Consider the following 71,080-nt stretch of genomic DNA (forward strand, 5'->3'; position numbering starts at 1 on the left):
TTCTTTTTTTTTTTCAATTTCTTATTAAGGTATGATTGATATACACTCTTATGAAGGTTTCACATGAAAAAACAATGTGGTTACCATATTTACCCATATTATCAAGTCCCCACCCACACCCCAATGCCGTCACTGTCCATCAGATTTGCACTTGTTCTCTCTTCTGGTCTCTGCTCAGATGTCGCAGCTCAGCTAGGCCTCACTGACCCCTGACACTCCCTTCCACATCTAATTGGTCTCTGTAGCTCTGATCACTGCCTGGTACATCATGACTTTTGCTCATTTGTCTGCCTGCCCCTACAGGATGGCAGCTCCATTTTTTTTTTAGTTTTTATTTAATTATTTATCTTTTATTAAGGAAACATTGATATACACTCTTATGAAGGTTTCACAAGAAAACCCCCCCATACCCCATTGCAGTCACTGCCCATCAGTGTAGCAAGATGCCACAGAGTCCCTGTTTGTCTTCTCTGTGCTACACTGTCTTCCCTGTGACCCCACACACACCATGTGCACCAATCATGACACCCCACAATCCCCTTCTCCCTCCCTCCCACCCCACCCTTCCCCACCCCTCCCCTTTGGTAACCACTAGTCCCTTCTTGGAGTCTGTGAGTCAGCCATGGCAGCTCCATTTTTGTCTCTCATTACCATTATTCTGTTCCCAGACCCCAACATGGCACTGAGCACAAAAAGGTGCTCAGTAAAGACTTGTAGAATGGATGGATGAGTGAAAGAATGAAAGTGAGGTGCTTAGCAACGTGCCCTGCCCATGCATAGTAAACACTCAATACCTGAAATGTTGAATGGTATTATTTTTGACAGCTGTTTTTCAGCACCCCTTCACTCCTAGACCCCCAATCCCATCCTAACCTGCCTGGCACTCCTGCTTTCTATGCCCAGCTCCCACCGCCAGCTCACCCATCTCCCCCCCAACCCTGTTCTGTGCAGTTCCATCCCTCTGGGGAATTGCAGGCCCATCAGGCAGTCTCCCTCAGACTCTGCCTGGCTCCTCTTTCATCCCCAGGGGACAGAGGCTTCTGGGAAATGGGCAGTTCAAGCTTTGAAGTTCCCGTGGGTCAGACCCACCAAGCTCCTGGGTATTCCTTCAACATTGCCTGATGTGACCGTGTGACTGCACAGATGGGGACAACGAGACTAGAGAGGGGTAGCCATGTTAGGAGTCCAGCCTTCAGGGCCCCTGAAACATCAGGGAAGCTTCCAGAATGCTGGCTCCTTTGTCACTCCCAGAACAGGGCTGGCTCTCGGGTGCCTGCTTTTCAGATGGCAAGACTAGACCTTATACAGGCTTTGGGACCAGGTTTGAATCTCATTCTCCCACGTCCTGGACGTGTGACCTGAGGCTTGTCACCTAGTCCCTCTGAGAGAGACAGTGTCCTTGTCTGAACACTGGTATGCTAATGGTCCCCAGCTCACAGGGGTGTTTAGGACGAGACCAGCCATCCCACCAGCATCTAGGGTTGCTGACACTTCCCCTGGGCTCCAGGTCTGCCCACTTCCTGAGTCCCCAGGCCCTGATCACTCAGGGCTAGGCATTCATCTTATTGTTGGGGTAATTAACAGTCCCAGGAGTCCAAAAAAATAATAAGTTGCTGCTTTAATCTTCTCTTGCCTGTCTTCTCCCCTCTTCATCCTGGCCTCTTTTCTCCAGAACCAGCTTGTTTTTGTTTTCTGTTTTTACGGCTCCATAAATGAGTCATGGGCCTGATTTGATTTAATTTTGCTGTAATTGTTATCTTTTCAAGCTTGTTTTTTTCCACTCAGTTACTCACGAGACCACAAAACCTAAACAGGACAGGGCCTTCCCCGGCTCTCTGCCCGGTACGCACAGCCGGCCTCCCATCCTCTGGGGCTCAGGGCCAGGGTCAGCAACTCTTGAGGACTAAGGTGGAATCCATGGGGCTTCTGGGGGGAGGCATGCAGTGTCCTGAGTCCTGGGCCGTAGCCCAGTTCTGTGTGCTGTGTGACCCTGAGAGAGTTGTTTAAGTTCTCTGAGCCTGATCCCCAAGTGCCCTCCTTGGCAAACGTTAGAATAGAGAATCAAAAACTGACACCTCAGGGCCAGGAGGCGACATGAGTGAGGTGGGATGGGTGGTGACTGTGGTGATCTGGAAAGAACAGGCCTTTCTCAGGGGACAGCTGCCTCTCAGTCGGCACAAGGCCCAGATCTTTCAATTTATCAAGAGAAGCCAGCAAACCGAGGTCATATGTGAAAAGTCTTGATTTTTAAATGCTAACCAACGAATCAAATCAAAAACAACAAACAAAACACAACTCTGTGGACATGTCTGGTTTAGAAGGTTCTAGAATAGCTGGCCCTGCCTACACTCCAGCTGCGGCTGGAGTTTTCCCCTTCACACCTCGCCAGGGAAAGTTCCTCTGCCTGGAGCACTCTCCCCTCTTCCTCTTCTCATCGTTCTTGTCCGTGGTGCTTTGACTGTGCGTGTGTGCCAGCTCCCTGCAGTTTCCTGGGCCCCGGGTCACCTCAACGAAAGGGCTCTCCTTTCAGGAGCTTCTCCCAGTGGCAGTGATCTCAGGAGCAGGACACCCATCCTGTCCACGTCTGTGTCCCCAGTGTCTGGTGCCTAGTGGGTACCCAAACTACTTTGTTTTTATGTTATTTTCTCTGTGGAGTGTTATTCTTGTTTGAGACACCTTTGTAATGGGAAAATCAGCCCTTAATTGTTAAAAATCATAAAAAATATGTCTCCTGGTTTGTTTCTAAAATGGGGCACAATAATTCTTCAGTCATCAAAATTGGAGGTGCTGGGCTGGCCCATCCTGGGGTGTGGGATGGCCTGTAGGAGCCAGTGAGGGGCTGAGGGGTAGGGGCTAGGGGTGGCAGGACCCCAGCCAGGGGGAAGGAGGGGCTGAGGGCTGCTCCCAGGATGCTGTGTGGCCACGTGACCAGTGCTCACCAGCCAGGCATATCCGCGCCAGCTTTATGAATCAGAAGTTGGAAATGATGGGGCCAAGTGCTCAGGAGTCCATGCTGGGGCGGGCAGGGCCACAGCTTGGTCTGCTTTTCCCAAGGCTGCAGCGGGAGGGCAAGTTCTGGGGGCAGTAATCAGGACCTGCTGGTGGCCACCCCACAGACTAATTCTGCAGAAATGCCTCTCTCTGTGACTATGTCGGATTGGTCACATGCAACGGAAAGGACATCACACTGTGATGTCATGCATTTTTGTTTAAATATATTTAAATATATCAGCACCAACTTCACTTTGCTCATCCTCAGAGGTTGTGCAATTATATGATAACTGTGTTAGGTTGAAGAGAAAATCAATTTACTTTCACTTTTTTTTCCCCACTTTATAAGACAGGGTCCTGGTCAGATTTCACTACGGTCAATCTTTATTCTGAAGTTTTTGCTCTGGTCCTTGGTGAATTCACTTCATGTGTTTTTTTCCCAGGCCAAATTGTAAACTTTAATTTTCTAAGCAACTACATGAGCTCTCCAGAAGTTCCCCTCACCACACCTCCAGGGCACAGCTCTTGTGTGAGGCCCACCATGGTCTCCAGTGCTGGGCAGCCCAGGGACCCTCCCAGGCAGGTGGTGGCCCATCACCCATCACCACCACCTGTGGCCCAGCCCCTGCCTCCTCTTCTCTCTTGCCATCTGGTCTTTCTCTCTCCAGTCCAGGACCGGGGTGACCCTTTAGCAGTGCTCTTGCCTGGAATGGAAGCTCAGTGGATCCTGGAACTGTAGAGTTGTTCTCTCTGGAACAAAGGAATCACCAGCCATCAGCGATTAAGCCCCTGCAATTCTAAAATTCAAACACAGGGCAGGCCTGGTAGACCAAGTCACATGCTCACTCAGTAAATATTTATTGAGCATCTATTATGTGCCAAGCACTGGGAAGACAGCAGTGAATAAGATGGACAAACTAAATGGACAGATTCTCTCCTTTGTGGCACTTACGGGTTAGCAGGGGAGATAGTCAAGAAACAACTGAGGAGGAGATGGAGTATGTCAGTAAAGTAAGCAGAAAAGGGGGTGAAGAGTGTGGGGGTGCAGTGTAATATGGGCCATCACAGACCCTTTAGGGGGCCGAGAAAAATGAGGGTGCTGGCCCTATAGATGTCTGGGCTAGAGTTCCAGATGGTGGGAACAAACAGATGCAAATGCCCTGAGGTGGAAAGAATCTTGCATTGTTGGGGAAAGATAAGGAGAGTGATCTGGCTGAGGAGCAGGGGGAGGGTTGGGGAGACAAGATCCAAGAGACCAGCAGATCTCCCAGGGCTCTCTGGGCCACAGGAGGGGGAGGAGTTTGGATTTTATTGCAGGTGAGCTGGGAAGCCTGGAGGGCTCTGAGCACAGGAGGGACAGAGTCTGACTTAGGTTCAAGCACAGCGTTTCTCCTCGGAGCTCTGCTCATTTGGGCTGCTGATCCTCTGCTGGGGGGTGTCCTGTGCACTGCCAGAGGTGGAGCACCATGCCTGGCCTCTCCCTACTGGATGCCAGTAGCACAGCTCCCCCCAGCCCCCCCAAATTATGACAACTAAAAGTATCTCCAGACATTGCCAAATGTGCCTGGGGGCATAAAATCACCCCCAGTGGGAACTACTGGTCTAACAGGATCCCTCTGGCTGCATGTGGTGATCATAGACTGTAGGGATTCCAAGATGGGGGAGGGAGGAGGGGTGGAAAAGTGGTTGGATTCTGGATCCGCTCCAAAGGTGAGGCCAGCAGGATTTGTTGGATCGCCCCTGGAGAGAGGAAGACAGCCCCCCACACCATCCTACCCTCTCACCCCCTACCCCACAGAGTCTTTTACTGAGGAGGGAGCTGGTTTGGGGGACCACGTTAGGAGGTTTCCCCTTCTGGATGCCAGTTTCCTGGGGCTGGGGCTGGGCCTAGAGCCTGGCATGGTCACACCTAGCTCCAGGTAATGTTGAGTTTTTCAAACTGTGCTTCAAAGAATTTAAGTATCCAGAGGCTGTACCTTGATGGCGGGTGTGTGTGGGGGGAGGGTGTCTCTTCTAAGCATGAGGACAGGGACAGGTGGGCAGAGGTTCCTTCCCTTCAGCCAGGTCAGGGGATTCCACCCAGGATGTGTCAAAAATGTTTCTGAGATGGAAGGAAGCTTCAGGACCTCCTCTCCCATAGGAGGACAGCGAACTCAGGTGCCTCCAGAGCGGGCCAAACAGCACACCTGGTGAAGGGGCTGGTGAAAGGCCCGAAGGGGGGGCAGTTCTCCGTCTTAGCCTAGTGTCACCATGCAAGGAGGCCAGGACTTCCAGTCTTTCATGAGAAAGCTTTAAATCTGGATTGATTTTTAAATGTTGGGGCAAATCTACAAATATACAGGCCAGATTTGGCCTTCGGGCTGTGAGTTTGACCGCTCTGTTCCAGTCCAGGCCTCTCATTTTGCAGAAACGGGGGTCTGGAGTCAGGAGCAGGGCTGCTCCAGAGAGGGGTGGCCTCTCCTGGCTGGGGTGGGGCTGTGCACGGGAGGCAGGCGGAGCTTGGGTTCAGCTCCAAAGAAGGGTCAAATTCAGGAGGAAAAAGAGGAGAGGGCATTCCAGGAGGTGGGGGAGTGTGAGCAAGGGTGTGAAGGTTTGAATATGGAAGGCTGTTTTTTGAGGTGGAGGGGGATAAGAAGAGATGGAACCAGGAGAGGAGGAGGCATGGTAATGGGGAGTTGGGACGGGGTTCAGAGAATAAAGGAAGAGGCCAGACGGAAAGCAGGGCAGAACAAATCACAAAAGGACTTTAATAATAATAATAATTTCACTTCCAAAATTGTTTGGCAACAAGCAGCCCATTTATTTTGCCACTGACTTTGGGTTCTTGGCAATCCCCACGTACACCAGAGAGTGTTTGCCCAACAGGAACATTCTTGTTTGCAGATTGTTTTCAAATGACATTAAAATTTTCATAAATACTAAATTATGAATTTAATACTGATTTGTGAAGTTCGAGTGGATTAATGAAGGATTTATTAATTCTGATTTAGTATTTCTTTAAGTATTGTAGAGGCAACACAATATTTTCCCCAAATCTCCCTTGCAAATTTGCCACCTTTCAGCAGCCCAAATTTGAGGTGACATGTGCAAAAATAGCTGATGTGTAATGATAGAAAGGGGTAAGTGAGGTTTAGAGAGAGTCAGGGAGAGGCAGGCTCCCTGGAGGAGGTGGTTTTGAATCTGGGTAGCAAAGGATGGGTGAAATACAGGCCAGGCAGACGGGTTAGGTAAGTGCGAGCATTCCGGGTGGGGGACCTGCGTGTGCAAAAGTATGAAGGTGGCACTGATGAGGTCAGAGTTTGGACCAACAGAGCAGTGAGTAGAGTGTGGGCTTGGGGCTCAGGCAGGTCTGGGTTCCAGTCCCACTCTGTGACTCCCTGGCTGTGTGACCATAGGCATGTCACTTAACTTCTCTGGTCCTCCACATCCTCTGTAAAATGGACATCAGAATAACACCTCCCTCTTGCAACTGACAGGAGGAATGAATGAGCTAACACCCCATAAGACCCCATAAGGCCTGGGGCGAGTGACCATGGACAGCACTGCAAGAACCAAAGAGCAAAGGCAGGGCCTGTCAGGGGCACAGCCAGACCCAGGAGCAGGGAGTGTGAAGAAGAATGGAGAGCTGTCCCTCTCTGTTCAGAGTGCTTGTGGGCGAGAGGGCAGCAGAGAACATGGCTGCCTTGGCCTTCTGTCTGCTGCTAGGGCCCTTTCCTTGGCCCCAGTGGTCACCGTAGGTGAACTCTAAGAGCAGGTCACTGTGTTGTGTGCCTGTGGAATGCTCAGCCCTGCATTGAGGTCTTATGGGGTGTTAGCTCATTCATTCCTCCTGTCAGTTGCAAGAGGGAGGTGTTATTCTGATGTCCATTTTACAGAGGATGTGGAGGACCAGAGAGGTTAAGTGACATGCCTAAGTTCACACAGCCAGGGAGTCACAGAGTGGGATTGGAACCCAGACCTGCCTGAGCCCCAAGCCCATGCTCTAACCACTGCTCTGTTAAGACACTCATGAGCTCCAGCCAGATCTGGTTTCCTATGACCTCAGTACCATAATCATCCCCACTTATTAGAGCGGTAAACTGAGGCTCTGTGAGGTAGACTCACTTGTGTGAGATCATACGGCTGGAAGGGGCTAAGCCAAGGTTTGAATCCCCTGGTCCAGTTGACTCTGGAGCACATTCTTTGTCTGCCAAATGGCACAGCCGCTTGCCTTCCCAGGCCTCTGTTTCCTCCTCTGGCGGATGCAGGTGAGGTGAGGACAAAGTCCACCTGACGGGGTCCGTGAAATGATGAGACGTGGTGTGTATCAATCACCCAGCTTAGTGCCTTGCTCTTAGTAGGTGCTTTAAAAATGATACTGTGATTGTGTGAAGGTGACTGCATATTAAATGAGTGAATTAATGTGAGGCACTTGGAATACTGCCTAAGTAGCACTTATGAGACTAAACTCATGCAGTAGGTGCTCAAGAAATGTTAGGTGTTATCATTCTAGGACCTACCGCAGGGGACAGCCTGATATCCTGCTGAACCTGTTTCCTTCTCAAATTGCCTTCCACTTATTTCTCCTTTCATCCAACAAACTGGCCTGAGAGTCTAGGTGAGGATTTGAGGGTGAGGAAGATTCAGAGCCTCCTGCTCATCAGTCAAGAGAGATTCTGAAAACACTGGATGAGTCCAGAATTCTGGGCCCACTGTGTGACCTCTGGCAAGTGCCTTGTCCTCTCTGGGCCTCAGTTTCCCCTTTCATCTGCAGGACCTGAGTCTGGCTGCCCTGGGAGGTACAAAACCTGCACAGGGATGGGGTGGTTTCTGTACTCCCTTAGGCCACCAGTCCCCACCTCCTGCCTTCCAAGCTGCAGGCCCGCCCGGCTCAGCTGTGACGACCAACCAGCCAATCTGTTTACTGAACTGGCTGACCCCTTCCGGGAACTCGGCCCAAGCTTCCCAGAACTTGGGTATTAATGACCCGGAGCCACATGACAGAGCATGACACAGCACTTTTGGGCACAAGGCAGGGCCCAGAGGGGTGCGTGGGGGGCCGCAGCCCAGCCCCCCAGCCCAGCTGGCTGGTGAGTCACTCTGGTCTCCTGCAGCTTCCTAATTTTGGCCACTCTGCTGCCCGCCTCCACCCCCTGGACCTCCTCACCCTGTCGGGGCCACTCTAGGACCCCTGGACCTTTGCTCCAGTGACCTAGAAGAGGTCTTAGATGATCAGGGTTACAGATGGGAAAAGTGAGGCCCAGAGGACTGGAGTAAATAACAGTGTGCACTTATTAGGTGCTTACGGTGTGTGAGGTGCTGGGCAAATACTTCATCCTAGTCTCGCAACAACCCTATGAAGTAGTAAATGCCCTATGGGGAAATTGAGGTTCAGAGATGAGTGACAAGGGTACCCAAAAAGGGAGAGGCCATGTGGTCCAGTTCACAGCTGGAGAAACTGAAGCACAGAGAGCCTGAGTACCCTGCCTAAGGTCTTAGGACTGGTCTGTCTCTAGGACGTGTGTGCTAAGGCGGTGCCTGGTGCATAGCAAGTGCTTCCATAATCTCTGGGACTGATGAGCATGGGTGAGAGCATATGCAGGCTTTCGCATCAGGCAGAGCTGGGTTCAAATCCTGGGTGCCTTTCTCTAGCTGCTCAGCCTGGGGCACATGGCTGCACCCCATTGCACTCGGTTTCCTCACTGCTAAAGGGGAATTGTGGTGACCCTCGCCCTGCACAGCAGCTGTGTGTGTGGTGTTTAAACAGCATCTGGAGACACAGAAAGTGCTGCATGAGTGCTGACTTGATCATAGTCTGCATCTGCTCCTGGCCCAGGTCTCTGAAGCCATGCTGGGGTTAGCCTCTGGGCCCCATGCCTGCCTCCTGCACCCTTTGCTGCCCAAGGGCCAAGTGAGGGTGGCGGCTTTTAATGGGGCTGGGAACCAGACAGACTCTGGGGCTCAGAGGGGACCCCCTAGTTCTCAGCCCCGAACTTCAGGCTGGGAAGGGGACTGTAGGGATGGGGTAGCACTTTGATGATCTGCCTGCGTCCTGGTGGATGAGGCAGGAGGTCAGTGAGCAAGCACATGCATAGATAAGATAATTTCAGCCACAGAGAAGCACCATGACAGAAATAAACAGGGGTGTTTGGAAGCTGCATGGGTCAGAGAGGGCTTCTCTGAGGAGACAATGCGGAGAAACATCTGAAGAAGAAGAGGAACAGATCCCGGGGAAAGAGATCCAAGGGGAACAGCAAGAGCAAAGGACCTGGGGAGGGTTTGAGCTTGGAATGTTCCAGGAAATGCAAGGAGGTCAGGTGGCAGGAGGGGAGCAAGGGAGGAGAAAGTGACAGGAGATGACACTGAGAGGCCATCAGGGGTCAGATCATGTAGAGCTTTGTGGGCTGAGTGCCACTGGTAGGATGTGAGTAGGGAAGGGACAGATGTGACCCAATTTGATGGACAGCAAGCCTTCACTTACTATGACGTTCAGACCTTCTACCCATCTGGCAGATGAGTTAATATGTCCCGGCCACAGTCACCCAGGTCAGTGGCAGGGTGGGAATGAAACAAGGGGCTTTGATAGTGCATTCAGGACCTCTGCCCCCAAGAAGAGGGATGTCAGAACCAGGGCTGAGAAGGGGTTGGCAAATGGGTCAGCAGAGCGGGGGCCCCTGCAGCCCCACAAGCTATGAGCTTCCTGGCAGAGGAGGTGTCCTCCAAGCAGAGGTTGGGGCACAGGTGCTCCTGGTGGAGGGAACAGCATTTAAGGAAGCTCTGAGGTAAGTAAGGGTAGGGTGTGTTCGGGAAATTCATCATTGCTCAGGAGTCAGGAGAAGGGAGAGGTAACAGGGTGGGTGGTGTTGTCAGGATCCCGATCCCAGGAGGCCTTGGAGCCAAGAGGAGGGGCTGGAATTTCATTCTACAGGCCTACTGTGTTCCAGGCCTGGGCTGAGCCCTCGGGACCCCAAGATAGGCACATGTGTATCCTCCTTGCCTCATGGCCCAGAGGTGGGGACCGTCTGGAGAGGGGTCAGAGGGCAGAGGGGTGTGAACCATCACTCTGGTTTCTACAGGACCCCCAAGGTTCAAATCTTAGTTCTGTGATATCTTCACTGTGTGACCTGGGGCAAGTCACTTCATCTCTCTGAGCCTTGGTTTCCTCCTCTGGAAAGATATTGTCAGAACTCAGTGAGGTCATTCTTTCATTCATGGATTCATTTGTTCACTATTTTTTGAGCACCTACTATGTGCCAGGCACAAGACTGGGCACTAGGGAGACAGCAATAGCAAAACCCCTCTGTGATAGAAGAGGTGGTGTGGGATAGCAAGAGGTGGTGTGGAATAGCAAGAAGTTAAGAGTATGGACTCTGGAGCCAGATGACCTGGATTAGCTCCTGGCCTACCACTTACTGGCTGTGTGACTTTGGGTGAGTTGCTTTACCTCTCTGAGCTGAGCTCTCATCTGTAAAATGGGATAATTATAATACCTGCCTCATAGGGTTGTTATGAGGACATAGGAATTAGTACATGTAATGTGTTTAGCACAGAGTCTGGTACACAGTAGGTATTCAATAAATGTTCTCCATGCTTGTGCCCGAATGGGGGAGATAGGCAATAAGCAATCAGATGATGGATGAGTAGACAGGATGGTGTCTGAAGTGACAATATCAGGAATTCACGCCAAGGGGCATACACAGTTACTCAAGGGCTTCTTCTTTATCTCTTTCTGAGCCCAGCTTGGACTGTGAGAGGCGCCTTACTTAGGTTTGGAAATCTGTGCGGAAGATGGGAGTCCATCTTTGCTGATCCAGAACCTTAGGGCTGAGCCTTGGAGTTAGGGAGGGCAGAATGTTCCTACCACCCCTGCCCCTGTGCTCCCTGCACCCCATCCCCAGCGCTGTTCACAGTTTGGGTGGCTGGGGCGAGCTGGGGCCTGCTTGGTGGGTCCCCAGTAATGACACTCATTACACAGGTGTCTGGGAGTGCAGGGGGAGGTGAAGGCCCCAGGGCGGCATTCACATGGCACCCAGCCAGCCCACCCCAGGCCCTTCCTCATCCTTTATGAGTCTGGTGCCCAGGGCGGGCGGGCGGCTAGGGCAGAGGAGCTGGCGCAGGGCCAGCTGGCGCCTGGTGAAGGAGGGAAAGTTGAGAAGTTTGGGTGCCAAGAGCTGGTGTGGAGGATGCGGCAGAAGGTGCTGGGGTGGTGGTGGTGGTGGTGTGTGTGTGTGTGTGTGTGTGTGTGTGTGTGTGTGTGTGTGTGTGTGTGTGTATGTGCACGCGCCTGTGCACGCACACATGTGGAAGTGTGTACAGGGCCATCATGAATCTGTGTATTGTTCTAGGTACCCCTCCCACCCATCTGTGAGGAGGTGAGGGTCTATTTAGATGAAGCATTGGCAGTCCCCAAAGTGGGCCCCAAATCTCCACCATACGTTTCACTAGTTCATTTATCCTACACTAACAGGTGGGTGCCAGGATGTGCCCGGCCTGGGCCTGGTGACGTGAGAACCAGTGCTGGTCCAGTCCTAGGCTCTACTATCTAAAGCTCCAAATCCATGGAGAGACAGACACCAAACAGGGGGAACATGATATCCCAATGGAGCCTTTGGTAGAGGGAAATAAGGCAGGTTGATAAGGGAGAGCACAGCAGGATGGGGTCAGGGAGGGCAGCCTTGTTACTGAAGCCTAAAGGATAAACCAACATGGCAAGATCTGGGGGAAGAGAGTTCTGGGCAAGAGGAACAGCAAGTGCAAAGGCTCTGAGGCAGCAATGGCTCGGCATGGTTCTGGGGCAACAGGGAGGCCCTAGGTAGAGGAGTAAATGAGGAGAGGGGGTAAGAGGTGAGGTCAGGTATGGGCAGGGCCAGACCTCATGGACCAGACTCAGAAGTATGGATATATTCTGGGTACAATGAAAAGCTTGGCACATGGCAGGCACACAGATGGAGGCACCCCCAGGGTGAATGGGTTTGAAGAGAGTGGGGGCCAGGCCCACTGGCTGTGAGAACCATCAGAGTGTAGATAGGAGCGTGGGCTGCTCAATTTGTGTTTGAACCTATTCTCCTGGGTTCAAACCCCCTGGATCCTGGAGCCTATTATTAAGTGGCTGCACCCCAGGGCGCCTGCCTTTATCCCAGACACAGCCTGGCCCGCCTGCCCCAGGATCGACCCTGGCCCCCAGAAGGGAGTGGATGCGCAGAACTGGTGAGCCCCCTGTGCCCGCCCCAGCCCCTGCCAGGCACCTTGCCAGGGCCAGATCTGCTTCTAAGAGCTGGAAGGAGACAGTGGAGCAATTAACTTAGTTCACAGGCAGGGAGACTGAAGCCCAGAGAAGGAAAGTGTATGTCCCAGGCCATGATGGCAGCACCCAGGAAGTCTCTACCATAACTCATAGTTCTTCTCACTTTCTCCCCTTCCCTGGGCTCCTCACATCATGACTCCAGCCAGGGCAGCAGTTGGATCTGGGTAGGGCCAGAGGGAAGAGCTGGGGCCAGTTTGGAAGGCCTCTCTTTACTGGGCCCTATAAGAACTGCCCAACAGTTTAAATAGTGAGTTCCCCATCACTGGAGGCATGCAAGCAGACCCAGAAAACAGCCCTTCACCTGCTTATGGGGTTGTAGAGAGACCACTTACCCTCAAGCTTTATGATTCCACAAGGCCTTAGGCCAATCCTGCTCTGTTCAGGCCTCGGTTTCCCAGCTATAAACATATATGAGTGACCTTGATAAAGGAAGAGCCTTGATAATCAAACTTTCCTGCTTCTGACCCTTCCTTGGCTCCCCAGGCCTCAGAAGACAGCTCCAACCCTCACCACGGCCCAGATACTACACAGGCCTGGCCCCTGAGGCTTCTCCCTCCTTCTCTCTGATGAAGTCACCCTGCCTATTCACTGTTGTTCAGGTCACTGCCCCTTCTTGCTTCAGGGTTTTTATAGATGCTGTGACCACTGGATGCCAGGCCAAGTGCTTTCCATAATTTAAATCTCTCACCAGCCCTATGAAATAAATAGTATTATGGGATCCATTTTATTGATGAGGAAATAGAATCTCAGAAAAGCCAAGTTTCTTGTCCAAGGCTGCACAGCCTGAAAGCAGAGGAGTCAGGATTTAAATTCAGGCCATCTCGGACTTAACACCACTCTCTTTTCTTCTTTATTTATGTAGCTCATTTTCGTCTTCAAAACTGCTCAGCAATCTCCTCCTCCAGGAAGTCTTCCCTAACTACCCTCCCACTCCTTCTCCCATGATCATCCTCAATTTCCCCATTTCTGCGCTGATCACCTTGCCTCACAATTATCTTTCATTTTTCTTAACAGCTTTATTGAGATATAACAGATATCCAATAATCGGCACATATTCTAATGCACACTTTGACATATGTATGTGCTCATGAAGCAAGCAGAACAGCCGAGATGGTAAACTTGTCCATCACCTCCAAAGGTTTCCTTTTGTCATTCATCCCTGCTGCCCCCCACCTCCACACTCCCATCACCAGGTAACCACTGATCAGCTTGCTGTTGCTGTAGATCAGTCTGTGTTCTCTAGAATGTTCTGTAAGTGAAATCATATAGCATGTTCTTCTTTGTTGGGCTTCTTCCCCTCAGGATAATGATTTTGATTATGATTCCATGTTATTATGACCATTATCTTTTTAGGTATCTGCCTCCCTCCCCATCAGACTGTGAGTTCTGTGGGCCAGGAGTTTTGTCTTTTAGCTCTGTGTTCCCAGCACCTAGCGCTGGGTTGGGCGCACAGGAAGTGCCTCATTAGATTGAGTGACTGGATGGAGGATGAGGATGTGCCCAAATCGGGGAAGGGCTGGCACAGCTGCATGGCAGAGAGGAGTCCAAAGGCTGGTTTGAAAAAAACAGCTCCAAAATGATCCGGAGGCCCTGTGGCCCCATCAGATAAGCACATTCGCTCATCCCTGTGGCTGCCTCCCTGGAGCAAAGATGTGGATTGCACAAGGCTTGGGCTGAGGAGGTGCTTCGTGGCTCCTTATCTGACGTGGGCGCTCAGATCAATGTTCTAGAACTGCACAGCCCACACCTCCCAGCAGGCTGCATGGCTTGGGCTCCGACAGCAGCAGTGGGCGGGCAGGTGGGTGGCTGGAAGGGGAAGTGGCTGCCCAGCCCTCCCCAAACCAGTCGGACTCCTTTGCAGAGGTTTCTGGAGGTGCTGCGAGAGCTGAGTAAGGGCGAGGAGGAGGCCATAGTAAAAGAAGGAGGAGGAGGGAGGAATCATTTAATTAGTGGATATTATAGGGAATTTCCAGTTCATGCCCCATCAGGCCGGGCAGGGAAGCTGTGGGATTACTCAGGCGGTTTCCAGGTACCAGCCTCAGCCACGAAGGCTCAGTGCGGTCAGAGTCCTCCAGGTCTCCACTGCGGGCTGAACAGTCAGCTAGCCAGGGTGAGAACGTGTCGGGGTGGACACAGCTACATCCTGAGAAGAAGCCTGCAGCAAAAACTGAATGCAAACAAGTGCTTTCTGCATTGGTCCTATTGCTCATTTCCCAGACTGAAAAAGTGAGGCTGGGAGCTGTGGAGTTGGCTGAGGTCACACAGGGGTCGCTGGGGAATGAGGAGAGCCTAACGACCATGGGTCATTTTAGAGTGACTCCAACAATAACAACATTCTTTTGACAAATGCTTATAGAGCACCTACTGTGTACTAGGCACTGTGCTAGGCTCTGGGGATTAAAGGAAAGAGAGTCCTGGGCATAAAGTGTGCATTGCATCTTACCTCCAGATGGAAAAAGATTTTGAGGGCAGAGGCTGTTTTATGGAGCTTTGTTTTCCTGTTTGTGGAAACGAGTTTGGACCAGGCTAGCATTTCTCAAATGGGGCTCTGAAGGACACATATTCTCTGGGATTATTAATAGGAGCGATGTGAGATAAGGGTTCCATGGTCCAGTGATTTGGAAATTACTGAGTTTAGCAATGATCATCTACTGCAGGACTTCTCAGAGTCTTAGCAAGCTCAGTGAGATCTAGGTGGAGGGTGTTCTGTGAGTTATCCTCTGAGATCTCTAAGATAATTTGTTCACTGTTTTCCTGTCTTTATGAATCCTTGTTTGGATGCCACCTCCTCCAGGGAGACTTCTCTGGATGGCAAATGACTTGCGTTCCCCCTTATGAAGATGCCTACCTGGAGCTCCCTTTGGCCTCTTCATATTTTCCACTTTCAGTTGTAACTATCTGTTCCTGTCAATAGACTGTGAGCTTCTCAATGAAGGGACCAGCTGTGATTCATCTCTTGGTTCTGGTACAGGGGACAGAATGAGTGGATGGAGAATTTAATGGATGGAAGGATTTGATGGATGGGGGTAGTCAAATGGGTGATTTAATGGCTGGGTACATGGGTGGATGGATGAGGGAACTGTTTATGGATGCGTGGAATGGATGAGGAGATAGATAAATGAAAGAAGAGATGACTCTATGAATGAAATAACAAACTATTGAAATGGATGGATGAATAAAGAAATTAGTGGATAAATAAACAGACAGGTGGATGATGGATAGACGGTTGAAGAAATAAATGGATGATGGATAATAAACTATGAGATGGATGGTGTGGATGATTTCTTGGTTGAATACTGTGAATTATTGATGGATGAATGAGTACATAAACAAAATAAACATGTAATTCAATGAGTAAATAAATTAATAAATAAAAGGATGGATGAATAACTAGATGGCTAGAAAAGTAAACACATAAAGGGATAAATGAATAGATGGTTTAGTGATTCCATGAGCAAATGCTTGGGTGGATTGATGGATAGTTGGATGTATGGATAGATGAGAGAGTGGATGGGTGGATGGGTCAGTGGATGAATGGATGAATGAATAGATGAGTGAGTGGATGGGTGGATGGGAGAACAGATGGATTCAGGTAGGTGAGTGGATGGATGTACAAGTGAATGCATGCAATGTCATAAGGTCTGAACTAAGGTCAGAATGACAGAAACATCCCTTCATGCCTCCCTGATGCAGCGGTTTACCAAGCTTTTGGAGTCTGAAAGTTTAATGAAAGCAGTGAACCACGTCCCCAGAAAATTGCATGTAGACATAAAACATTGACAGCAATTTTAAAAGGGTAGCTGTCTTTGAGCCTAGTAACTACCTACAGACCCTAGGTGAGGAATCCTAGTGCAGGGCAATTAGTTTCCTTCCATTCTTTGAGCCCTGACCTTGGAGGGGAACCCAGGCCTAGAGGGATAAAGGCAGCTGAGATGGGAACCGTGGTGTCCCAACGGGGTGGGGGGGCACTTGTGTATCCATTTGTTCATTGCACAGCATTGTCTGTGGCTTCTCTGGATGTCTGAGAAGATCCATGTGAGAAAACAAAGCTGCCTCTCATAGTGGTAAGTGTTTGGAACTTAAAATTAGACTTATTTCATTTTTAATCTAATTTCTATATTTACTGGCTGGGTGACCTTAGGAAAATTAATTCACCACTCTAGGCCTTCGCTTCATGTATAAAATAGGGACAGCAATAATCCCTATCCTACTGGGTAAAATATGTAAACAAGTATGTAAAGCTTATATAGCCCAGTGCTCAGTAAGTCCTCAGTAAAGGCTGGTGAACCAGGGGTTCACCATCCTGACCCCTAAAGTGCTCATATTCTGGTAGGAAAGACAGATAAGTAAATAGGATGCATTCAACATGGGTGACTGGGCAGTGGTGGGGAATCCTGAGATGTCACATCTGGGGTCCATCGGCACTTGGCATCATTTATTTACACATCTCCTTCTAGCTACAGGCTGCAGTGACTAGGAAGCTACAAGCCACATTTGCCAGCCTCCTGAACAAGGGCTCTGTATGTTCCTTATGTCCCGCCAGTCAGATGCTCTCCAGTGAGATTCAGGACATGGATGCCATCTTGGTTTTGCCCTGGCTCTCTTTCTGCTGGTGAACATGGGCATGGACTGCATATTCTTGTAGTAACATACCTTGCCTGGTTACCAGTTTGGGGGTCTAGGAGTGGTGGCAGTGGCTTCCTAATCTCTGGATTGCTGCTACAGTGGTGTATTGTCAAAGCCAATAGTTCCCACAGTAGCAGCCTGATTATCCACCATCCTGACTGGCTGAGGGGGCACCTCCCCAGATAGGCCAGTTCTTCTGTGTTGTTCTGGAGCCCCTCCAGCCCTTCCAGTGATTTTGTAGCACTCAATTCCCTGTATTCATCTCTTCTGTGTAAAACACCTGGAGGGGTTTCTAGTTCCTGCAGGTAGAGTCTGACTTGCACACAGGGGCTGTAGAACCCCATGGGTACCTAAATCATACTTAGGGGGTCAGGGAAGGTTTATGAAGCCCATGGCACCTAAGCCAAGCGCTGAAGGGCATTTGTGCAGTAGTCACAATAGCTGGGGGGGCAGAGAGAACAGTATTTCAAGCAGAAGGAATAGCCTGTGCAAAGGCACGGAGATGAGAGAGAATAGTATATTGGAGAAATGAATGTAGTTCAGACTGGCTGGTCAGTATGGAGCACAGGGAGAGGTCCCTGGACCAAGCAGGGTTTTCCTTGGTCAAGGTGTTTGAGCTTCCTTTTGAAGGTGATGGGGAGCTACATCTGATAGCTGCAGGAAACAGTAAATGTCACCCAGCTGCTGTGGGAAACTAGATTTGGGGATGAGGGCATGCTCATGCAGGGAAACCAGTGGGGAGGTACGTGTAGTCACCCAGAGAAGAGGCAAGAAGCAGACAGATCTGAAGGACAGTGAGGCTGAGACTTCCTGGCCTTGGTGACCAAGTGGTTTGAAGGTGTGGAGGAGAAGGCATTATATACTCAGGCTTCTGGCTTTGGCCATTGGATAGATAGTGGGGCCATCTGTGACAAGGAAAACTGAGGCAGGAGCAGTTTCAGGGCAAGCTGCTGAGTTCACTTTGGGTGCATTGATTTGGAGGATATCTGGGCTGTCCAGGAGTGGGCTTCTGGGAAGCATGCAGACCTGCAGGCAGAGAAATGAGAGGCCAGGGCAGAGACAAACAGATTAGATGTGGCCAGAGGCCCACACTTTGGGGGGAAATGAGGTTCCTAGGGACTAGTGAAATACTCATCCAACTAACACCAAGGGAGAACCCTGAGACAAACCCTATCTGTTCATTTTTGCATACCCACATCCTGACCTAGGGCCTGGCTGGTTGCCAAATAAACCAGGAAGAGACTCTGGGGCCAAGCCCTGGAGGATGGACTGGGTTCTAGCAGGAAGAGATGGGGCAAAGCCCCGGTGGTTGAGTGTGTGAGGCCTGGGTTTGAGTCTGACTCCTCTGTGTGCTTGTGGTAGGGCCCTGGGCCAGTCATTTTCCCTCCCTGAGCCTCTGTTTCCTCACCCGAAATTGGTCACAAAGGAACATGGTAAAGATTCAAAGAGATGTTTGTGGAACCATGAGGGGTGTGGTGGGGATGTGACCAGGCCGCTGAGGGCAGGGCTTTGCAGGAGGCATAGAGTTACCTACTTCCTGGGGTTGCAGGGCCACTGGGGACAGGAGAGAGAAATTAGGATCTGCCTGGAAGACACATCCACAGGTGTGTCTCATGTGGGACAGGAGACCTCAGTTCCCATCCAGGCCCCCTATCCCCAACAGCCAGCAGGAGTGGGCACAACCCTCGGTCAGGCTGGGTTTGCTCCTTCTCTGGCTGCTCCATTTGGCTGGCAGAGTTTGCAAACTGGAAGCCCAGGGGACTGAACCTGGCCCCTCGGGTGGGCTTTGTTTGGCCCACACAGAATTTTTTAATGAATGGAGCCAACATGGAGAAATCTCTAGGTATTACATAAAACCTGTCTTTCTGGCTCCCCGTGGGAAAATCAGAGGATCTGATTGCTTGAGTCCTAATTCTCAAGGGGCTACACTCAGCTTTAGATGGTGCCCCAGTCCCTACCACTCCCTCTTGTCTTTCTGAAATTATGGCCAAGGAATAGTAATAGTTATCATCCTACCCTGGCCCTCTTCATTTATTTAAAACCTCTGCCTAACTCGAACTCCTTGGGGTCACTGTTCGCCTTTCCGCTCGCCCCACAAGGCCTAGCACCACGCCCTGAGGGATGGGCTGAGACTTGGCTAGGGCCAGCGGACCCGTGGGAGGAGGACCCACATCTGCTATGAGATGTGTCAGCTGGGCCTGGTCACACTCTCCGTAGCTCATCCCTGAGGCATGTGGGACAGGCGCTGTGCTCTTGACCCAGCCACGGTGGCAGGCGGGGCCAGGCCTGGAGATGTGGTATATGTCAAGGCCACATGTAGCAGGCCTGATCTTTCAGCTACAAACACATTGGCTGAGAAGAGGAAAGGAGGAGCAGAGAGAGACTGAGCTGCTTTAGCAAAAAGTACCCAAAACACAGAGGCAGAAAGACCCAAATTCACACTTAGTTGTTGTGTGACCTTGGGCAAGTCACTTCGCCTCTCTGAGCTGCCACCTTAAGGTGGAGCCAAAGAGAGGCCCCACCACTAGTAATATGGCTGATGTAGGGCTTAAACACCAGAGGGGCAGCCCAGAATGTAGTAAAAATCACAGACTTTGGGGCCAGATCAACCTGCCACTTGTGAGCTGGTGACCCTGGGCCGTCACTCCTCTGTCTGGACCCAGCAGCAAGGGGCATAAGTGCCGTTCCAGCTGAGTCCCTCACCAAATTTTTCTGAGGGGTAAAAGAATTCACTCATTCAACAAATATTTATTGAGCACTTCCTGTGTGTCAGGGGACACAGCAGGACATGAGACAGTCAAAGGTCTCTGCCCCCACAGAGTTCACACTTTTGTGGGGTGAGCAGACAATAAACAAGATAAATAAATTGTATATTATATTTGAAAGAATCAGTGCTACAGAGAGAAATAAAGCAGGAAAGCGAGATGGGATGTGCTGGGAATTTAAATAGGTGGGTCAGAGAGCCTCACTGAGCAGGTGATGTCAGAGCAACAATCTGTTGGCAGTGAGAGAGGGTGCCATCAGGGGGAACAGTGTCCCAGACAGTGGGAACAGCCAGTGCGAAGGCCCTAAGGTGGGGTGCAGCGAGGAAGAAGCCGGTGAGGTGGAACAGAGGGAGAGAGGGAGAGTGGGAGGTCGGGGGCAGAACACGCAGGGCCTCTTGGGTCAGTGCAAGGACTACAGCGTTTTCCTGCATGAGGTGGGAGCCATGGAAGACTGAGCAGAGGAGGGACATGGTCTGACTTGGGTTTTCACAGGACCCTTTTGGCTGCAAGTGGAGAATGGACTGTAGAGGCCAGGATGGAAGCAGGAAAACCAGGGGACATGATTGCAATAGAGGGGCCTCTTAGTGATCATGTTCCTCCCCTGCTATAAAATCTTCAAGGCTCCCCATCATCCCTGGACAAAATGTCCTTAGCATAATATTTCAGGCCCCCATGACCTAACCCTGGCCTCGTCTCCCTCCACCCAATAACAAGATGTTCTTCCTCTGCTGCCCACTTGGAGCTGTCCCGCTTTTGCTCATGCTGTTCCTGCTTGTCCCTGCTTTGTGACCCAGCTCTTGTGTGGCCCAGTCCCACTTGAGCTAGGAGTTAGAAAAGTGAGAGGGAGAGAGGAAGGCCCATTCCCCAGGAGGTTTGGGGAAGACCAGGTCTTATCTCTCTTCTCCTCCTCAAATCCAGCCCAGGACCTCTGCCAGCTAAGGGCAGGTTCAGCAGGTGAAAGTGGGTCTATAGCTCACATGTACCTGCAGAGTGTCCTTGAGCAAGTCACATGCCCTCTCTGGGCCTTGGTTTTTCTACTCTGTAAAATGGAGAGGATAATGAACTTCCTCACTGGTGGTTCAGATGATGGTGCCTGTGAATTTGGGGCTGTTGCAACCACAGGAGTGGTTGCCCTGGAGAGGATGTGGGCAAACACCTTCTCCCAGTTGTGCCAGGCCCACCCAGGATGGTCTGGGCTGATGCCCTCAGCAGTCCTGGCATCTCCAACTTGGTTGTCCTCGAGTTATCTAAGCACCCACTGGGTGTCTAGCCCTGACTCTGTATCTAGGTAGGGACAGAGGCCAGAAGACCTGGGTTCAAATCCAACTCTGCCACTTAGTAGCCATGCCATCTGGGCAAGTTAACCCCTTAGTTTGCTTATCTGTGAAATGGGGAGATTAAGAGTATTTATCTCCTAGGGTGATAAGAGAAGACAGTGAGATGACACAAATAATACACTCAGCACGTGGAATAAGAACCTGAACAATGCTAGCTATTATTATTATCATTATCTCTGTTTACCAGTTGTGTGGCCTCAGGGTGTCACTTCCCTGTGCCTCAGTTTCCTCCGCTGGGAGATGGGGTAATAATACTGCTGGCCTCATGGAGCTTCGATGAGTTTTAAGTAAGTGTAACATGTGTAAACGGTACCTGAAGCAGGATATGCACTTAGTGACTTTTCCAAAGATTTCAAATGTAGAATTTATTTAATTCAATACCAGAAGTCATCACTAACCTGTGAACAGTCCCTGTGAGTTCCTTTTATTGTCCCTGTAGTCAAACTCATAACTATTTGGTTTAACCAAACATAAAATAAATGAGATGAGGAAAAACCCCCACCCTCTGGACTTTCTGTGCAACAGCCCAACAGGCAAGGAGAGATACATGTGCTTCTAATGAAGAGCGGAGGGAGATTAACGTGATGGTATTTCACGCATTCTGACTACACAGCTGGGCCACCGTGGGCAAGTTCCCTCTCTTCTCAGACCCCCGGTCTCTTCTTCTCTATGATGGGAAAGACAGTTTACGACCTGCCCTGTCTGGTTCGTAGGATTATGGTTTGGGTCAAACCCATCATAGCTATCACTTTAAGTACCTCCTGTATGCAAAGTAATGTTGGTCACCTCCCTATCCCTGTCCACCCTCTCCCTTCCAGAAGGAAGGATTGGGTGCTGCGTGTTTCTCAGGAGAGGACAGTGAGGCTGGGGAGGTGGTTAGAGATGCGGGCTGAGGGCGGGAAGGAAGTGGGGGGCTGGGGCAGGCTGGGCTGACGCAGCTGTGATGTCAGAGACAGGCCACAGTGGTGGCCAGCCCCGTGTTGATGGTGTGCTCTTCTGGCCTGGCCCCGTGCCTCCTCAGGGAGGGGCCCCTCATCCCCCTTAACCCCTTCCCAGCCTCCCTTTCCCAGACAGCCATCCCCCAGGCCTGGCCTTGCCCACAAGATTCCCAGATTTCACAACTGGGGCTGGCGCTGAATCATGTACAGTAAGTCCGGGGAGAGAAACTCCTGGCTGCTTGGCGTCCCCGGGGCAGGACAACGGCCAAACATGCCCTCCCTCCCGATGGGCTGAGCGTCTGCCAGGGCGCCAGGGATCACCCTCTGGCCTGCTCACCAGCTGAGGGGTGTTAGGCAAGACACACAACCTCTCTGGGCTGTGCGAGGAATTGAGGGGTGGGGTCATATCTAGGGGACCGTGAAGCTCTGGAGGGCTGGGGGTGGTGAGGGTTAGTGGTGACCTGAAGCAAGTCCCTTCACCTTCCCGAGCTCCAGTTTCCTTCCCTGGAGAATGGGGTAATCAAGACTGTCCTCAGGGGCCCGTGGCGAGGATTCAGTGAGATGGCTTGTGTACAGTGCTTAGCACAGTTAGTGCCTAAGACATATTAGTGTTGCAATGTCAACATTCTTTAAGACCCTGGAGAAATTATTCTATCCTTTGGGTGAATCTCCCCTGGAACATCCACTCCTCCCTTCATGATATGAATTCTTATCTTTTAAAAACTTGTTCGTTACATCAACAAACATTTATTAAACACCACTGTGTTCTGGGCACTCTCTTGGGTCCCGGAGATACACCAGTGAATGAAACAGAAAAAACAACAACCCCCTTCTCCTGGAGTCTGTATTGCAATTGAGGGAATCAGAAATTTGAGGTTATTTCAGAGAGTTGGGAGGGCCCATCTGAGGAGGGGGTAATGAACAGAGACCTCAACAAGGAGAAGCCATTGTGCTGAGGTGTGGAGGCTGGTGCTCCAGGCAGGGAGCTGCAGGGGCAGAGGCTAGGCGATGGGGCTCAGAGCACATCTAGGGGCCAGCTGGGCCAGTGCGGCTGGAGGGTGGGGGTAGGGGTCCGAGGTGAGCTTGGCAGGGTGGGCACAGACCCCTGCCCTGGGCTAGCTCTTCAGACCCTAGGCTCTTCCTTAAACTGGTGCTGCCTGCAAGGACCTGGCCTCTCCCACTGGGGGGCCGAGGCCCAGGAGCTGCCAGCTCAGTGAAAAGCCTCCTTCCTGTTGGCCCAGGGCGCCAGGCCCCTGTGCTGAGGCTCCATCTGGGGCTGATTCCCTCCCTGAGGTGGGGGTCAAGCCCAGAGGGCTTTGGGGCAGGTGGCCCTGGGGAGGGCAGTGTGAGCCTCTCTGCCCGTCTGTAGTTCCAGACTTTGGCATTCACATCTCAGAGCCTCAGTGTCCCCCCAGGTGAGATGGGCATGATGCTGCCTCAGGAGGGATTGAAAGAAGGAAGAGGGGGCTCAGCCTTCCTTATCTATCCCTGCTCCCCTCCCGCAGCCCAGGGCTGACCCCTGTAAGAGGAGAAACCTCTAGGGGTCACCTGGGACCGGGCGTGTGCTCGCAGCTGGGCCAAGAGCTAGGACATGTGTGTGTGTGTGTGTGTGTGTGTGTGTGTGTGTGTGTGTGTGTGAGAGAGAGAGAGAGAGAGAGAAAGAGAGAGAGAGAGAGAGATTAAGACCCAGGAGCCACGAACGAGGGAAGAGGGACAGGTAGGCTTCCAAGGGCAAGGGGCAGTTGGAGCCTGGTTCTGGGGCCCAAGGGCAGGGGGCAACATGAGGCCTAAGTAATATCCTCAAGGGTATCTTAAAAGTCATTTATTTATTTCTAGAAAAGTCCTTCACCATTTCCTCTCAGGTCATGAAGCCCAGGATGGCTGACAGCATGGGTAGCTGTGGCCTGACATGTCACCTTTGCCCTCAGACTGAGGCATCTGGGGAGATGAAATAAGCAGATAACACAGTGTCTACATATGTGTGAGAAATAACACAGTCCCTGTGGGATAGGCTAGGTTCTTACCCCCATTGCATAGATGGAGAAACTGAGGCCCCAAGAGGGAGGAGCATTGCCCAGGTCTCCCTGCCAGGAGCATGGTGGAGATTCGATTTGAACCCTGGCCTGTGTGGCTTGCCACCACTCACAGCCCCAACCCAGCCCAGAGCTAGGGTTTTGGGGCCAAGATGGTGGTCAAAGCCAGATGTTTGTTGCATGTTGGGCCCCTGCACATCTGGAAAGGAACTGTCCTGGAGTTGAATCAGAACCAGGTGCAGCCCCTCTCCACCCTCCCCCAGGCTGGGAGTAATTATCTGCCTGGGTTAATGGTGTCCATTTCCGTCACCTTTCATCAAGGCTCTGGAAATTGCCAGGCAGTAATTAACCCCCACAGAACCCCTCTGAAGTTGGCACTGGAGGCAGACATGTTATTAAACCCATTTTTATGGGTGGGTAAACTGAGGCAGAGCCCACTGTGGCCTGGGTGGCTATTGTACTGCGATTACTCAGCAGCCAGATCCATTTCCACTTTCTTCACACAGGAAGCAGAAGGCTTGTCCCCAAAGTCCCCGACCTTGAGGGCTGAGCTGCAGGCAAGAGACCTGGCAGGCCCTGGACACTCCTTGTTCCCACCCTGTCATCTCTCAGAAGTGCAAGAGCATGGGTTTGGGACTGGAAGGAAGGGGCTGGGATCTGGATCTGCTGTGTGGCACTGGGCAAGCCATTAACTTCCTCTGGGCCTCAGTTTCCTCCTTAGTGAAATGGGAACAATTGTACTCACCTTGTGTGTCTGGAACAAAAAACACAGAGCCTATGGCTGATCCATCTCCTCACCCTCCCCTTGCTTTGGCCACACTGGCCTCATTGTTTCTTGAACACCCAGGCCAACTTCCTACCCCAGGATCTTTGGATGTGCAGTGCCATCTGCCTGGAATGTTCTTTCTTCAGGTCTCTCCATGGCTGACTCCTTCTCATCTTTCTCATTCAGCTGTCACCTGTTTAGCCTAGAGTGTCCCCCAACCCAACCCCTTACCCTGTTTTATTTTCGTAAGGCATTTATAAAGGCAACTCATTATTACCTTGTTTGTTTCCTTGTTGGCTGTCCGTCAGGGCTGGCATATTTGTCTTTTCATTCACAATGCATTTCCAGAGCCCAGCTCAGTGTCAGGCTCATAGTAGGTGCTTCAGAGATGATTGTTTTCTCCACCTCTTTCCTTGCTAGCTCCACAGTTAGTTAACTGGCTGTGTGACTCTCTCTTGTCCACTAAGGATGAACCGGCACCATTCTCTTGAGGGACTCAGGTAGCTTTGAAATTCCCAGGACTCCTGCCTCTTAACTCCCCAGGTAATAGGGTAGGTGAGGGGAGTCCTCCGCCCCAGCCCAATGTAGACACCCTCCTGCCCGCTGCGCCACGCTCCCTCCCCGTTGTCTCCGGCCCGCGGACTAACTCCAGGCAGATCCCCACCATCAGCCGCCCCTCCCTTGGCGTGTCTGTCAGTACCCTTGGGGGAAAGAATTTGGAAAGGGGAGGAAGAGAAAGAAAAGAGAGCAGGGTGCACGGAGATGGTTCCCACACCTGTGTAAATAATTTGTCATCTTAAAACTCGTCAAATATGCTCACCTTTAATGCCCGGTTCTTGGGCTTGTTTTCCTTGGCAAGGCCCCCACAGAAGTGGAATTTCTGCTGAAGGGAACCCAATTGTCATTTTCTAAGCATGTTCCCAGGCCAGGGGCTGGAGAGGACTCTGGCTGATGCTCCACTTCTGTCCCCAGAAGTACTGGAAGGTTCCTGGGATTTAGGGAGCAACCTCTAGTTCTGGAAGCTGTCCCAGAATTCTGGAATGTTGGAATTCAAACGGCCTCCTGCCCATTTTCCAGAGGAGGAACCTTAAGCCCAGAGAGGGAAGGGGTTGGCCTGAGGTCACACAGCATTCTGTGATGAGCTAGAGTTTGCCACTAGAAGTTGGGAAATTTGTGAACAGGCCAGCATCTCCTATCTGGAGGTAATAGCACCCCAGTTTCCTACTAGAGACCTTTCTTTTCCCCCATCTCAGCCCATGAGGTTTGGGGGCTTACCCCAGGACCTTGTCTCCGGGGATGGGCACAGGACCAGTTCTGGCTCCAGTGACTACTCCGGGGACGGGCCTGTGCTAAGCCTGCCAGTGAAACTCGATCCAGGGACTTTGGTTGCTGGGAATTATTTCTTAAGGAGATGCAGTTTTTCTATTGGACTGGCAGTGAGTCAGCCAAAGCCAGGAGCATCGGGGACATCACATGCAAGGGGCTGCCCGAGAGAGATCAGCACGGAGCCGGGCAGGTTTGATCCCCAGATCCAGCCCTACCTGGAATTAGACACCCTTGGGCTTCTTAGTTTAATGAACCACTACGTTTCCCATTTTTGGCTGAAAACTGGGCTAGTTTTCTGTCACTTGCACATGAAAGGTTCTGATTGACCCGCTGGGGCTGGGGGGAAGGGAACAGATTTCTAGTGGAAGAAACAGCAGGCATAGTGACCCCAAAGCAGTAATGCCAAGGGGACATTCAAGTAACAGGGAGAAGAAGAAGGGGGCACCCAGAGGGGAGTTTAGGAGTCAGTCAAGTGGTCAAGGAGAAGGGAGTATCTCCAGCAGAGGGAACAACCAATCTGAAAGCTTGATGGGGTAACAGTTAGTGAGGGCTGGCCGTGTGCCAGGCTTGTGGTGGGCACAACACGGAATTCAATCGGCGGCTCCTTAACTGCTCCAGCTGATGCAGGCTCCTCTGTTCTGGGAGCCAGACCTTCACACCTCCACGCCCTCATCTCTGCTGTGAGCCACCAGCATGCTTTCTCAGACACTCAAGTGTCCTCATTGGCGATGGACACCATTGGGCCACATGGCATTACTTTATAGGGAGCAGGGAAAGAGCATCAAATCACCTCGGGTCACGTAGTGAGAGCTATTCTCTATGCAAGTCTTTTATAGTCCTTTCTGTATATCAAGGAGGGTCTCTGGTGCTGACCTGCTCTAACACTGAATACTTATTAATCTCCCTTTGTGAAAAAGAGACGATCTCAGGCTCCACACCTTTGACAGACAATTGTATCAAGCTAGGCTTTTTAAGAGCTCTAGGATACGAAAAAGAAATGTGCAGCTTGAATTTTCACAGCCTTAGGGCCTCAATGATTGGACAGGTCACCACCCCTAGGGCCCCTCTCTCATGGTTTTTGTTCCTATAAATGTACCTTTTCCAGAATGTCAGATAAGTGGCTTTTTCTCACTGAGCATAATGCCTGAGATCACTTCATTGCATTGTGTGTTACCAGTAAGTTGTGCCTTGTTATTGCTAAGTAATATACCATTCATAGCTTGTTTACCCATTCACCAGTTGAGGGATATTTGGGCTGTTTCCAATTTTTAGTGATTGTAAATAAAACCATAATTAACATTTGCAAATAGGTTTCTGTGTGAACATATGTTTTTATTTATTTTGGGGAAATTTCTAGGATTAGAATTGCTGGGTCATATGATAAGTGTAGGTTTAACTAAATCAGAAACTGCAGAACTGTTTCCCAAGGTGCCTGTACCATTTTGCATTCCCACCAGCAATGCATGAAAGTTTCAGTTGCTTCCCATCCTTGACACTTGGTATTATCAGTTAAAAAAAATTTTTTTTTAGCCATTCTAGTAGGTATATATCACTGTGGCATTAACTTGAATTTCCCTAATGACTATCATTGAACATCATTTTATGTGCTTATTTGCCATCTGTATATTTTCTTTGGTGTAGTGTCTGCTCAAACTCTTTGTCCATTTAAAAACTGGATTGTTTTCTTAGTAATGGGTTTGGAGGGTTCTTTATATATTCTGGATACAAGTCAGTCCTTTGTCAGATACGTGATTTGCAAATATTTTCTCCCAGTCTGTGGCCTTTTTGTTCTCTTAACAGGTAGAGTTTAATAACATTGTTTTGTTTCCATTGTGATAATTTTTTCTGGTTATCTTTGATTTGTGGCCAGTGTCCTTGGCTTTTTTTCAAATCTAGGGATAATATGAAATGTTTCCTTTTATGATAAATTTATTTCAATGAAAGGGTAAGTCAACTTGAAAAAAAAAGTAATAGAATTGGAAAGTAGACTGCACAAAAATCATGAAAGCAGTTATTGGAATAACCAAAGTGGGGGCAGCTCTGATTCATTCCATCAATACATACTGACTGAGCACCCACCAAGCGTCAGGCTCTGTCTTAGGTGCTGTGACAGCAACGAACAAGAGAAACAATTGCTGCCCTTCTGGTGATGGCTTCTCTCCAGTGAGCTTCTCTTCATCCTTCACAAGCCAACTTGAATGACCCCTTCCTCTGTCCAGCCCTTCCCTGGAACACTCACCCTACGGCATTGCAACTTTCTGATCTGCGAGTCTTCCTGGGAAGGGGGTGTGTCTGCAGCTTCTGGTCGGGTTGCCCCGAGCCTGGTATATAGTTGCTCATAAACAGCACTTCACAAAACAGACACTGTTATGAGATGCCAAACACAAGTTTGCTGGTTTGATTGACTGAAATTAGCCAGGTCCCCCCCTAGTAAGTGGCCCAAAGCCCTTCCCTGCTGCAGTCTGGGCTGGCCCCAGGAAAACCAAGATCATCCCCCTTGAACTCCCCTCTGACAAAGACACCAGGAGAAAAAGCCTCAAGCAAACACCTTCAGCTCCCCTTTGCTCCCCACCCAGCACCCACCCTACCTTCCCTGAGTGGCTCACTGACTGTGCAAACACTTGCCAGGCATCTCCTTGCTCTGGCCTGGCCCTGCTGGCCACTTCCTCGGCCTCCCACCAGCCTTGCTCCTGCTCTTCCACACCAGCACCCATGCTCCTTCCTGCCTTCCGGCCTCTGCCCATGCACCTCCCTCTGTCTGGGACCCTCCTTCTCTATCTCTTTGTGTGACTGGCTACTTCTCCACCTTCAGTTATGAGCTTAAATGAGCCCTCCTCAGAGGCCCTCTCAGGCCACACTATCAAAAGCCTCCTTTCCTTCTACTTTTCATCCCAACATTCTGCTTGTTTTCTTTAGAGCATTGAAGACTCTCATTTCAGAATTTATTTGTATGTTCACTTGTGCGTTGTCTGTATCCCCCCATTAGAGCATCAGGTCACGAGGGATTTGGGTCTGGCCTTCTCTGTCCCTCCAGTGCTTGGCACAGGGCCCAGCCCACCGTGGGTACTCAAACATTTGATGAGTGCGTGAAAGAATGAGTACGTGAGCTCTCCCTTCTCAAGAGGCACCTAAAGCCAAGTTGAGCCCATCAGTCCGTGTGTCAGGCTAATGGTTCTCTGGACTCCTTCAGGGTGGGACCACATGTCCCTCTCCTGATCACCGTCTGGCTTCTGTGCCCAGCCTGATGTTGAATGCTGCTCACTGGGTCCACCCAGATTTGTGTCCTGCCAGCTGCCCACACTCGGGACATCCCACTTATCCTCGGAGCTGGCCTGTTAGAACTTGTTCCTGGGACATCAGGAACTGTGGGTCATGGGAGGGGCTGGAGATAGCTATGGAGGATTCAGGCAGCCGGTGTGGAATTCCACCAACTCACCGTGGAAGAGACATTTCAGCTCCCTTTCTGTCCTCCTGATCATGCCTTGGGAAGGAAAGGTTGCACTTAGGGCTTGTGTGTCTTTATCGCTTTCCTACCACCTGTTTCTTCTCTTTAAGAAGCAGAGAGCAGACCCCAAAGCCAGCCATCAGTGGCAGTCGTGTCTGGCTTTGTTCCACTCCTTTGTATAATTTGATAAATATCTTCAATTTATAGCAAGTACCTTAGATTGGCTTCTAATCTAATCTGTTTCCTAGAAGCAGACCCCTAAGAGAATAATTCAAAGGCAAGTGGTTTATCTGGGAGGTGACTCCAGAAAACACAGGTAGGGAAGTGGGGAGGTGAGACTTGGAGGGGGGGCAGCCAATACAGAGGGTGTTACTGAGCAAGTAACCCCTGTGGGCACGCAGGGATCAATCTGCTGTGGAACTGTGGTGTAGACCCTGCACCTCTGGAGTTATCCCACCTGGGTTTGGCTGAGTGGGGGTGGGGATGAGGGTGGCAAGAGAGCTGAGCAATGCATATGTCCAGTCCTGCATATGTCCACTCCTGCCAGTCCGTGGGTGAGGGCACCTCCCTGGAGTACTGATTCCCAGCCTGCTAGCCTGCTTCAGGTGGGCAGAGCCGGCAGGTAAAGGGCAGGTGCTGGCTGCTAGGATTTGGTCTGCAGGAGTGAAGTTGGACAGGATACCAGCACCAAATACCTCACTCCTAATACTAGTTTCACATTTAAAGCAGAAGTTTAAATAAAAATTTTACAGATGAGTTCTGACTTAAGGAAAGAGTACACAAATGGTGTGCAGGGGAACAGTGAATGTGGTAAACACTGCTATTTTTAAAGGCATTCAAAGCCTTTAACAAGCAGATATGTCTCTCTGTGACCCACAAGGATGGGTGTGTTCTGGCTGGTATAAAAACCACCCCCTTCTCCCAGTACACCTGCTTCAAACCCATCCCCACATTGCCCTGGACTCCTGGACATCTTGAAAATGGGCCATGAAGCTTGAAGGCCTTTGTGACCTGGGCCTGTTGGTTAAAAGGGTATATTCTAATGTCACAGAAAAGAGTAAGTGTGTGAAAATAGCCAAGGCAATTTTGAAAAAGAGCTAAGGAGGACTTGTCTGTCCAGTCATTAAAATACATGAGAGAGGTATAGAAAACAGAACAGCATGGTATTGGCATAGAAGTGTGTAAATTCATCAAGGGATGAGAACAGGGAGTCCAGAAAGCAACCCAGGTGTCCCCTGACCTAAGGGATGCAAAAGGCTTTGGAAAAGAGAAGACATCAGTTAGCATGGAATTCTCTGGATCATGGCTGGGCTAGAGCTTGGCTTCCCAATAGGCTCTCCATGTTTGGCCCTGCTTCTGATTCACCTGAAAGGCACTGGGGAGACTCATCCTCACTGCCCCCCACCCAGTCTACCCTCAGACAAACCTCAGAAGCTCCCAACACAAGATGACCTAGACAACAGGTGGCCCTGAGGAGGACATCGCTCCCTCTGCAGTTCTCTTTGAGTCTTTTGATGAACCCACAGAGAAAGCTTCCCTTGGTGCTGGCAGCCGTAACACGTCTCCAGAGCTTGCTCATCTCCCTTCATGAAGCAGAGCAGACCTCAGCCCAGAGCCCTCAACAGGCCACGGAATCCAGTTAGCATTTCATCGTGTTGTTTTGTGATCATTGTTTCTAAAATAACTTCCCACCTGTAGAAATGAATACTTATTTTTTGTTTCTGGTATGCTACAAATTTTCCTTTAAAAATCACTTTACTGACACAAGCTACAGCAAAGATGAACCTCCCAAGCATTATAAGCTAACAAATTCAGACACAGAAGGTCACTTATTGTGTGATTCTGTTTCTCTGAAGTGTCCAGAATAGATAGATCCATAGAGACAGCAGATGAGTGGCTGCCAGGGGCTGGGGTTGAAGTGGGTGGAGGGAGCCAGAAGCAGCTGCTTAGTGGGCACAGGGTCTCTCTCTGGGGTGATGGAAATGCTTTGCACCTAGTTAGAGGTGATGGTTGCACAGCAGTGTGAATACACCAAATGCCACTGAACTGTTCACTTTAAAATGGTTAATCTGATGTTACCTGAATTTCACCTCAGTAAATTATTTTTTAAAAAACCAATCGAACCAAAAAAAAATCAATTTGCTTAATAAAAAGTACTCATGGCTTTAAAGATGACTTTTAAGTGAGGTTTAGGAGATACCGGCTAAGACATTCACACCTCCAGGCCTTGGCTCATGCCTTGCCCAGGCCTGGAATACCCTCTCTGCTCATTGATGGACTCCTGCCCATCCCTGGGAACCCAGGCCACACCTCACCTCTGCAGGAAACCCTCCCTGATTTATATAGCCCATTGGGCGACCAGAGTGGTCAGGTGGGCCCAGTCTTGCAGCCCTTCAGACCTGGAAGCAGAACCCAGCCTGACTGCTACTGGTGGGGAGGAGTCTCTTAGCCTTGGGCACATTGCTTAGCCTCCTCGGGAGGACCTCAGTTTCCTAAAATGGAGGTCCATGATAGCTGTTATACACAAGGTGGAGTTACTACATAGAAAGTTTATGCATAGTAGGTGCCCTTGATTCACATGTGGTGTGCAACACCCATCACACCGTAATTGCACTTATTTGTCTCCTATTTCCAGGCTTGGCCTTCATGGTCTCTGTACCCAGACTTCCCACACAGGGATCGTGCACAGCAGGTCCCCAAGGAAGGTATGTTGGCTGATGCCCAAAGGAATTCCCAGCATCCTGCCTTCTGTCTACCTCCACTGCTCCCATCCTGGTCCAGCCCCCTTCGTGGCTCATCTCGACTATTGCAGTTACCCTCTCCCTGGTCTCCTGGCTCTGTCCTGTCCCTCCCCACCCCCAGTCCACTCCCCATATACAGCCAGAGGGATATCATTAGATCTCAAGTCAGATCCTGTCATTCCCTGCTTAGAACCTTCCAGAGCTTTCATCTTGCTCAGAGTAAAAACTGAAGTTCTCCTCAGGGCCCATAAAGCCCTGCATGATCACCCCACCTGCAACCCTCACCATCACCTCTGCTGTCATCTCCACCCACTCAGTAATCTCCTTGCTGTTGCCCTAAAACTCCAGGCCCCCACCTCTGGGCCTTTGCACCTGCTGTTCCCCTTGCTGAGGACCCATCCTCCAGTATCACCCACTGCTCACTTCCTTACCTCCTTCAGGCCTCGGTTCAAATATCCCTTGTTCAGGGATGCTTTTCCTGTCTTGCCGGATCTTGCTGGACTCCAAGATCTCTTCCTGCCCTAGGAACAGCCCTTGGCTGGGTCCTGAGCCCTGCCCCACATCTCAGGCAGAGAGCAGAGGCTCCCAGGCCTCTCTCTGGACTTTGAGGCCTGAGGTCAGTCACAGAGGCAGACAGTGCTCAAGCTGGCACAGAGGCCTCTGCTTGCCCGCTTGCCATGGGAGGTGGCCCTGCCCTGCTCATGCAGATTTCCAGGGTGCAGATGGGAAAGTTCCACAGCCTCCTCCATTTACCTGAGTTGGGCTGACTCAGACCCTCACCCCGGCCAGAGGGAGCTGCAGCTGCCCTGCCCAGCCCCTTGATGGGAAACAGCGCTGCTGAGGCCTGGCCTGGCGGCCCGAGCACTGACTCACCTCGCCCCGCCTAGCCTCTGCCCCTGGAAGCCACACCTTGCTCTGGCCAGAGACCGCCAGCCTTTTGCTCCAGGGAGCTTTCCCACTGTCCTTTGGCTGGCAGTGCTTTCTGTCGGGAGCCGGTCTGTTCCTTCAAGCCCAGCCTAAAGGCCTTCTCCAGCCAGGAAACTTCAGAGACTCCCCTGGCCAGAAAGTAAAGAGGTAGTGGGAGAGGAAATAATAATAAAATAATACTATTATGCAATAGTAATAGTAACTAGCCATGCTTCCCACGTGCCAGGCACTGTACTAAACACTTTCTTGTGTTAACTCATTCGATCCTCACATAATCTTATGAGGTAGGGACTTTCACTTCCCAAGGCACAGAGTGGTTAGTCACTAGGCCAAGGTTACCAGCTTGGATTTGAATCTAGGCAGTCTGGATGTCAAGCTGCCATTCGCACCTCCCAGATTTGAGAACCAAGTGGAGGCCTCTGAGGCTAGAATCCAGGGAGCTGGGGAGGGAGGCTGTAGGGTCCTGGCTTCTTCCCCACAGTGGGAACCAGTCCCTTTTTCAGGGGATAATCCTCCTTGCCAAGCACAGGCCAGTCCTTGGTCCCTCTATCAAGGTGAATCCTCAGAACACAAAGTCTGGGCAATCCACCACAGCTGCTGAAAGAGCATTCACACGTGTGGAGCAGGCCTGTGTCCTGAGCATCTAACCCACTGATGTCTGCAGCGGCCCTGGAAGGTGAGGCTGGTAGCTGACACCTGCTTTGCAGAGGCGGAGACTGAGGCCCGGAGAGTAACAGGATTCGCTCAGGTTCACAGAACCAGGATGTGGCAGAGGCTGAATTCCAAACTGGGATTATTCTGACACCACAAGGCAAGAGTCTCTTCTACTGGGTGGTGACATAGCATCTCAGTGAACAACAGGACAGGACCCAGATGTCAGAAAAAGCCTGGAACTTCAGTCACATTGCCCTCTCATTCCAGCTTTCCATTAACCTCCTGCCCAATCCATCCAGCCACTCACCCACCACCCAGACATCTGTCTACCTGTTCTTCCATTTTACTGTCTAGCCCCTCCATCCATCCACAATTCTTTCCACCTATCCTCTCATCCTCCTATCCATTTTTCTCTCCTTCCTACCTTCTTTTCTTCTATCTATCCATCCTGCCATCCATCCATCCATCTATCCATCAATTTAAACATCATCTACCCACCCACTCATAAAGTTATCCATCAATCCATCTTTCCACCCATCTACCCTTTCACCTACCCGCCCATTCATCTGCACACCCATCTATCCCTTTCCATAGCCATTCATCTATACATCCCACAAAGGTTTATTTAACTGATGGCTGCTGTGCTCAAGTCTTCAGATCATTGTGCCTTGAGCCAGAAGAAAGACACTTAATTAGTTTTCTGCTTATTTGTTGTTCCAGGAAGGCTAATTGTGGGGTTTGTAAACAGTCCTTTGATGGCTGGGGAGTTGCGTAAGAGGACAGTTAAATAAACAACTGCTGGGTGGAAACAGTCAGTGCTGGTACACAGTGGGTCCAGAGTCATGACCCGCCTTTCACAGCGGGAGGAGGGCTGTGTCCAGACAGAGTGGAGGCTTCAGGGTCAGAAAGGAAGTCAGAATAATGGGAACAGTAGCAATAATGGCTAACACACTTGTTGAATGCTTACTGTGTGGAGATGCTATGCTATGCACAGCCCTTACATCAAATCTAGATGTGAGCAGCTGTCATGATCCCTTTTATGGGAGGGGAAACTGAGGCTTGCCACGTGTACATGGTCACACAGCTGGGAGGCAGCACATCACACCAGTCTAGGCCTGTGTACAGCAATGATGGTAATCACAGCAAATAATTATATAGCATTCACTATGTACCAGACACCTGTTCTGAGAGTCTTCTTTACCAATACTCATATACAACCCTACGAGGTCAGTATTATTATCATCCCATTTTACAGATGAGAAAATTGAGGTTGAGAGACAGAAAGTAATGTACTAAGATTACTGAGCTAGGCAGAAGCAGAAAATTTTTAATTAAATGTCTGGACTCAAAATCCTCCTCTTAATCTTAAATGTTACTCAATGAAATGCACCTTATATGCATTTAACTTAGAAAGATTCAGTCAAACATGGTTGGCCAAATATTTTTTAAATCATTTTTTATCTCTCTATTTTATGTATCTAAAAATACTGTAAAATTTTAACTTGATTTTGTCTTTTTTGTTGCTTTGTTTATGGGTTTGTAAACTTCTGTAAAGGACCAGATAATAAATGTTTTAGACTTTGTGGGCCATATGGTCTCTGTTGCAACTACTCAATTTGGCTGTGGTAGCTGGAAAGCAGCCACAGACAAGATGAAACCAATGGGTGTGGCTATGTACCAATTAAACTTTATTTATAAAAACAGGTGGAGGGCCGGATTTGGCCCTAGGGCTATAGCTTACTGACCCCTGACTTTGTGCATCATACACAAATTTATATTCACCAAACCATACTCTATTGCCCTTTTATGAGCAACAAAAAGGATTTTCAAGGGCAATTTCAACCATTGCTGAATTTTACCTCCAGGTCATTTGCTCACCGCATACCCTGTATCTTATTTACTTGCTTGCCCACTATTGGCAGCTTCTGAAGGAATTTGCAGATTCCTGGGATTAATCTAATCCCTTTATTCACAAGGTCAGTAAATGAATGACACCTGTAAAGGGTGCTCAGCCTGGCTGACTCCCCACCAGGGACACTGAGGGTGCTAAGGGCCCTGGGAATTACTCTTCTCCACACCCAGTTCTGTCAACTTCTTGCTTGAAAAAAAAAGTCACAAAGTAAAAGTTAAGAAGTCCTATGGCTGGGGCTCTAGTACTATTTTGTACTGGTGACAAGAACAAGGAAATGAAAGAATGACTGGTAGAGATATTACAAAATGTACTCAGAGCTAGTGGGAGCAAAACAGGGTAAGGACAGAAAGATCCCCTTTCCTCTTTATAGCCACCCTTTCCCCTCATTGGCTATTTCCCAGCCTTAGAAAAGTTGTGAGCCTGGGGGAACAGAACGTGGTCACTCCAAAGTTAAAAGACAAATGACAACCTAGGTAAAAATATTGGCAACATAAATGTAGACAGTGATTTCTTTCCATAATACATAAAGAATCCCTGGAGAATAATAAGGAAAACCGCCCAACTCACTAGAGTAATGGGTAGTGGGTGGAAAGAGGCAATTTATAGAAAATAAAATACATGTGACAAATAAATATGAAGGATGTGCAGCCTTGCTGGTAATCAGGCAAATACAAATGTAAAAAGATTAGGTAACATTTTTGCTCCTCAGGTTGACAAAAATAACAGATTGATAATTTAAGTGTTCAGGAGACTGCAGAAATGCCCACACTCATATGCTGTGGTAGGAGTATAAATTGGAACAGCCTCTCAGAAGGACAATTTTATAGCATCTAGTAAAAGTGTGAATTCCTATTTTCTAGAACTCAGCAATGCCATTGTCTCCCTTAGAGAAATATCAGGCACAAGGAATATGTGCTGAGATTGTCACTGGAAACAACCTAAATATCCACTGATTGGGGAAGAGTTAAACACCTTGTAGTGGTCTGAGAGCTCCCCATATTTTGAGGCAGAGCCTGTCTACCTCACTGTTGACACTGAACCTGCTAGACGCCCATTCTTCCCAGTCTCCCAGGGAGGGGTCACATAACCCAGCCTGGACCAATCAGACCTGGAAGCAGACCTGGAAGCAGGGACAGTCCAGTGGCAGCAGAGATGTCTTCTTACCTGACACAGTCCTGTAGTGTGGTTTGGGGCACTGTTTTTCCTGGTTTTCCAACCTTCCCAGGCTCTCCAAATAACCTATTTTAATTTGACCTTTTTACTCAAGTATAATATACATACAGAAAAATGCACAGGTCGTAAGTGGTAACTTGGTAAATCTTCGTTAAGTGAGCACACCTATATACCCAGCACCCCCATCAAGATATAGAAGACTGCATCCCCTAAAAGCTCCCCTTGTGCCCTCTTCTAGTCACAAGTTCCCTGAGGGTAACCAAGGGTAGTGTGCCTATTTCTAGTACTTTACGTAAATGGAGTCAAACGGTCTGTGTTTGTGTCAGGCCCCTTTCTCTTAATGTTACTGTCTTTGAGATCCATTCGTGTTGCTGCATGTGGTGGTAGACCATTTGTTTTCTTTGCTGGGCAATATTCCCTTGTCCAAATGTGACTCAATTTACTCATTCACTCTTTTACTGATGGGCATGTGGGTACTTTCTGGTTAGGAACTACTTAGGAATAGGGCTGCTATGAGCATTCTTGTGCATGTCTTTAGTGAACATCTATCTGCATTACTGTTCAATATAGACCTCTTGCTGGGTCATATGGTAAGCGCAGGTCTCACTTTATTAGAAATTGCCAGTTTTCCAAAGTGCCTGGACCATTTTGCATTCCTATAGGCCACCAATGAGAGCTCCTTCTGGATGTTCCACCTCCTAATCAACTCTTGATGCTCTCTGTTTTCCTCATTCTATCCATCCTAGTGGGTGTCTAGTGCTATCCCATTGTGATTTCAATTTGCAGCTGCCTGATGATCACCGATGTTAAGCCCCTTTGCATGTGTATTGGTTATTTGGTATGTCCTTTTATGAAATGCCTGCTCAAGTCTTTGCACTTTTTAGCTGTTGGATCGATTGTCCTTTTTCCCCCAAAAGACTTTTAATAGATTGCTTCTTCTCTGTACAAATTACTCTATCAGTCAGGGTTCTTCAGGGAAACGAAACAGTTGGAGATTATGTATATATATATTATTACAAATTGGCTCATGCAGTTGTGGAGGCTGGCAAGTCTGGGATTTGTAGGGCCGGCCAACAGGCTGCAAACTCAGGCACGATTTCTATGTTACAATCTTGAGGCAAAATTCTGTCTTCTCCAGGAAATCTCAGTCTTTGCTCTCTAGGCCTTTAACTCATTGGATGAAGCCCACCCACATTATTGTAGATAATTTCCTTTACCTAATTAAAGTCAATTGACTGTAGACATTAATCACTCCTACAGAATACCTTCACAGCAACATTTAGGTTAGTTTTTGATCAGATAAGTGGGCACCATAGCCTAGCTAAGTTGACATATAAAATTTAACCATCCCGATTACTCAGAGTTGTTTATGTTGCTTGCAACTCTGAGTACTATCTGATCCACCATATATAAATACACACACACAAAAGCAACAACAGTGTTACACATTTATATGTGTGTAAGTGCACAGAAATATCTCTGGAAGGATGCAAGCCAGACCTATTACATGGCCATGTTGGGGAGTATCCAGGATGGAGGTCAAAGGGAATTTTTTTTTTTTTAAGTATGAGCATTTATTAAATTTTGTCATACATGAGGACATGCTCAAAACTGGGGCAGACATAGTCTCACAGTTAGCAGTTTTCACATTACTTGGTTCCACTGCAGTTTTCTTTCATCTTTTTTTTTTTTTTGTGAGGGCATCTCTCATATTTATTGATCATATGGTTGTTAACAACAATAAAATTCTGTATAGGGGACTCCATGCACAATCATTAATCAACCCCAAGCCTAACTCTCAACAGTCTCCAATCTTCTCAAGCATAACGAACAAGTTCTTACATGGTGAACAAGTTCTTACATAGTGAATAAGTTCTTACATGGTGAACAGTGCAAGGGCAGTCATATCACAGAAACTTTCGGTTTTGATCACGCATCATGAACTATAAACAATCAAGTCAGATATGATTATTCGTTTGATTTTTATACTTGATTTATATGTGAATCCCACATTTCTCCCTTACTTTTTTTTAATGAAATGCTGAAGTGGTAGGTAGATGCAAGATAAAGGTAGAAAACATAATTTAGTGCTGTAAGAGGGCAAATGTAGATGATCAGGTCTGTGCCTAGGTCAAAGGGAATTTTAACTGTAAGCTGTAGCAGTAAAGAAAATCTTAAAGAGTGTAATAATGTGTTATTTATGTGATTAAAATTAGTTTTTAAATGGGAAAACTTTTAAAGGAAAAGTAAAGGAATCATTGGGTCTCTATTATTTATTCATCAAATGTTTACTGAGTACCTACTATATGCTAGTGACTGGAGATATAGTGGATGAGATGGGCAGTCTCTATCCCTGTGGAGCTGACATCATAGTGGACGAGTCAGACAATAAAGTAATCAAAGAAAATGAGCAGATAATTTCAGAGAGAGTTAAGGAGAATTCTGAAGATAAGTAAAACAGGGGCAGAGATAAAGAATGAGTGGGGACATGAGGTTCTGTTGGATTAGGTGGCCAGAGAAGTCCTCTCGGAGGTGACATTTGAGCTGAGTCCTGAAGGAGAAGGAGCTGGTTTTGGAAGGAGCATAGCAAGTGGCCGGCTCAGCAAGTGCAAAGACCCCGAGGTAGGAATGGATCAGATGAGGTGGGGTGAGAGCCCAAGCCATGCTCTGGCTTGGAGCAGAAGCCCAGGGAGGGAAGAGGACAGCCCACAGCCGCAGTGCTGGGCATGGTGGGGCCATGTGCGTGTTTCTGCTGCCTGCCCCAAGCTGAGCTTTGTGCGGGTGCTGAGCAGCTTATCCAAGGTGGAGGCTTCTGAACTACTCGAAGGCCTGTAGCCATATTCCTCTTCACCAATGCCCCTGTGGTTAGAATGAAGCATTGGACACCCAGCCCTCAGGTGTGTGTCAGCCTTGCCCTGCCGGCCGAGGCCAAGAGCACTGCAGAGGGCATCTGAGGGCTTCACAGCCTTCGCCTCTGAGTTGAGGATAAGCAAAGCTATCATCACTGTCTTACCTAATTATACTATAGAGTGGCTAGGGAAGGTTCCTAGAATAGATACTTTCCCTGCACCATCCATTGACTCCTGTGAGAAGGTGTTGTTATTCCCATTTTATGGCTGGGAATACTTAGGCTCAGAGGGATTTACATACCTTGATTCCAGAACCTGCATCTTCATCCTTATTGTCTAGACCCTGCTTCTCTAGCTCTCAAGGCAAGAGCAAGGCCGTCTTTTTTAAATGACGTAGCCCCAGGTGGGAAAGGATGATGTCACCCAGGCCTCCTTTGCGTAGATGGGAATTCTGAGATCTGGAGAGGGAAAGGAACCATTCCCTGACTATACAGGGCCGGAACTGGAAGCTGGCCCTGCTTCCAGGGTCCTTCCAGCTTTACCCACATCCCCCTACACCCCCATTTCATTCCCTTCATGATGGCTTGACTGTGTCTAGGCTGTTGCTCCAACATGCCAATCGCACTCCTGCCTCAGGGCCTTTGCACTTGCTGCTACCCTGACCAGAACTGGCCCATCACTTCTTTCTTGCCTTCCTTGACTACTCCATTGATAGTAGTCCTGCATTAACTCTTCCTATCTTGATTTATTTTCCTGCCTAACACTTCTCACCCTCTTGTCATGATGTTGAATATTTATATAATTGTTTACTCTCCTTCTCCCTGCCTAGAATATCAGCTCCTTGAGGGCAGGGACTTTATTTACAACTGTTTCCCAGTGTCCACCCCAGAGGCTGACCCCTAGAATGCTCAATATGTCCTTATGGGATGCATGGATGGATGGATGGATGGATGGGTGGATGGATGGACTTTTCTTCCAGCATCACTTCCCACCCCTGGGCTCTGGGTCTCCCACTTGGCTGTTCTGACTTGCCTTCTCTGGCCCAAGCCTGAGCAGGTAACTCTGGGGGCTTCCACAGGATTGGGCAGGAGTTTCTTGTCCTCCTCTGAGGCTGGGCAAACAAAAGCCTTTGTTCTCCCTCCCCTGCCTGGCCCCTCTACAGCCCAGGGCAGGAAGTTGCTGGCAAGTCAGCAGCTTAACTTTGCTGCAACTTAACTTGAGGCTGACCCTGTCAAGCTGGGCTCCGGGGCTCCTGTGGAGCTGGGCATGATGGGGGGGTGGGGGTAGGTAGGGGTGCATCAGGCCGAGGCATAGAGCTGATTCCTGCCTGGGCAGACCCCACTGTCTTCTGGAGAGATTGTGTTTTTTTGGAAGTGTCAGGGAGAGCTACAAGATGAAGTTGGCTTTGGGCTCTCAGGCTACAGCATTTCTTCTTGTCCCCCAGAGTCATCCCCACAGGGCAAGGGATAATGAAAGGGGCCCCTCAGTGCTACAGTGATCCCGTGAGAATGGTGCCATCACAATCCCCATTGCACAGAGGAGGACACTGAGACCCAGGGAAACTAGTTAGCATGTCTAGTTGGAAGGCAAACTGGATGAGCCCTTACCCAGATGGATTGTCTCTGTGAAGCAAAGGCAGTGGCCTGTTGCCAGTTTCCCTCCTGTCTTTGTCCAGGTCAAAATTGGACTTTATTCAAGTAAACTCAAAGGCCAGTGCATCATTGAAGCAATTATTGGAGAATTAGACACTCTCAAGCCTGCCGACCTCATCAAAAAATCCTTGAGGAATCAGCGCATTGCCCTGCCTTCTCTGGAGCCCAGTTCCCACAGCCTGAGCAAAGAACATGGGAAGAAGTCCAGGACCTTGGCGTGGCAGTTGAGGCCCACGTGGCTGCTCCCTGCCTCTGTCCTCTGCAGCCTATTTTCCCAGTGCCACCTTATGCACAGAACTATTGGTAGTTTCCTTCATGTCCCCTGTGGTTCCTGTCTCTGCCTTTGCCCAGGCTGCCCCCTCCACCAAGGATGCTCCCTTGGTCTGTGCCCTCCCAAAGGGCAGACCCTGAGACAGGGTTTAAGTGCAAGGAGTGTATCTGGGAAGTGATCCCAGGAAGCACGCACAGCAGGGTGGGTAAATGAGACAGGGAAGGATGCAAATAAAACATGTTATCAAACCGGTCACCACTGTGGGCAACTGGGGTTCAAACCCACCGGTGAACTCTGGGAGCCAGTGTAGAGCATGCATCCCAGTTATTCCAACCAAAAGATGAGGAAACTGGCTATGTATCCTCCATCTCCTCATCAGTCACCAGCTGAAGGCTAATTCCAGGGACATCAACTTTCTAGAACTTCTGGCTATGCACATGCCCACAGCCAGACCAAAGCTCTCAAGCAGAGTCACAGATATTTGCAGGAGTGAGCATCAGGGGAATGTGTGTGTGTGGGGGCACCATCAGCATCTTCTACAAATGTTACGGGTTCCTGATCATTTTCTAACAGACTCCTATTCAACCTTCAAAACCCATCCTTCACCCCCAAGGGAAGGCTTCTCTGACCGTTCTGAGTCAGCCAGTCACTTCACTGCATTCCTCAAATGCACTTTAATGTTTTCATTTATCACAGTGGATTATAACCTCTTTTATACGTTTTATACCTCTGCCTACCCCACTGGGGTGTGAACAGCTGGAGGGCAGGGGCTACATCTTGGGAGTTAAGAACCTAGAGGTTGGTGTCATGAAGTCCTGAGTTCCATTCTCTCCACCTTTCTGAAACTAACTTTGGTTATCACATCTGCATTTCCAGGGTCTGGCTCTATTGGGTTCTCAGTAAACACATGAGCAGAGGGGTTGAAGTTGTTTCAGCTCACTGACATGTCTTCCTTTCCCTGAAGTTTCCTACTATCTCGACTATGGAGATTTTGGTTAAGCCAGATGGGTCTCAATCCTTATTATTCTTGCTCAGAATCACCTGGGCAATAAATCCCACCTTTAAAACCTTCAGGGGTTGGGGCTCCACACCCAGAGAATTCAGATACAGTTATTGGAGCCATCGGGTTAACTTTAATAATAATATTAAGTCTCAGAGGAATTCCCCCTAGTTCAGGGGCATTCAAGGAGAGAGTTCATCGCCATGTCCTGTGTGGAAGGTGGGGGTGAGTGGGGCAATCTGAAGTCCATGCTGGGGAATGGGTGGGGAGAAATGTGGAGATTGCAGAAATGAGAACAATGAACTAGACATACATACAGCCACATGGTTAGACCTTCAAACAAACATAGCGCTGAGTGAAAAATGGAAAACACAGACCAGGGTTTTATCACAGCATGGTGTTAATTTACTGGGTCCATAATGAGATGCACTGTGACTAGAGCAGGCGCTTCAGACCAGCTCACCAGAATCATTGGGTCACTTGGTGCCCACTCCTGACACCACGGCAGCAGGATCTCTGCAGTGGGTCCCAGAACCAGGTATTTTAAAAATGTGAAGCTGGGCTGGAAACTGCACAACACAGGAGTATGATTACCCCTGTTCTTTATCTGAGAGGGTAGTTTATCCAGTAATGATGTTACAAGGGCAAGAATGAGTTGAGGGCCTATTGCGTGCCAGAAACTGTGCTAAGGGCTTTATACTCATGACCTCCCGTAGTTTCATATCATTCTGGTGCTATGTACTTTTATAATCCCCATTTCACAGATGGGGAAACTGAGGCACAGAGTGGTGAAATCAGTGGCTGAGGACTCACAGCTGTTCAGTGGCACAACAGGCTTGTACCGGGATCTGCAAATCTGACACCAGAATCCTTGGCTGCCCCATTCCTTCCTCTTCTAAAATTGCTCTTTCTGACACCTTTTGACCCACTCAGTCCAGCAACCGCAAGGAACGAACCCACTCAGTTCTGCAAGAAATTATTGTTGTCGATGTTGTTTTTCTCCATAAATTCCTCATGGTCTTTTTTTTTCCCTTTAACCTCAGCACACAGACAAACCCCACATCATAAAGGCTGAGTGGCTACTGGAGGCAAGAGCTTCATTCCATGGGTCACAGCTGCATGAACCATGTTTATTAGGCTTATTTTAAATTGCTCCTCCATAACCCATGAAAGGCGGGAAGTCTTAAAATTACTTCTCTCCAAAAACAGCACTCAGAGGCGCCACCCTGCCCCGGAAGCTCTCTGACTTGCCTCATAAGGAATTATTAATTATGATTTGTTTTTATAATAGTCCACTTGGAGTCTTGGGTGGCACATGCTCAGACTTGTCAGTCCTTTAAAAGAAGGAATCAAAGGTTCATAGAAATCAATTATACTTAACTAGTGGAATTACTTAGGTTCAGCCGAGGATTTACTGTGTGACCTTGAGCAAATCCCTTCCCTCTCTGGGCCTCTTTTTCTAGTTGGAGGTGGAAGAGTGGTGTGGACTAACATCTCACACAGGGTTTATAATATGTATTCCCCAAGCTGTGACTATGCCAGGGGCAGATGAAATGGTTTTAAGTTATATGTGGAAGGACATATTTTGTAAGTTGCATTTTTTAATTTCAACTTTTAACACTGAACAGTGCTATAACATTTCATTTATAAATGCGGACATTTTTAGTCATTGGGATGGCCACAGGGAGGAGGATCTCTGCTTCACGTCGTCATTCAGCTACTGTGACTGAAGGGGACTCTGCCTTCCTCCTCTGGTAGTTTCCAAGGTCAACTTGGGGATCAACATTCAGCCCGAGAGAGGAGAGGTGAAGAAGGCACCCATTCTTTCCAGAGCAATACACATGCAGAGCATTTCCACTGCCATTCCATTGGTCAGAACCGGTCACATGGCTCCACCAGATTCAAAGGCAATTGGGAAATGTAGTCCTTGGCTGGGCAGCTGCTTACCTGTCACTCTACACTTCAGAGCAAAAGCATGAATCTTTGATGGACCCTTGGCCATCTCTGCCTCAGTGTTCTCTTTTTAAATGAATAAGTTGAGGAGCAGAGCTTTGCCACCCCCCCACTTATCAATGAATGAAAATATGATATACAATTTGCTACAAAGTGGGAGAAATCATTCAACCCAATATTAAGGTTTACTTCACAGCTACAATAATGAAGGCAGTGTAGTAATAGCAGATGGGTAGATAGACCATCAACAAAATAGAACAGGATTGAGAAAGAGACCACACAAATATGTCTGGGTGACTTTTGACAAAAAGTTCAAAAGCAATTCAAGGAAAGAAGGATACCTTTTCAAATAAATAGTGCTGAAGCAATTGGACATCACACGCAAAAAAGAAAAGAACTTTGACTTAAATCTCACACCTTATACGAAAAGTAACTCAAAATGACTTACAGACTTAAATGTAAAACATAAAACTGTAAAACATTATTTTTTTTAAAGTAGGAGAAAACCAATCTTTGGGATCTAAGGCTAGGCAAAAAATTCTTAGATTTGAACACCAAAAGCACAATTCGCAAATGGAAAAAATTAAAGCCTTTTGCACTGTGAAAGGTCCTGTTAGAAGGATGAAAAGATTGGGAGAAAAAGCTTGCAAACCGTATATCTAGCAAAGGACTAGTCTCTAGAATGTACCATGAACCCTCAAAACTCAGTAATTAAAAAACAATCCAATTAGAAATTGAACAAAAGACAGGAATAGACATTTCATTAAAGAAGATACACAGAGGCAAATAAGCACATGGAAAGATGTTTAACATTATTAGCCACTAGGGAAATACAAATTAAGACTATAATGGTATATTACTACACACCTATCTGAATGACTAAAACAAAAAATGATGAGAATGCTAAATGCTGGCCAGGATTGGAAAGACTGATCACTCACGCATTCCTACTGAGAATATAAAATGGTATAATGTTCTGGAAAACAGTTAGGCAATTTCTTAAAAACTACCATATGACCCAGGAATTGCACTCTTGGACATAGAAATGAGAACTTAGGTTCACACAAAAACCTGTACACAGTGTCCATAGCAGTTGGATTCATAACAGCAAAAACCAGAAGCAATCCAAATGTCTTTCAGGGGTGAATAAACTGTGGCACATTCATACCATGGAATGCTACCCAGCAATAAAAAGGAGCAAAATATACATGCAACAATTTGAATGACTCTCTAGGGAATTATGCTGAATAAAACACATCAGTCTCAAAAGGTTACATGCTATATGACTCCATTTATGTAACATGCTTAAACTCACATAATTATAGAAACAGAACAGATTAGTGAATGCCAGGGGTCAGGGACAGAGTTGGGGATGGGAAATGGGTTTCGCTATGAAATGCATCACAGGGATCCTTGTGATGGAAATGTTCTGCATCTTGGCTGTACCAATGTCAGCGTCCTGGTGGTGACACTGTGCTCATTTTGAAAGACGTTATCATTGGGGGAAACTGGGAGAGGGTACACGGGATCTTTCTGTCCCTTTCTTACAAATGCAAGTGAAATTATGGAAACCAGTTATACTTAACTAGTGGAATTACTTAGGTTCAGCCTGGGATTTACTACAATAATCTCAAAATAAGAATTTAGTAAAGAATATAAATGCAGTTTTTTAAATACCCAGACACTCCAATTGAATATGATTGTATCTTTGGTAACGTGGAGCACTGTCAGAATCTCAAACATCGGATACAGTGCAGTGGTTAAGTGTGTGGCTTGACAGTGGGACAGGCTGGGCTCCAATCCCAGCCTCAGTTCTCACACTGGCAAGTGGCTGAGCAGCGAGGCCCGACCTCAAGGGGTTGCACAGAGATGCAATGAGATGGTACTTGAAGTGGAGCACAGCGCTCACTCGAACGTGCTGCTCATTAATGCAGTTGCTGCTTTTCAGGGCTGTGGCAGGTGGGGGAACAGATCTCAAGGCATCCTCGGATAACCCTTGGTTGGGATGGTGACTTGCCATGCTGTGATTTGTCTTGACTCCTTCCTCCCAGGGGAGAGTAGCTGAATGCGCCAAGGCTGGCCCGGCTGGTTCTCAGCGGGCCTCTGACTCTGGGCCCACTCTCACGGACCTTCAATGAAGGAGGGACCCAGCTGGTTGCTGTGCCCTGGGCTGCTCAGGGAGAGCAACAGCCCAGGGCCAGACTCTCTGAGGCAACCAAGAGAAGGAATGGAACCAACAGTCTTGCTTAATGGACTATTATTATTATCTCTACTTTTTCCAGGAGAAACCTGAGGCTCGGAGAGGTGAATGGACACGTCCAAGCTCATACCACCAGCAGATGATGGAGCCGAAATCTCAGCCCTGGTCTGTCTGATTTAAATCCAGCGTCATTTCCACTCTTACTAATAACCTTGCCATTGCCAAGTGGAACAACAGTTCTCAAAAAAAAGGTCCACTGAGCACTCTCCCTGGTACCCCAGCCCCCACCCTCAGCTCCAGCTGGCCCAGCCAAGACCACTCAGGCACGGAGGCTTAAATGCCGAGTCAGCAAACAGTTGCTTCCTTGAGAGAGGCTGGTGGGCATTTGAACTTCAGCTTCAGCTGGCCAGCGTCAGCTGAGACAACCAGAGCTTCCCCTGGGGGCTTGGTGGGGCTATTGGGAGCCACAGAGAGACCCCTCCCGCTTTGGGTCTGCCAGACGATGTGGCAGTTAGAAGAGGGTTGAGGTGGTGGCGGTAGTGACAACTTCCTTTTGAGTAATAACATTTACTGAAAAGCAATTCTGCTTTTAGCACCAGAAGTTCACCACCCTTGCAAGCAGGCGCCTAAGAATACCTTCATTTAACCACAGTTCAGAGATTCACACAGATTCCCTTCTGCCTTACCTCCAGGAGTGTTTTGCATTGGGTGTTGAAGGGAAACCAAATACCGCAATTATTGGAGGTGGGGGAGGGGTGTGGAGAGGGGGTGATGCAAGGAGGGCCAGGTGGCATGGACCACAGCCCCCCAAGGCCTCCGCAGGGCCCAGCCCCTTGCCCTGCAGTTACTGGAACGACATCGACAAGTTCAGAGTGAAACCGAAGGGCTGACAATTTTTCTTCCTTTTACAAGAAAAAGAAAGTGATTGTCCTCAAAGCAGGCATGACTTTGAGGCCAGGGACTTGCCCAGGGCCGCGCTGCAGAGTAGGGCCCAAGCCACAGCTGCCCCGAGGCTCCAAGCCCTTGCCTGTCACCCCTCCTTGAGGGCCGGGGTCCTTTGAATGGCCCCTTTTGTCCACTGAAAATCCAGTCTGCGCATGGGAGGGGACGGTCTTCAATGCTAAGAGCTCACCCATCCCAGACAGCTGAGGATGACTGAGGGCGAGGCAGAAGGCATGAGTGGGGAGAGGTGTGTCAGGCAAAGAGCAGCGCTGAGAGGTTCTTTCTTTCCCCACCTGATCCACCTCCTCACTCAACTCCAGAAACAGAGGCAGTTGAGGAAATGGAAAAACCCTGGGAGTCACATGAATATGGGTTCAAATTCCACCTTGCTTTGTGACCTTAGGCAAGTGATTTCACCTCTCTAGGTCTCAGTTTCCTCCTCTGTAAGGTGGGGATAATAATAGGAAGTCCGTCCTGACCCTCCTCTGCTCAGAACCCTCACGCGGCTCCCACCTCACTTGGCAGAAATACCAGTGCTCCTGTAGCCTGACCAGGCCCTGCGTGATCCGCCCTCTACTCCCCCTTACAACCTCCTGTCCTACTATCCCCCTTTTCCTCCCACTGCCCTTGGTCCCTCCCTCCAGCTACACTGGGTTCCCTGTTGGCCCACTAGTATGTTAAAGACACCCCTGTCCCAGGGCCTTTGCATGTGTTATTTCTCTCCCTGAAACACCCTTCCCCCAGATACCCTTCCTTCACCCTGTTTGAGTCTCTATTTAAATGCTCCCAGAAAGCCTGCTCTGACCTCCTCTTTTAAATTGCCCTCATTACTGTTCATCCCTTTACCCTGCATTAATTTTTCCCTATTACTTGACATTATAATTTTGGGAGTTTATTACTACCCCCCTCCAGACTGTAAGCTCCAAAGGGTCAGAGTTCAGTTCTGTTATTCTCCATTAAATCTTCAGATCCTGGTGCATAGTAGGTGCTCACCAAATGTTTGTTGACTGAACAAGTGAAGAGTTTATGGTGAGGATGAAGAGTGACGTGTGCAGATTGCTCAGTGCCAGCACAGAGTACTTGCTCACTAAACGTTACTTCCTTTTCCTTTCCCAGCACCAATGTGGCTACGTGTTCATTGACTTCCTGCAACAGAATTCCTTTTACAGATATGGAACCAAGGTCAGAGAGCCCAAGTGACCTTCCTCAGCTCACACAGTGGGGTGCAGCTTTGGAGTCTGGTCTGCAGGACTTGGCCTCCTGGGTGATGGTGGCAGCATCTGATAGGACCTGGGCCTGGCTAGTTTAGAGTCTGACTGAGGGGAGTGGCTGGTGAGGCTCTTCCGACCCCTGAGAGGGCTGTGGGCAGTGGGAGAGCTGGCTCTGGCTTTGAGGGTCTCCAGCCCACATCGGGCCTCGGGACCAGGATTCATGCCCCTGCCTTGCAGTCCTACGGTTCCCATCAGTGGGGCCCAGGGTTCCCAGAGAGAGGCTTTTTCAGTTTTCGGTTTCTGGAAACTTCAGTCCCAGTAAGGGCAGACACTCAAGGAGCTGCTGGGCATGGCTGGAGCCTTAGAGACTGGGAGACTCCACGTGTCCTCACTCCCTGGTACCCGGCCAGTTCCCAAAGAAGAGGGACTTTCCACAGAAGTCTGCCTCCTGGTTCCCTCAAGCCTGCCTGAGAGACCACAAGTCAAGGTCCCCATAAGGCCCAGGCCTGCCTCGGTGTCCCTGTTTTTACTTCTTAGAGATGCCAAGGAGTCTGGGGGTGAACAGCCCCAACCCACAGGCTTGTCTCACTTAGGCCTGGCATGTGGGAGTTTTGGAGCCACAGACTGGGCTGTTATAGTCCCTGCACCCCTGTCACAGACTCTAGGTTGAGCTGGGCCTCCAGCTGGTCTAGGGTGAGACAGGCCATTGCCTGTGGGTCTTGCCTGGAGCTGGAGTTTTGCCTGTGCTCATTAGAGCTGCCTCAGCTGTAAAAGACCCCTCCGACAACTGCTACAGCAAAGGGGATGCAAGTGAGACATGAGGAAGAACTGTCTTGTAATTCTTCATCATACTCAAAGGTGACCATACCTTTAAACACCTTAGAGCAGACCTGGCTGACCAGTTGCCTACAGGCCAAGTCCAGTCCAGGGATATGTTTGGTTTGGCCCTTGAAGTATCTTGTAAAAATGTGAATCAGTTGCCAACATTTGAAATACCAAGAGCTTCCACATAAAATCTATTTCTCTGACCTCTGTTGAAAATGGAAAGATCTGGCTAGACTGGGTCCACATTCCTGCAGGGTGTAGATAGGGAGCCAGTCAGGGGTGCCCCTTTCAGAGTGGCACATCAGTATAGCCCTCTTCACCCCAGCCCCTGCTAAGCCCATTTTCCTCAGATATATTGCCTTCTAGGATCTTGATGTGTAGGTAGGAGTTCATTGGACAAAGGGGTGGAAAAGCATTCCAGGAAAGGGGAACAGCCCATGTCCTTGGGGTTCATCTGTTCAAGAGTCACTCCACAAGTAGGTCTGAAGCTTACTGTGTGTACTGGGGCATACAGGAAACAAACAAAAATCCCTGCCTTCCTGGAGCTTGTTATCTCAGCCAGCAGTTCTCAGCTGGGTACTGTTTTGTTCCCCAGGGACACTTGGCACTGTTTGGAGGCTTCTGTGGCGTCACAACTGGACTGGGGAGGGGATGATACCAGCATTTAGCTGGTAGGGGTCAGGGTGCTGCTCAAGCAATTCTGAAGTTCACAGGACAGCACTTCACAGCAAAGAATGATCTGGCCCCAAGTGTCAGAAGATGGATAAACCTGTTAGAGGAAGATAAGAAACCAGACAATAAATGTATAATCTGAAGTCAGGTGGCACTGAGAGTCTCCTGATGAGACTAATCTGTGTGGCACTGGGGACTGGGAGGGGGTGTGGCCGCTGCCTGGCAGAGGTCCCATTCGAGTAGAGACCTGAGGAGGAGAAGGCACAGGTCCTAAAAAGATCGGGGTGCCCCTGGTAAGGTGCCCCCAGCATTGAGGTTGCTTGCTGAGCCACACTTTCTCTCTTTTCTGCCCTGCTCTGTCCTCAGCACGGCTTTGCTTATGGGGTGGTAATCAGCAATCCTGTTCCCATTTTACACACAAAGGGCCCTGGCCAGATGTTACAAGCCCCTGAGAGGCTGACCCAAGCCACCTGCCTACTTTTAGCCCTGTCCTATGGTGCCTGGAGGTGGTGATGGTCACTGAATTGCCTTCTCTTGTTCAGGGGCCCATGGTGACCTGTTGGAACAGAGCAACTTCCGGGTGAGATGCTTAGCTTCAGTCATGGCGCATACAGGGTACACAGAACATGCTGGTCAAATGAATGAAAAGAAGGGATCAAGGAGTAAGCTAGCCCAAGTCCATATAAGATAATGATCATGGCCAGCACTGATTAAGTGCCTACTGTGTGCCATCCTATCCTCACCCATGTGTGAGGGTTTCACAGGATGGATATTCTCAGAGGAAGGGTCAATGATCATCTGCATGGCCATGGTCAGAAGACTGTGGTGCAGAGAGAAGACATCATTTACCCAGGGCCTATGGCAAGGCAATAGCAGGGCTGGCACTAGAGCCAGGCCTCCTGGATCCTGGGCAGCACCCCCTGCCTTGGCATTTTATATGCTCTGACTCAGTTTATCATCCCACCAAGCCTATGAAGTAGCTGGTAACATTATCCCATTTTACAGATGAGGGAACTGAGGCTCAGAGAGGCAGAGTGACTTGCCCAAAATCACACAGCATGTGTGTTTAGATCTACCTTCCACACTTTTGACCACCAAACACTGTCCCTTGTAAACCCTGGCTGTCCCTTGAGGAGAGTTAATAGCCCGAGGAATCGGGGAGGGAAGGTGGACTAAGGGGTCAAGCCCCTCGGGCTCTGAAGGACCAGGCAGGAGGCTGTGGAGGAGGTGAGGTCCTGAGGTGGGCAGGTCCACAGCCATGACTCCAGGTGAGCCTGGGGAGCTGCCAGCCTTCTGCACCCACACGCAGGCACAGCCGCCAAGAGAGCCTGTCAAGAGGATGCCCTGTGGTGTGTGTCAGGCTGACAATGGCTCCTTGTGTCTGGTGGATGGTGGAGGAGGGGAGGCACTGTTCTCTGGGACACCTTCCCACCGTAGCTGGCTGTCGGCAGTCCCTGTCCCAGGACACTTGGCGTGGGGCTGTTCCGGGCGCCTGAGGGAGGTGTGTGTGTGTGTGTGTGTGTGTGTGTGTGTACAGAGGGGTGTGTGTGTCTGACACTGTCTCTGAGTGTGCCTGCACATGTCTTGCCTGCTGTGGCAGCGCCTAGGAGCAGGCGTGTGGCTCGGCGTCTCCTATGTCTACCTGAGTGTCTCCCTGGGTGTATGTGCGGCCGTTTGTGTGTCTGCCTCTGTGTGTATCTCTGTCCCCCTGTGCCTTCGGCGGCATGCTCCCATGTGCCGAGTGTATCTGTGTCCCCGTCTCCATCTCGGTCTGTCTCTGGAGTGTCTTGACTCCAGGGGAACAGCAGAGCCCGGCTTTGGGCTGAGGGCCGAGTGCCACTTACTGCCGGCTGTTGTTGTGAGGAAAGGGGTTTCAGACAGAGGGAGCAGCTAGCACAAACGCCCCCGGGAGGCAGGAGCGAGCTGGGGACACACTGGAGCAGCCAGAAGGCCAGGGCAGCTGCATCAGAGTGAGCCGGGGGAGAGGGCATGAGGGCCACCTGAGGGCCCAGGCAGGGAGCTGGAACGCCGTGCTGGTGAGATGGAGCTGCTGGCTGTAGGTGGAGAATGGATTGTGGGGCAGCACGAACGCGGTTTGGGGGGTTACGTGACCCATTTCACAAAGCAGTTCTGTGGCCATGACCTCAGGGGGCCTGGACTCGTGGCAGGAAGTGCAGCTCCCCATTTTGCAGAGGTAGAAACTGAGATTCAGGGAGCAGAAATTCCTTCGATGGCTGGCCATTTCCAGGTCAGAGGCGGCTGTCATTCTCCTCACCTTGGTTGCCTGGCCCTCCCCAACTCCCTTCTTATCCTGAGGCTTGGGGGATGCCTGGGTTAAAGACAGGAACCAGGAGTCTAGAGCCAGAGGGCTTGGGTTCAAATCTATCTTTGCCACTTAACAGCTGTGTGACCTTAAGCAAGTCCCATAACTTCTCTGTGACCCACTTTCCTCATCTGCAAAATGGGGTAATAATAATACATACCTCTAAAGTGTGCCACTGACAGTCCTGCTCCTAACAGGATCCCTCCTCTGCTTTGTCTTTCTCCAAAACACTTACCACCTTGTAACACACTACATGTTATATTTATTTGCCGTGGCGTGAGAGTGTCACTTCCATGAAAAAAGGACATTCGGGATGTTTTGCTAGCTAACATCTAACATCTAGAATAGTGTCCTGCACATGACTGGTGCTCAGTGAATTGTTGTTGAATGAAGGAACCCAGGTAGTACATGTAAAATACCAGAACAGGGTATGACATATAGTAAGTGGGACGTGAAAGGTAGTTATTATTGTTAACTGGGGAATGGACTGGCATTTGGAAGCATGAAAGCCCAGTTAGCCTGCATTGAGAACTGGGGTCCCCACCACCTTTTCTGCACTTTGCTCTTCCCTTCCTGATGTGTTCAGCCCTGGCTGGGGCAGCCGTCTGCTGTCTTAGGTCTCCATGGTTTGAAGACAGGTGGGCTCTGGCAGGTGCTCTGAGCTGGTGGTTTCGTGCCCCTGTGAAGGAGTTGTGACTCGGTTTCCCTGGCTGGCCATGGAGATCCACCCCCACTGCCCAGGATCCGTGTCCTCCTGTAGGCAATGGCAAACAGAACCTTCTGGGTGGGAGGCAGATCCAGTTGGCAGCTGTAGCCAAAATGTTCTGCCAATGGCATGAGGAGACTTTGGGCAAATACTTGTCAAGTCCAGCATGTGTGTTGAGGAAGCAGCTTTGTGATCTCTCAGTCTTTCTAAGAAAGAATGAAAGGAGAGAATTAGGTCTCAAAGACCAACTGGGGGAGGTGGTGACCCCCAAGGCCTTGGGACCACTCCCTGCCACCTGGCCATTGGCTCTGGGCTCCCCTGCACCCTCCGTCCCTGACTCTGAGGAGGGCCAGGCACTGGGGGGACTGCGGCCAGCAAACAACAAGCTTCCTCTGGCCTCTCACTTCTCTCCTTCTTTGCTCCTGATCCCAGCCCTGGCCAGGACGTGTGGCCGGCGCCAGGGGGTGGGGCTGGGGGGGCCACTGTCCCTTCCTTGGGGACCAGTTGGAGTGCAGGGGCTTTATTCAGCATAGCTGGGTAACCTTGGTAGCCTCCTACCCTCTTCTCAGGCCACCACCAGGGTTCACACTTCCATGTCCCAGTCCTCCACTCACCTGGCATTTATTGTGCACCTACTGTGTGCCCTGCCCCTGGGAGACATTGAAAAAGCCTTGAGCAGGGAATGGCTTGGTTTTTTTGCAGATGGTGAGGAGGCCAGTGTGGCTGCAGCTGAGTGAGCAAGGGGAGAGTGGGCGAGGTGAGGTCAAGGAGTCATGGGTCCAGGTCGTGCTTGGCCATGGAACTTTGGGCTTCCTTCTGAGTCTAATGAAGACCCCCTGGAAGGCTCTGAGCAGATCAGTGCAGGAAACTGCCTTTTTAACATATATCACAAAAGAGGCTCTGTTCTTTTAGAGGGTCCATCTGGCTGCTCTGGGGAGAATCACCTAGGGAGGGGTGGTGTGGGGACCTAGAGTGGCAGGATGCAGGTGATGAGCAGTGGCATTCAGGGTGTATTTTGAAAATTAGAGCCACAGCATTGCCTGCTGGGGTGCTTTGGCACTCATGGGAGAAAGATGGGGTCTAAGATAACTCTGGGGTTTCTGGTTGAGTAACTGGGAGGCTGGTGGGACCGTTTCTATAATGGGGAGGTAGGGGAAGGAGCAGATCTAGGGGCAGATGCTAGGGGCAGGTCTAGTGTTCAGTTCAGGACACACTGAGTTGAGCTGTTTTGGAGGCAGGTGAACGGGGAGAGCCTCCACCTACCACCTCCCCCTCACCTGTGTCCTGGTTCGGAAGCTCAGTACCTGCCCCAGGACAATCGCAGCAGCTGCCCAGCTGTCCTCCCATCCCCTCCCTTTTCCAGCCTTTCCTCTTCCACACCTGTGAAGTTCATCTTGAGAAAGCATAACTCTAGATCCCACCTCGGCTCTGCTCGAGAACCATTGATAGCTCCCCTCTGCCACCTGGATACAGTTCAAACACCTTAGCTGGTTAGCCTGGCCCTGCACTGTCTATCCTCTGCAGCCTCATCGTCCACATGGCCAACCAAGAGGATGACACTGGGTTCCTCAGATGCACCCTGTCCCCTCGAACCTCCTCAGCGTTGCTCAAGCCCTTCCTGCCAGCTGAGTGCCCTTTCTCACCCCACCTCATGGATGCGCTGGAAGGCCTTGCTTCTCATGTCTGTAGCCTTTTGTTTGTTTCTTTCTCCCAGGACATATCACACAATGCTTTGAATTATGCTTGTGTACGTCTTCCCCTCATCCCAGAGGGCAGGAAAGGTGCCAGATTCATTTCTGGACTTGATGCCAGGCTCTAAGCCGGTCCTTGGTAGATGGGTGGGTGAGCTGTTGAAGATGGTGCGTTTGCAGTGCTCTGGGCCCACCAGGAGCCCATTTACTCTTCTTCTGGAGAATACACCCTGGTTTTCCCCTGGGGTGTCACCACCCCTTTGGTCTGCCTGGATCGGCTGACCTCATCCTGCGGTGTAGATTCATGAGCCAGGTCTGGCCAATCAGAGCTTCCCAGGCCACTGGCTACATCGTTTGCTTCAGGGATGGGCACGTGATCCAATCAAAGCCAACAGAACTCAATTCTGTGGTATAGAAGCGAAGATGTTGTTGCCTTGAAGTAGCTGAGCTAGTGGGATGTCAGCCTGGTGCAGCCATGGCCACTGTGTCACCAGGAGCAAAGGCTGCCTGAAAATACAGCCAACACAGGGCAAAGCAGAGCTGAGAGATGGAGACAGCCCAAGTCCTAAAGGCATTATTGGTACTCCTGGATCGAGCCATGCCTGAAGCAGGAATAGTCCTGACCTTCTCTGTTACATACACCAATACAATTTTCTCTCATTATCTTTTAAAACCCACTTTGGGTTGGGTTTCTATTGCTTGCAGCTATGAAAATTCCTGACAAATAAATGAGCTTTCTCCTGAGCATCTCACTGTCTGTCTGTCTATGCATGGGCCCATGTGAAATTCTCTCATAAGGAACTGCTTTGGATACTACACATGGATTGATGTTCAAAAAACATATGGAGCCAATGTGTTTCTTTTCTCACCTGTGGATAATACAAATAATGATCACTGGTTCTAGCTGCCCTGAGCAACTTTTGGAACAAGGCAGGGGGCAAATAGAAAACCTAAAGCAGTAAAATGGACTCAGGTTCTTGAGGACTAAGTCTGGGTCTGTGACCCCATGGCTGCTCAGTATGGGCCTTGATGCACAGAGGATGTTTCTTGACTATCCTCTGCTTGATAGTGTAAGGCAGTTTTTCAGCTTAGACATGAAGGACATTCTGGACCAGAACTTCTCTGTGAAGTACCCTCATCAGAAGTCCTTCCTCCAGAGTTGTTTAGGGTTTTTCCACCTCTGTATTGCTGTACACAAAAACTCAGGGAAGGCGGACTTCAGCCAAGCCCCAAGGGGTGGGCCCCAGTTGTTTTAAGCTGATCACAGTGGCCCCTTTCCCCTTGCCAATGATTGATTTAGGCTGCTCTGGATGCAGCTCTGGCCAGAGATCCTGCTGGAACCTCTGGGAAAAGCTTCCGTGCTCTTCAAAATAGGGGAAGCAACATGTAGGATTTCCTTCCTTTTTAAGGTTGAATAATATTCCATGTGTGTAAATACCACATTTTCTTTATCCATTCCTCTGTGATGGACATTTAGGTTGTTTCCACATCCTGACTATTGTGAGTAATGCTGCAGTGAGCCCCCTCAGCATCATGGAACTGCAGATCTCTGTTTGCGATCCTGGTTTCAATCCTTTTGGATAAATATTCAGAAGTGGGATTGCTGGATCATGCTATGTGAAATAAGCCACTCACAGAAAGACAAATACTATACTATTCCACTTCTATGAACTATCTGAAACAGTGAAGCTCTGAGAAGCAGAGGGTAGAATGGTGAATGGTAGTTGCCAGGGGCTGGGGGTGGGACGTGGGGCAGGGAATGGAGAGTTGCTATTTAACCAGTATCGAGTTTTGGCAGAACAAGACTGGCAGGCTCAAGAGGTGAGACTTGGGTGGAAATAAAGGGTTCGATCAAAGTAGGTGAAGAAGCTGCAACGAGAAGCATGAGCCCTGAGAATGTGCCAAGGTGTGGGGGAGGCACCAGGCTCCCATCTAGAGAGGAAAGTGCTTTGTTCCTTGAAAGGGAAATGAAAGGGGTCCCAGGAAGGCGGGAGGCTGAGGAGCACCCCGCCTTGAGCCATAAACAGCTGAGGCAGCATTCTGTCCTCTTTCTTCCAAAGACCCTGCAGAGTCACCACAGCCTGGGAGGGAGGGGGCCAGAGGCCTGGGGGTCCTGCTCTGCTCTCAGCGCCTCCAGCACCCAGAGCTGGGGCCTTCTACCTCACCCAGCCAGACTCCCTAGTGCCTTCCCGGCTCCCAGGACCCATACTTGGCTCCCCCAGGGTATTGGGAAGCCTTGCTGTCACCGGATGGATTGAGCAACTCAGGCGAGTGTACATTTTCCAGTTCATGCTAACCGCCATTCATTCACTTCCCCTCACACTCATCGGCCAGTTAGTTCCTTGTCATTTCTCAGGGGACACTGTGACCCTTCCTATGAACCCTCCGTGATGCAGCCCGGAACCCGAGTCACCCTGAGATAGCATTCCGTTAACCTTGGTCCTGGAAGCCCCTGGCCTGGTTTGCACCTGGAAACGGAAGTAACGCCGATGGCGATGATGATGGCCACCAAGTCTAACAGTGCCGAACACTTATAGGTATTAGCTTTGGGGTAGGTCCATGCTTGTCCGCATTCTCTAGATGAGAAAACAAGACCCAGAAGGGTTGACTAACATGCTGATAAGTGAAGGAGCCATGATTCGAACCCAAGCAGCCTGTTATAGGAATTCAATCATGTTTAGTTAGAGGTTTGACAAAACACCTTTGTAGAAAAAAAGTTAGGAAGAAAAAAGTTGGAGACCTACTTTAAAAGGTATCATCAGTCATTCGCTCATTAAACAGCTATTTCCATAGCAGATGCAATAGGCCCAGCAGGTGCTTTTCACAGAGGACATGGGATGGAACAGGTAGGGTCCCTGCCCCGTGGAGCCCATGGTCCAGTGAATACAGTCAGTCAATCAAAGACTTGAACACGAAATCGAGACTGCCCAAACCTATAAAGATCGGAAGTGTATGAGACTCTGAGGTGGAAACACTGCGACATTTCCAGGCTTTTTTACTCAGATATACTTCTTTCAAGAAAAAGACCTTACCCTCAAGGCCTCCCCCTGTAAAGTTAGGGGTAAGGATGTGAGGACAAAGACCTGAGGCCCTTGGGGGTCCTTGTGATATCCCTGGAGACACAGGGCTGTGGGGTAAGACCACTGGCCCCAGATCCCACAGCCCTGGTCCTTCCAGTGTGTGACCCAGTGCAGGTCAAGACTTCTGCCTCTGGAAGCCTCAGTTTCCTCATTTGGAAGTAGGACGCTGAACCCTTCCAGGGCCACATGAGGATACAGTGTATTGGTGTGGAATATTATGAATTAGCACACTTTCATAGTGTACCTCCTGGTCGGCTTGGGGGAAGATGATTCCAGAAAGACCAAATGCTGAAGGCATCTTGTCTTTGCAAACCTCAGCTGCGTTCACAAGAGCATTACAGACCATGGCAGAGTAGCCCATGGTCCTCGCAACAAGGTTGGTGGCTGGGTGAGGACTCTGGCAAACTAAAGGGAGCCAGGACTCAGGTTCCATGGCGAACATGCTCCAGTAAGGCCTGAAAGCTGCTATGCTCAAGAGAAGCCAGAAATCCAGACCTTTATATTAACTCCCCAGTTATTAAATGTTTCTGACTAATTAAGAAAAAGCACTGGCCTTCCACTCAATACCTTCCAGCATGGCTATGATCAAACAGACAGATGGTAACAAGCGTTGCCTGCATGTAGAGCAATTGGAACCCTCACAGACTGCTCTGAGATTGTAAAATGGTGCAGCCACTTCGGAAAATGGTCTGGCAGTTCCCCCAAAGGTTAGACACAATTAACTTGACCCAGCAATTCCCCTCCTAGGTATGTACCGAAGAGAATTGGAAACCTATGTCCCTACAAAATCTTGCACATGACTGTTCATAGCAGCACTGTTCCTAAGAGCCAAAAAGTGAAACCAACCCAAATGTCCATCAGCTGATGAATGTATAAACAAAATGTGGTGTAGCCATACCACGGAATATGCTATTTAGCAATAAAAAGGGGTGAAGTATTGATTCATGCTACAATGTGGATGGACCTTGAAAACATTATGTCGGGTCGAAAGAGTCAGACACAAAAGGTCATATAATGTATGTTTCCTTTTATGTAAAATATCCAGAATAGGCAAATCTACAGAAACACAAAGTAGATCATTAGTTGCCAGGATTTGGATGGGGAAAAATGGGAAGTGATTGCTAATGGGTATAGGGTGTTTGGGGGCAGTAAAATGGATTGTGGTGATGGTTGTACCACTCTGTGAATATACTAAACACCATTGTTGTACCCTTTAAGTAGGTGAATTGTATGGCATATGAGTTATAGCTTAACAGAACTGTTAAAAAAAAAGTTGGCCTAACTGAGCTTCTCAACTGGTCAGATCAACTGCAGACCACATTAGTTAGTTCCCTTGTCAGGGAGGTCATCCTCTATTATCCGGATACTCAGCTATCCAGAGTATCCAGTTCGGTCCTTACAGAGCAGATGGGACGGCACCAGAAGGCAGAATTCCCCCATAGGACTCAGCAGCAATATAGAAACACCCTGGAGTGGGGGTGTTTATTGCCCCTTTTAAATATAAACAATTAAATGCAAACAGAGAAAGGTTCTGTTTGTTACTTCTAGCCCCAAATGAGAAGAAAACAGAGCTGAGTGTGTGGTTCAGCGACCTCCAGCGTCCCACAGACCAGCCTCAGCATCTTCCACTGTGAAGGTGCTGGAATCTGGCGCATGAGTGGGTCAGGGTGGGGGCTACTTCCCTGCCCCTTTCTTCCTTCCTGCCTCATGTCTGTAGATAAAGTGAAGAGGATCATGGGATAAGAGAGATGCCCTGTTTGCTCCCAGAAAAGGAGCCACCCGGCTTCCTCCTGGGGACCTCAGGGTTGGAGAGGGGACTGTGGAGAGCAGGCGGAGGTGGGGCAGCGGGGACGAGGTGAAGCTGTGAAATCCGCGCAGCCCAAGAGGATACTCAGTAAGGCTGAGGCTGACCTGAATCCTGGCAGGGTTTATGACTGGCTGATCTTCCTTCACTCATCAATCACTGGCTGAGCACCTACTGTGTGCCCAGCACTGCCGCTAGCTGGTGCTGAAGAACAGTCTCCATGCTCGGGGAGTCGAAGTTCTGGTGTAAAGAATAGGCAGTGGGCCAAAAGGCAACACATCCAGCCCAGAATGCCATGAGGAGAATCTCAAGGACACAAAAGCAGGATGAGAAGCTGGAGCGAATCTGAAGCAGTATTTTAGAAAGGGTGGTCAGGGAGGGCCTCTGGGGAGGTGACTTTTCATCTGAGATTGGAGTCATTCTGAGGCAGAGGACTACAAATGCAAAGGCCCTGAGGCCAGGTGCAAGCAGGGAGTTCACAAGACACCAGACCAGGCCAGGCCTTGTGGGCTGCTGTGAGGGCTTGGGCTTTCCTGTGGGAGCCGTGGAGGGTTCTGAGCACAGGAGGCCCTTATCCCATCTAGGGTTTAATAGGATCTCTCTGGCCCAAGACAGAGAATACAGAGAATAGACTGTGGGCTGGGGAAGGAGCAAAGCTGGAAAGCCAGGGAGGAGGCGACTGCAGCGGTCCAGACGGGAGGTGATCATGGCTTGCCCAGGGCAGGAGCAGTGGAGGTGGGAAGAAGTGGTCACTGCTTTTTCTCATTACCTAACTTACCTGCTGCCCAGAAAGACAGAGCAGGAGAAACCAGAGATCGTACACATACATGAGACATACACTCTGACGCTCTACATACATATAGATCCTACGCATATATTATGTACATATGAACATGTATTCTACATACATATAGATCCTACACATGCACATAATTCTATAGTCACATAGTTCTACACATATACTATATACACAGAACCTACATATATATTACACACACATTCTACACACATATAGATTCTACATGTATATATTCTCCATACATAGAGATTCAACACATGCATTTTAAACAAGTTAACTTTGAGTTCTAACACCTGGGCTCAGAGGGTCTTGTGTCCTGGAAGGGGCACAGCTCCAGAGTCAGAGTGTGGACTTGCTGCTCAGGAACTGCGAGTCAGGCCCTGCTCGTCTGCTCCTCATTCTTCTCATCTTTGAAATGGGGATGACAGTGTCTGCCCTGCAGGGTTGTCGGGAGGACTGGATGAAATCACCATGTATGCAAAGCAGCTGGACTGGCACAGAAGCTGGGACGATTCATTGACATTCATCACACCAATAACAAGGTCTGTTTTGGGGCCAAGCAAACCCCATTGAGCAGCTTCCTGGAACAAGGGTGTGTGCACACATACCCGCACACCCACTCTCCTGCTTGGGGCACATGGGAAAGGGGACAGACCCACAGCCTCTGTACGGGCAGGATGGACCAAGAAGTACAGTGGAAACCTGTGAGTCAGTGACAAGCACAAAACAGTTAATGGGCGTGCCGCCGCGGCTACAGTAATGATGGAGAGATAGAAGCTTAGATAATGTCCGGAAGGCAGGTACATTAGTCAGGGCTCTCTCAGTTCCAAGAGACAGAAACCCAACTCAAACCGGTTTAAGTGGAAGAGAATTTATTGGGTCACATTAAAAAAAAAAATTCAGGGGTGGGTTTGCTTCAGGCATAGCTGGATCCAGGTACTTGAATGATATCATCAGTTTTCTATGTCTCTCTGAAAGATTAATTGAGTTAATTAATATATGTAAACTCTAAACAACACCTAACACACCTAATGCTCTATAGTATCAGCTTTTATTTTATTAGTGCTACTATTGCTACTACTAGTTACCTTATTAGCCCAGCAACACAGAAAGAGCCAGTGCTCTTTCATAACTATTCCTATTAAAGTCTCAGGACTGGTTCTCATTGGTTTAGGTTGAATTGTGTGGTCATCTCTGAACCAGACTGTGTGGTCCATGGCCAGGTTCTGTGACCATCAGTTTCTGTGACAAGGTTCATGTGACCGTCCTTGAGGTTGGGAGTGTTGGGAGTGGGGTCAGCTCAATTCAAAGCCCATGAATGGTGGAGAGGGTCTTCTCAGCAGGAAATGGGGGCCCCCACTAAGGGGCCACGATGGAGTCTCCAAGGCCTGCCTCCAATTGGTCTGCCATCACCTGGGAGCCCTGAGGCCTTGATTCCTCCCCTGCCCTCTGCATTACCTTCTTTGCACAAGGACAGCCTTTAAAGTTAGACATGGTCTTCATACCAAGTTCCATTGCTTAATCAGCTTCACCTCCCTATGTCTCATTTCCCCATCTGTGAAATGGGATGATTATACTTAACTGAACAAGTATCTTATGTCATACTGTATCTGACATTTATTGGGTACTGCTAGCCTCACACTGTTTATGTATCAGTTCATTTAACCCTTGTAACAATGATCCTCAGAGTTAAGTGTAACTATCCCATTTTTACAGTGAGGAAACTGAGGCATGGAGAGCCCCTCATCTGAGGTCACCCAGCCAGCAAGTGGTGGTGCTGATCTGAACCCAGGCAACCTGGCCTTAGAGCCCCAGCACTGCAGACTCTGAGGTAAGGCTCGGTGGCTGCCACATAGATAGGTGCTTTCTATGTGGTGGCTGTCCCTGGCAAGATGTGTTGTCTTTCACCTGCCTCAGTTTCTCTCGTCTATACAATGGCCTCATAGCTGTGGAACAAAGAGAGTGAGCTAAAAGGGGACAAAGTGGCACAGGGGTCTTCATTTCTTTAACAAATACTTACTGAGCACCTGCTATGTGTGGGGACAACAGTGAATGTGACAAACTCCCTGTCTTCTGGGAGCCGACATTCCAGGGCTGGGACGGGCAACAGATGAGTCAATGCTGAGATGAACAGGATGATTTTGGACAGAGTGTGCTTTGGAGAAAATAGGACAGGTGACAGGACAGTGACAAGGTGATTGAGGGGCCTCTAGGATGGGAAGGCATCTGAGCTGAGTCCTGAAGGAGGAGAAGGCCCCCCTTGGAAAGATCTGGATGCAGGCCGGGAGAACCACAAGTGCAAAGGTCCTGAGGTAGGAACTGGCGGGTCAAACCCTGCTCTTGCTGCTGGCTGGGAAACCAAGGCACAAAGAGAGGAAGGGACAGACCCAGGGCCACACAGCTGGTGGGGGTGAAGCTGGGGCTGCATGGAGGAGGCATACGGGGGCCAGGACCACTGTAGGCACACGCAGCGGGACTCTTCCAGGCTGCTAGAGGGGCAGCCTCCCCTTCCTGAGCTGTCCCAGCTGTTGCGGAGGCTGTGCTGTCCTGGTTCCCTTGTTTAATCACAAACCACATTTTTACCCCTCACTTAATTGTGGACCAGATGCCTGTGGACCTGCCACCATCTGGCCCCACTTCTGGCTTGGGATGATGGGGCCTGGTGGCTGTCTTTGAGGGCTAAGTGGGGCATCTTGGCTGAGAGGGTGCCAAGTTTGTTGTAGCCTCAGTGCTGGGACTACTCTGGGCCACGCCTTCACGTTTTGTCTGCAGCGGGGAGGGCACTAAGGGTTGGTGTGAGCATCTATAAGACAACAGTGGCAAGTGCCTGGCATCAAATAGCCCTAATTCCTAAAAGGGCTGGATGCTGTCCCTAGAAGACAAGATTGTCACCTCCTGTGTCTGTCTCAGGAGTAGAGAGAAAGGGTGCAATTCCAGCTCCCAGCAACTTGTGGTGGAGGTCAGAGTCCCCTTGGTGGGCGGGGAGACTGAGGGTCTGAGAGATCCCACAGCATCTGGGTGAGGGAGGGATCCAGTGTGTGGCTCCTGCTGCTCCAAAAATCCCTCCTGTTTCCACACCAGCACCTCATAAACCACACATTTTCACAAGCTGTTGATTGTGACAGGAACAACCCATGGTCTATCTTCCGGAAGCTTCATACTGGGCTGGCTCTATTTGTGAGCCCACGTCAGCTCTAATGTCTTGGGTGATTTGAAGTTAGAACCAGCCCTCCCAGCTGGGGAGGGGAGCTAAAGTGAATTATTTTCTGTGTCCAAGTAATAATAATAATAACATAGTGACAATAATGTTCACTATTATTAAACACTATAGCTAGGAGCCAGGGGCTTTCCATACATTATCTTATTTAAAAATTCACACCAACCTTCTGAAGGAGGCTCTATAATGCCCACTAGACAGATGAGGAACCCTGAGCAATGAGGGACCCATCCATGGCCACACAGCTGGGTGGTGGTAGAGGGAGGATTCGAACCAGACCCATCAGACAGCAGAACCCATGCTTTGGAACATGGGACTTTGCCCAGTAATGTCCTCTTCCGACCTTTGTTTAAGAGCCAGTGCCAGGAGCTGATTCCTCTTTTGCAAGTAGTGTATCCTGGGGATGGAGCCTCGGGAAAATCCCAACAGCAAGTGTCCTGAGCTAGCTACTGGCAGGTGCATGGGTTATGGACACCTACGGAGGGGTGGGAGGTGTGGACGTCAGGGCCCTTGGCCCCCAGGAGCCATGACGTGAAAAGAAACACCCACAGAGGCCCATGTCCAGACCCCTTAACATGCTAGAAGCTTCCAAGCAGCTCTCGAGCAGCTCTCTATCACTCTGCTTCTAGTTCCCGATCAAACAGTGCCACGCCTCCAGAATAACTGCCTCTATCTCCCTGCCTCCACCCGGGCCGGCCCCCATCGCTGCTCCTCTGGACCACTGCAGCGTCTCTCCCTTGGCCTCCCTGCTTCCACCCTTGCCCCATGAGCCATTCCCCACACACAGAGGGATCCTCTTAGAACCAAAAACAGATCATGTCCCTCACTTGGTGAAAATTGCTCCGAGTGCTCCCCTTTACTCTTAGGGTAACCCCTTAAAGCCTTGTCACAACCTCCAAGGCCCCGCATGGCATCTCCTGGTAATCTCTGCACTTCAGCTGTGCTGGCTTCTCCTCTGTTTCCAGAACCCATTCAGCTGGTTCCCACCTCAGGGCCTTTGCACGCACTGTGTCTCGTGCCTAGCTTTCTCAGCCCCCAGATTACACAACTGCCTAATTCTTAGCTCATATATTACCACCTCGGTGCAATGGTGGGGGGGCCTGATTCCCTGGCGCTAAAGTACAACCTGTCTTTCCTAGGTTCTACCCTGGCACCCCTAGGATCCAGTCCACACTGTGGCCAGGGGGAGCTTTCTGAACCCTGAATCTCAGCATGTTCTCCCCTCCCTAAATCCTCTCTGGCTGGACCCCACCCTCAATCCCTGAATACAAAGCCCTGGATGGGGCTCCTGCCTGAACCTCTTCCCTCTTACTGAGTTCTCCTTGCATGCTTGCTGCAGCCAGACTCAACTTCTAGTTCCCCCAGGGGCCAGCCTCTAGGCCAGGGTCACCCGACCGACCTCAGGCAGATTACTCTCTGTGGTGGGGGGCTGTCCTGTGCACCACAGGGCATTGAGCAGCACTCCTGGCCTCTACCCACTAAATGCCAGGAGAACCCTGTCCCCAGTTGCGATTACCAGAATTGTCTCCAGACATTGCCCAGTTCCTGGGGGAGAGCAGAGTCGCCAGGGTGGGAACTGCTGGGCTCAGCTTTTGTCAGCTTGTTCTCTCTCTCGGGCACACTCCCTACCAGCCTACTACCCTCATCCTGTTGCCTCCTCACTGTGCTTCAGATCCCTGTAGACGCCACCCATGACAAATCGTCCCAGTCCCAGGCAGGGTCAGGAGTCTTCTAGATGCTTCCACTATTCACCACCGGAAACTTTTTGATGCTGTCCTGTAATTGTCAGGTCACTTGTTCATTCCCATGGGACGTCAGTGCCCTCAGGACAGGCATAGTGTCTGCTCTGTTCATCCCCGTGTCCCAGGCCCCACCTGGCATGGCGTGGAATAGGGCTCAGTCCACACTTCCTACTCCCTCACCCTTTCCCTTGGTGGTCAGTTAGCCCAAGTCTGCACATAACGGGCAGGTACCAGCCATACTGGAAAGGACCAGACATGGTCCCTGCCCCCAGCCAGGTCACTTTCTGGTGGGAGACACAGACACATCAAGAGGCAAATAAAACAGTTCAAGTTCAATGCTACAGTGAGGGAAACACACAGAGGCATCTAACCCAAAATATGGGGTCAAGGTGGGCTTCCCAGGGAAAGTGACATCCAGAAGGTAACATTTAGACGCTAGAAAGATGAACAGGCTGATCAGCCAAAATAGCGTCAGAATGTCAGTTGCACAATATTGTGAACAGACTAAATGTCATTGAACTGTTCACTTTAAAATGCTTAATTTCATATTATATGAATTTCACTTCAATTAGAAAAGAAAAAAATAGTGCAACAGTATTCCTGGTAGAGGGAACAGAATGTGCAGAAGTCTGGAGGCTGGTCAAGTGTGGGACTTTAAAAAATTGTGAGTTGTTTCACCTGGCAGGAGCCCAGATCTGAGGAGGCAGGTGGTGGACAGTGGTGGTGAGACAGGAGAGCAGGGCAGGGCCTGGGCCACCGTGAAGTTTATATTTTTTCCTGAGTGAGTAGAGAGCCATGGAAGGTTGTAGGTGGAGGAAGGACAGGATATGACTTGGGTTCTATCAGGATCCTTTTGGCTGCAGGCGGAGAAGAGACTGTCAGTGGGTGAGGGTGGGAGCAGGGAGAGCAGAGGGAAAGCCAGTGCAGAGACAGGGTGGTAGTCCAGGCTGGGAGCTGGCTGTGGGGGTCGTGGTCTGGTTTGAGAGTATTTAGGCCCTAAAACTGACAGTCATGCTGGTTTGGTTGTGGGTGGTGAGGGGGAGCATCAAGGACAACAGCCAAGTGCCTCCATTGGAAACCTGTCTGGGGCCTGGCCACCCGCGCAGCCTCCCAGAGCCCTCTACAGGGGCAGGGGTAGGACCCAGCTCTGCCCCCAAGCCCTCTGCTTCCCTTCCAGTCTCCCTCAGGGGCAGTCTTCGTTCACCCAGCATTCCCTGTGTGGCCCCTGGCCGATTACTTGACCTCTCTGGGCTCATTTCTGGAGCATCTGTGCGTCCTTTTCTCCAGGAAGAACACGAGGGTGCAGGAAACCAGCAGCTCAGGCAGAGAACGTTGAAGAACCTGTCCTGCTGGCCTTACCTGCCGCTCCCTGGTACTCAGTAGGCAGAGAGGGCACCTGGGTCATGGTCTGGGCAAGAGGACCTAGCCCAGCCGCCACATGCCCTAGACTGACAATCAGCCCTCTGCCCACCTGAGGGCCTCTTGGCGTTCAAACCCACAATCCCAGGGGCTGTAACCCCGGCCCAGCCTGACTCCGAGCACCACACTCTGGCACAGGCTGTCCAGGCCTTGGGGAGACACAACCTCCCTTGGCAGCATAGTTTGGTGACCAAGAGCACAGGGACTGGAGCCAGGGCCTGAGCGCAAATCCCAGCTCTGCTCACTCCTGCTGTGCAAACTTGGGCAAATGACTCAACCTCTCTGGTGCCCAAAGAACAGGGCCTTTCATGTCCCACACAAGTGGGGCTTTTACCCTTGTGGTAGGTAGGAGTTCCAGTTCACAGGGGACTTGAATTTGATTTCTATTTTCTGCTGTCATTTTGCCAGTCGGGCTGGTTGATTCCCACCTCTTCTCACCACACCTTCCCTTCTTGTCCTGAGTTCCCTGCTTGCCAAGGTGTTGGGAACAGGTGTGAGAGCAGGGACATGCCCCTGGGGCAAGCTGCATCCTACCTGTGAGGTCCCACATGGAGCTGTGGCTGTCCCTTTCCCATCACCTGCGTTCTGGGGTCCTTTGGCTGATTCCCTGCCATCCCTATGGGCTGGCAGGAGACTTCCTAGAATCCTGGAGAAGCTGTTCCTACCTGAGGTTCTGGCTTCTTTGGGCTCAACCCCAGGCCTGGGGCGATGCCTGACCCTCCCCTTCCTGCCCCCACCCTGGAACCTGCCTGGGCGGGTTCTGGATAGGGGAGCCTCACTCATGGCAAGGGGTTTTTTCACAAATATGACTTCTTCCTGCTCCCCTGACTTTGAAACCCTAAAGCCAGGAAGCCTCCTGGGATCCCTACACTGTGTGTCCATCTCTTCCCAGAGGCACTGAGCCCCAACTGACCTGGTCACCTTGCCTGGAGGGGCCGAGGAGGGTGGGGGTGGGGACCTGAAGAAGAGGGCGGAAGCACCAGTGAATGCAGCATTCCCGAACAGTTTGGTCTCAGAATCCCTTTGCATTGTTTTATCCATTAAAAAATTTTTTTTTAATTATTGAACACTCCAAGGAACTTTTGTTTGTGTGGATTATTACCAGTCAATATTCATATTAGAAATGAAAAGTAAGAAATTTTATAAAATACTTATTTTATTTCCTTAAAAAAATTAATCTAGTACATGTTAAATTAATCGCCATATTTTCATAATAAATACCTACATACTAGAATGTTTTTAAGGTAGTGAGAAAAGTGGTATTAATGAAGCTGGTTACATTTTTGCAGTTCCCTCAAATGGCTGCTGGCCTAATAGAAGACATGTAGGTCCTCATATCTGCTTCTGCGTATGGTCTACCGTGATATTTTGTTTTGTTTGAAGAAAACTCAGCTTTGTGAAGGCGCATAGTTGGAAAGGGGGAATATTGGAATATTGTGGGTCTTCTTATTTAATGCTGCACCAAAATTGGCCAGTGTAGTAGTTTCTTAAAGTTTAGTTTAATATGGGATTTAGATACGCATCAGTGAACTTTTCAATCTCTTTATACTCATGTGAGAATGAGTGTTAAAAGGCAAATCATCTTGTGAACCCCCGAAAGGGTCTCAGGGACACCCCGCACCCCCCTGCCCAGGTATCCCTGGATCATGCTTTAAAAACTGCTGAGTTCCCAAAGAAGAAAAGTATCCCATCAGTCTGTAAGGTGCTGGTCGACTCCCATGAGAGACGCTCGAGTACATCAAGAACATGGGTTCAGCTCCCATTTCTGCTGCTTCCTGACTTGGTGTTCGTGGGCAGGTCGCTTTGCTTCTCTGTGCCTCAGTTTTCTCATCTATAAAATGGTGATAACAGTACCTACCTGACAGCATAATAACAGTACACACTTGCTGCTAGGACCTGTGAAAAGCATAGTGTAAATGCAAAGGACTTGTTCATATCAGTCCTTCGTCCTCACACACTCCTTCCTGCCATAGGGCCTTTGCACAAGTTGTTCCCTCTGCCTAAAGCCCCTTCATCCCTGAATTTGCCAAGGGAACTCCTTCTCACTCTTTAGCTCTCAGCTCAAGTGCTCCCTCCTCCAGGAAGCTTTCCCTGACGTCTATCAGAGGACCCCACAGCATGGTTGAAGTTTATATTTTGTAGACTCATTAGGTGATTTTCTATCTCCTACCAGGCCATGAGCCCAGTTGACTGATGCCTTCCACCATAATGGTGCTTGTGTGAAATGAATGTTGTTGAAATAAAATTAATCAGAAAGTGTCATTTTGACTGATACCTTAGCCTTTCCATCCTTGGAAAGCTAAGGCAAAGCTGCAGGGCTCCCTCTGCCTGGACACCCTTTATGCAGGGTTCCCTGAAGTCCTCCAGGGTTGTGCCCCCCTCTGCCAATAGCTCTTCATGCTTTAGGTGGTTCCCTGCCCTCAGCCCACAAAAATCTCTCAAATATCCGAGCTGACAACCCCACTGCTCCCTCTGTCCAAACATGCTGCTCCCCCTTGTCAGTCTCCCTTCAAGACTGCCCAGTCAGGGTTTCCTCCCCTCACCCCCATGCCGGGATGTGTCCCTGGGTCCCTGTCATGACAGCCCAGGGTGTACTGCCTGTGTGTTGTCCTTTCTCCACCCCCCACTCCCCCAGCAGGCAGCATGCCCATCAGGAAAAGACTGTGTCATCTGTGCCCCTCCAGAACCAGGCTTTGGCTCTGGCATCCTGTGTCTGAAGCATATTTGCTAACATTACATGAAAGAAGAAGTTGGGAAGGGTGTCATTGAAGGGGGTTGTATCCGTTTATTTTGGGCTGCAAGTAATAGAAACTCTGCTCAAACCGACTTCATTAAAAAGGAGATTTATTGGCTCCCATAAAAGGAAGGTCTACCAGAATGTGAGCTTCAGTCTTGGTTTGATCAGGGCCCCAGCTGTCTTCCTGTCTATCACCCAGCTCTGTGATTCTGTGCATTGATTTTTTGACTCTGGCTGGTTTTTTCATGATGCTAAAATGGGTACAGCAATTCCAGTCCTCACTCTGCTCAGACACAGAAGGTCTCTGAGTGGCTTCTGAGAATAGCTGGAATGCCTCTTTTCCAGAAGCCCACAGCACCGAGTCTTCTCTAGACTCAATGGACCAAACTGGCCACATGTCCGTCCTTGAGCCAGTGGCCATAGCTGAAGGGTGAGATGTAGAGAATTAGCTTAGGTTTCAAGCCAGGAGGACAGTCAACTCCCCTCAAAAGGAGGGCTGCTTGAGAGAAGTGAGGAGAGAGATGGGGCAGGAGAGTCAAAACAGTCACTCCAGGAGTTTAATTATATTAAGATCGGGAGAATTTTGTTCTTTGAGTAAAGACCAATCCAGGGAAAACTTTGCCAAATGTCTAGATATTTCAGCAGAACCCTGTGTCTAAAGCAAGAAGATAGCAGATTGCTCTGGTCTCTGACTGAATGCCATTGCCTGACCCACAGCCAATTCAAAAAGCCACAAATGACTTTACTGAATATTTCTTAATGTGTTTGTTTTTCTGATTATGATAACAATCCATGCTTCTTGTTAAAATATTTAAATAATGCAGAAAAGTATTTAAGACAGTGGTTCTCAACGAAGGGTGGTTTTGTCCCCCAGGAGACATGTGGCAATATGTGGATACATTTTTGGTTGTTATGACTGGGGGAGGGGAGCAATGAGTAGCAGGCGGTGGAGGAGGGGTGGGGCGCTACTGGCATCTTGGGTAGAGGCCAGGGATGCTGCCAAACGTCCTGCAGTGCCTAAGACACTCCCCTGAAACAAAATATTCTCTGGCCTAAAATGTCGATAGTGC

At 49.6% G+C, this 71,080-nt stretch overlaps 3 long non-coding RNA genes across 4 annotated transcripts; 1 reads left to right on the plus strand and 2 right to left on the minus strand.

The window, feature by feature from the left end:
• The first annotated feature begins 26,200 nt into the window (after positions 1 to 26,200).
• On the plus strand, positions 26,201 to 50,623 carry LOC130683906 (uncharacterized). The gene is made up of 4 exons (XR_008998014.1): positions 26,201 to 26,255; positions 46,925 to 47,007; positions 48,901 to 48,966; positions 50,416 to 50,623. It is a non-coding gene; the product is annotated as an uncharacterized LOC130683906 (long non-coding RNA).
• On the minus strand, positions 26,843 to 33,055 carry LOC118920706 (uncharacterized). Of its 2 annotated transcripts, XR_008998013.1 has the most exons (4): positions 32,683 to 33,055; positions 30,937 to 31,202; positions 29,502 to 29,546; positions 26,843 to 28,429 (listed from the first exon to the last, which is right to left on the minus strand). It is a non-coding gene; the product is annotated as an uncharacterized LOC118920706 (long non-coding RNA). The 2 variants fall into 2 exon arrangements; XR_005028025.2 differs by having other exon boundaries at positions 26,843 to 29,546; positions 32,683 to 33,052.
• An 11,127-nt stretch (positions 50,624 to 61,750) lies between the features above and the next one.
• LOC118920293 (uncharacterized) lies at positions 61,751 to 68,148 on the minus strand. Its single transcript, XR_005027852.2, has 3 exons — positions 66,533 to 68,148; positions 62,354 to 62,450; positions 61,751 to 61,866 (listed from the first exon to the last, which is right to left on the minus strand). It is a non-coding gene; the product is annotated as an uncharacterized LOC118920293 (long non-coding RNA).
• Between the last annotated feature and the right edge of the window lie 2,932 nt (positions 68,149 to 71,080).

The sequence above is a fragment of the Manis pentadactyla genome, chromosome 5 (assembly GCF_030020395.1).
Source record: "Manis pentadactyla isolate mManPen7 chromosome 5, mManPen7.hap1, whole genome shotgun sequence".
Lineage (NCBI taxonomy): Eukaryota > Metazoa > Chordata > Mammalia > Pholidota > Manidae > Manis > Manis pentadactyla.